General features: G+C 39.0%; 3 protein-coding genes across 7 annotated transcripts; 1 reads left to right on the top strand and 2 right to left on the bottom strand.

Annotated features, from left to right (window-relative positions):
* Positions 1 to 11388: 11388 nt before the first annotated feature.
* On the bottom strand, positions 11389 to 18285 carry Tprkb (TP53RK binding protein). Of its 3 annotated transcripts, none has more exons than XM_026382157.2 (5): positions 18214 to 18285; positions 14812 to 14984; positions 13767 to 13889; positions 12428 to 12604; positions 11389 to 11783 (listed from the first exon to the last, which is right to left on the bottom strand). In XM_026382157.2, exons 2-5 carry the CDS (start codon positions 14950 to 14952, stop codon positions 11697 to 11699), a joined length of 528 nt encoding a protein of 175 aa, XP_026237942.1. In that variant the 5' UTR covers positions 14953 to 14984; positions 18214 to 18285; the 3' UTR covers positions 11389 to 11696. The 3 variants fall into 3 exon arrangements, with proteins under 3 accessions (XP_026237942.1, XP_026237943.1, XP_026237944.1); XM_026382158.2 differs by lacking the exon at positions 18214 to 18285 and adding an exon at positions 17754 to 18176; XM_026382159.2 differs by lacking the exon at positions 18214 to 18285 and adding an exon at positions 16557 to 16765.
* Positions 18286 to 18467: 182 nt separating this feature from the next.
* Dusp11 (dual specificity phosphatase 11) lies at positions 18468 to 43085 on the bottom strand. Of its 3 annotated transcripts, XR_003300140.2 has the most exons (10): positions 42847 to 43035; positions 41103 to 41178; positions 38580 to 38711; positions 35610 to 35733; positions 34522 to 34582; positions 32991 to 33037; positions 32513 to 32588; positions 32105 to 32290; positions 28241 to 29878; positions 18468 to 18531 (listed from the first exon to the last, which is right to left on the bottom strand). XR_003300140.2 is itself a non-coding variant. In XM_026382156.2 (9 exons), exons 1-9 carry the CDS (start codon positions 42945 to 42947, stop codon positions 29683 to 29685), a joined length of 999 nt encoding a protein of 332 aa, XP_026237941.1. In that variant the 5' UTR covers positions 42948 to 43085; the 3' UTR covers positions 24314 to 29682. The 3 variants fall into 3 exon arrangements, 2 of the variants coding, with proteins under 2 accessions (XP_026237941.1, XP_026237940.1); XM_026382156.2 differs by lacking the exon at positions 18468 to 18531 and having other exon boundaries at positions 24314 to 29878; positions 42847 to 43085; XM_026382155.2 differs by lacking the exon at positions 18468 to 18531 and having other exon boundaries at positions 24314 to 29878; positions 32105 to 32266.
* A 6075-nt stretch (positions 43086 to 49160) lies between these two features.
* Positions 49161 to 56156, top strand: LOC113177596 (uncharacterized protein C2orf78-like). Its single transcript, XM_077791918.1, is given in 4 exon segments — positions 49161 to 49248; positions 51401 to 51409; positions 52735 to 53496; positions 54277 to 56156. Coding segments are annotated over 4 exon segments (2739 nt in total).
* Positions 56157 to 72089: the final 15933 nt, after the last annotated feature.

Genomic DNA, 72089 nt, shown 5'->3' on the forward strand with positions numbered 1-72089 from the left:
AGTGAAGCCTCCTTTCCTAATGCTAAGGATTAGGCTGCTAAGAAGATAAAGGACCAAGTGAGGTCTTCAGACCCTTAAAAAGTTGTGAGACTCCATTTCCACACTGAGACCCCCAGCCTGACACCCACCTGCTTCCCCAGAGCCGAGAGTGTTCAGGGCAGCCTCAGACCTCAGCCTCCAACGGACATCCAGTAGAGATTGCCTGAGGCCTGTCCACCTGAGGGTAGCACATATGGGTGGCCACTTATTTGCAGAGTCATGAAAGTTGCACAATCAGAAATTCCAGGGGCAAAGTACTGAGGTGTAACAAGCAGAGGGACCAAGTCCATTCACCTTCCTGAAGACTGAGAAACAAACCTGTGGGGGTCAGCAGGATCTCGACCAGTACAGGCTCCTCACCTTAGGAGGCCTGCCACCCCTCTCCTGTTCCCTTCAGGCTACAGCATCTCCCACCCAGCACATCTGGACCTCTCTGAGGTCCACCCAGGTCCTATTCCACACATGCTAGGAGTCTGGGACTGTGCCATTCAGCCTGGGCTCTCTCATCACAGGCAATAGCTCAGGTCTCTGGCTCAGCAACAAGTTACTTACAGCTGGGCTTCTCCCTCCTCAGCTTTACTGGGCCAGGTAAACTCCATCCTCCTTGGCCCCTCCTCCCTTCCCTTCATTCACTCAGCAAAGCTTTTGCTGCAGGTTCTGCTCTGTAGCTGTGCCTTTCCAGTAGTCAACAGAGCTTCACATCCAGGTGACAGGCTCCCAACTAGGGGGGATGCTGTGTGCTCTGGTGGTTGCTCGGGGTTGGAGCCAGCAGACTTCCTGCATATTCCAGCTGTGATGTGCCAAACTAAGACAGATAGGTGCAAGTCAGAAAAAACAAAATCCTTCTCCATGGACCATTATGAACTCTTTGGAAGAGATTTTCCTTCTAAAAGATGTGGAGCTCCACTGCCCAGGAGCTCAATCTCTGTCATGTGACTTAACCTTGCAGAACAGTAAAGTCCCTGATTTTCTTCCTCTCTCATTGATTTCTCAGCAGTGATATGCTAGAAGTGAGCATTGGCTAGAAGTATTTGACTCATTTTATTCATACATATATATGAATCAAACCCAGTGCCTCACACATGCTAGGCCAGTATGCTACCACTGGGCCACAGGCCCGCCCTCCATTTCAATCATTTTTATTTTGGGTCCAGGACTAATGGATATTCAGGACGAGCAGGGATGTGGCTGAGGAGGGGTCTTAGATTCCAGGAGTTCCCCAGGAGCATTAGGTGTCTGGGAGATGGCTAGATGCCCTCACAGGGGTGACTGGCTAGAAGGAGGAAGCAGACTCATGGACTGCTGGGAGAGAGGATTTCATCCCAGGCACACACTTGGTCAGAGACCCAAAGAGATGTTGGCCTCCCCAGGGAGAAAAAGGAGCATCTCAAGCTGAATTAACAGAGGCTTGTCAACACTAACACAAAACAAAAGCACAGCTTTAAGGTAAAGAAGACATGATTGCCCAGGAAGGGAGTGGCTGAGGGCAGCATGGGTTTAGCCATACAGGGTCCACAACCTTGTTATGTAGCATGAACTGTACTATAGGAGGAAGGGAGACCAGAGACAGGATTGTAGCTTTGGAATGAGATTATCCATGTGAGTGTGTGTGTGAGAGAGTTGGAGGAGGGAAGGAGGGAGGGAGAGAGGGGGGGGGAGGGAGAGAAATGATAGCGGAAACTCCCAGATCAAATGCAGACTCTGGGCTAAAGAAGGTCTCCCAGATAGAGGTTTGCAGGTTGCTAACAAGAGCACCTGGCCAAGGAGGGCTCAAGAGAACTAAACCTAGCCTACAGGCATTGCCAAGTCCAGAGCCCTGGCTCAGAACTGGGTCTGGCCAAAGAGAGGCATTCATTCATTTCTCACTTGCTCAAAGGCATTGTTTGCCCTTCTTCTCATTATCTGCATGGCTTGAAGAGGGAACCTTGACTAGTGTATATTAAGAAGCCTTTGGGGCCCACAGAGGCACAGGAAATGTACTGGTGGCTTGAATTCCATGAGGTGAACAAGACAGTGAGACCTGGACCCTGGAGGGCAGATATGGAGGAAAATAGATTGACTCAAATAGGAATGAACAGGGAAAAGGGGTGAAATATGATGGGCAGGATTTTGTTGAAAAGCTCTAGGAGGATGCTAGGGAGAGGCCAGATATGGAAAGATCAGAAAATCCCTGTAGGTGCTGCCTGCAGTGTCCTCATGGAGATGCAGGTTGTGGGGGACCAGCAGCAGTAGTTCAGGGCCCCTACTGGAGGCTGCTGAGATTCCAGATGTCTGACACAAGGTCAGAACCCAAGATGAACATTCACCTTTGATTCTGAGAAGTGTATGGCTGTTGACCACACGCTTCTCAGTACAGTTACAGACAATAACCTGATCCATCAACACTTGAATGTCAGCAAAATGTGAACTGGGATTCTGAAGGGGTAAGAGAGGGGAATGGTCCTATTGAGAGACAGTAAATATCAACCAAGTCAAGGTGAGAAGGCTTAGGCACTGTCCCTGTCCTCTGTCTCCCCATATGCATGGTGTTTTCTGTGTCTTCAATAAAACTATGTGGCCTCAGTGTCTCAGGTAACCTGAAGACGCATTGACTTCTTGATTTTTCTGCTACTGTGTGTGAAGCATCAGCTCCCTCCTAAGCTTGACCTCATCCATGGCAGATCTCCCCCAGCTAAGTTGGAAGCTGTAGGTATCCTTGCTCACCACCAGAGGAAAGAGGATGGCTTAGGGCCCAGCTCTGCCAATGCGTTTTCAGCTTCCATCACTGAAACAGAACACCTGAGACATTAATTTACATAGAGAAAAGGCATATTTGGGCTCAGTTCTAGAGGTTCCATTCCATGCTTGGTTGGACTCATTACTTTTAGGTCTCTGCCAGAGGAGCTGGAGGGCAATGGCAGGGAGGTGATGGTGGAGAATACTGCTCCCTGGTTGGAGAGAAAGAAGGAGATTAAGAAGAAAGAGGCTGACGTTCCACATCAACCACTGTGGGTACCATCCCAGACCCTGAGGGTCTCTACTAGGCCTTACCTCTTAAGGGTCCCTCCTCCATAGAGTAGCACCACCACAAACTTCAATGATATGGGTCCCTGATAGAATGGGAGGACCCCATGAGCCTCAGGAACCAGCACATCAATGCAGATGCAGGGACACTGTGAGCCCAAGCCTGAGGGGTCACTTCACTGTGACCACTACCTAGAAACACAGGCACCAAACTGGGTGCTCTGCAAGAAGCAGGAGTTGAAGGTCCACCTGGAACACTGTGCATATGCAACCTGTGAAGAAGAGAAGTCCCAATATTCTGATCTGAGCCCACTCTGCACTATCTCTGTTCGTGCTGGGTATGGGATAGGCAGGAGGGAGAGGTGGAGAGTGGTGATGAGGGCTGATGGGGAAGGAATGAGGAAGAACTCAAAGAGCAGATCATAAGTTGGAGACCTGTGAACTCTCCATGAATTGCTCATTGATTTCTGAAAAAAGTGACATGATTTGTGTCATGTAGTTTCATTGGTTTTCAGAAGCAAATATATATTCTGGGACTTCATGGAGGCCACAGCTCAGTGACAGACCTGGACCTGGTGGCCTCTGTCACCTTCTCCCCCCTGCTGTGCCACACATTCGGTCCATAAGCACGGACTTCACTTTCTCAGGTCCTTTCTCTTTCTTCACAGACACCCATCCTTTTCAGGCTTAAACTATTGCAACAGCATCCACAGTAAGATGTAGGGGTCATTACCTGGGAGAGTGGTTTGGTTGTGGGGATAGTATCTGGAGAACATGAAATTCACCCTTGTGACTCTCTTTAATTACAAGGTCAGTGACATAAAGGACCTTTACAGTGCTGTACCTTGAGAACAGATTTTAGGATCTGTCCTTTTGTCTCTTAGGTCCAGCCCTGAGCCTCAGTGCCCCAGAGTGGGAGGCTGCAGTCACAATCCTAGGGCAACCCCAGGTCTCAGTCCTACAGTACAAATCCTCCCAGGACCCAAGACCTGCCACAAAGTCATGGCTGGGAAGATGCTGGCTAACCAGGCTGCCCTGCCTCTGGGGAGGAGACAAGTCCTTTCTGGCCTGGGTTGCTGGTGACATGGAGAAGAAGACAGGTGCTGGGGGGCAGGGGCAGGGCGATGATTGCAAGGGAGAGGATTCCTATGCAGAGCAGAGGAGGGGCAGAAGGCCTTCACTTGAGCCTGAGGGCAGCCTCACTGACCTGCCCTCTTGAAGGCTGAAATTCAGGGTTGATGTATTTAGGAAGCTGTGTCCAGCCTCCTTCTGACAAGGTTTTTCTTTCCTGTTGAATGTGCTGTTTTTGCTGAGCCAAACTTGGGGGTGTATTTTCAAGTCCTCAATTGTTACCAAAAGGTTGAGACCTTTGAAGCTGGGTCATTTCTGAAATGTCTTCATTTGAAGAGTCAGTGCTTCTAGTTCATTGTTGATTACTAAATGATGGGAGGGGTCTCAGAGTCCCATGGGGATCTGTTCTGGAATTGGGCATTTGCTGCAGATAATGCCAGAGGAAATAAATAAGGGGCATGCATGTGGCCTCGATGCAAAAGCTTTTGGATCCAGATCTTGTTTATGATGGTGAGTGGTGGGCAATGAAGCCTATGAAAGGAAATAGGGTAATGTATAGCCCAGCACCTTGAGCTATATTAGCTAAAGTGCATGACACTTCCTCAGAGCTAAGATTCTGTAGAATGAAACATGTAGTTTAAAATGCTAAGCAACTCATTTTTCCGCCAGTAGTTAAGTAATATTCCCTCTACAGTCTGTGTTGGCATGGGGGGATCTCCTCGTGACCTCACCAACTTTTGGAGCACTGGTCTCAGAAGTAGGGTAAAGAAAGATATCTACTAAGTGGCTAACTTCTCCTTGTTAGACAAAATGTAAGAGCTGTCCTTTCCCTATTTTCATAGAGCATTTAGAAAATGGCCTTGTAAAGCTCCCACTGTCCCTCTGAGACATGTGCAAACCTTAACAGCTAATAAGCCTTTGGCCAACTTTACACCCACGTCATCCTCTCAGGTTCCTTGGCACCCTCTTCAAAGTGGAACCTTCAGAGGATACAGGACCCTGCCTCCCAGACTCTGGAGGAGGGAGGAGCCTAACTTGGCTCTCAGTGGCAAATCATGAAGATTGGGATCCTTTTCTCTTTGCCTGAAGTCACTTGGCAGAGAGGGAGGTGCCCTAGATGAACATAGATGATTGCTGAGGGACCAATGGTGCTGGCGAGTCCTCTGCTGGAGGACTGGTTAGTGTTTATGGGCACAGCTGGGAGTGGGGGTATCTGCTGGCTGTGTTACAGGACAACTCATTCTCTCCCATGATTAGCATCACAGGGGTCTAAGGCTTCTCCATGAGGAAAATGTTTTCTTTCTCTGCTGCCCCTGCAGAGAGGCTCTGTGTGCTGGGAGATTTGATTTTCAATTCTATTTCTTCACAGCCAGAGGACTTGCTCTAGGGACTCCCTCAGCAGGGAACAGTGTTAGATGTCCTTCTGGCATCTAGTTCAGCCATGGCAGAAGCTCCCAGAGGCTTCCTGGGATTAAACAATATTTGGGAAGAGGGATTTGGAGCACTCTCATTTTGGACACTTCTGGGCTAGCGTGGCCCTTTTGTCAGGGTCACCTGTACCCATGTGCACTGCTGGTGTCCTCAGGTAGCCTTCAGTCTAACCTGGAGCACTTCTCAAGAAGGGATCATGGGGGTTTGATGTGCCAAGTGAGGAGGCCTGAGCACTGCTTTGCAGGCAGGTGATGTTGCTCTGCAGACAAACTGTGGGGCAGATAAAACCCCATGGTCCTGCTGGAGCCAGGACACAGTCAGGGTAAATATGAATCGGGATGAAGAAGATTGAACCCTCCCCTGGAAACCCAATCTGCATGGGGAAGGAATGGGCTGGGCTGGGGGCTCAGGAAGCCATGAGCTCCTGCCTTGGGTCTGTGACCTCCCTGGGGACTCTGGGCCGACCTATGATGTCACATTTCTGACTCTTCATTCTTGGAGGCAGTTCACCTGGGAGCTCAGTTCAAGCAAGACTAGGGCACAGCCTGAGCAAGGGCCAATGTTAGGGTTCTGGAGGTACCACAGCACCCCCGTGGAGCAGGGGTGCAGAAGGGACCATCCTGTTGGTCCTGAACTTCTGTTCTCTGGTGCTTCATCAGGATTCCCTGAATTGATCATTCCTTCCTGTTACGGTTTGGACGTAAAGTGTTCCACAAAACTCTCATGTGAGACAATGCAAGAGGCTTCAGAGAAGAAATGATTCGGTTACAAAAGCCTTAACTCAATCAGTGAATTAATAACCCGATGGGATTAACTGAGTGGCAACTGAAGGCAGGTGGTGTGTGGCTGGAAAAGGCGGGGCACTGGGGGAATGGCTTAGGGGTATATATTTGTATCTGGCAAGTGGTCTCCCTCTTCCCCTCCCCTCCCCCTCCCCAGAGCAATCACTAATCTGCTGCCTGTCTTTATGTATTTGCCTATTCTGGGAACTTAATATAAATGGAATCATAAAATATGTGACCTTTTATGTACACCTTCTTTTACTTAATGTTTTCAATGTCATTCATATCATGTAATTTTCATTCCTTTTCATGGCCAAATAATATTTCTCTTATGTAAACATAACATCTGTTTACTCATTTATTAACTGTTTTATGCATTGAGTTGTTTCTACCTTTTGGATAATATAAATGGCGCTGCTATGAACACTGGTGCAGAAGTAGTTGTGTGAATACCTGTATTCAATTCTTGTGTCTTACACCTAGAGGTGAAATTCTAAGTCATATGGTAATTCTATATTTAATATTTTGAGGAAATGCTAAACTGTTTTTCAAGTGACTGCACTGTTTTACTTTCCTGCCAGCAATGAGGTTTATATTACTTTATTATCAGCCTCAACTGTGAGAAAAACATGTTCCTCTTCTGGGAAAATGAGGCTCAGAAAGCCAAATTATCCTACTTAGTGCTGATGTGGGAAGTGGGAACTCAAGCCTGCTCTGTTTTGCTTCCTCAATACAGCAGGCTCTGGGCCAGGGATGTAGCTCAGTGGTATAGCACTTGCCTACCACATGTGAGGCTTTGGATTTGATTCCTAAATGCAAAACGCAATGACAACAGACAAACAACCAACCAAACCCTCCAATACAGAAGACTGGCCCCATCGGCAGGTATTTGACAACCGTCTGTTGCATTATGAATTAGCCTGAAGTCCCATATGCGAGAACCAGCTCTGTCTGGTGGGATGGATGCAACATTCACTTCCAAGCCCCATCATGCCCGCCCCCCCCCAACCTGTTGCCATGGTTGTCCAAATTCTAAAATGCTGCTAAGGCCACATTCAAGACCCAGCTGAATGCTGCCTGATCTAACAAGACTCAGGATCACTCCCAATCAGATGAATCTGGTACACACTCCCTAGTCTGGGGACTTTTCAAGCACTTGTGTCATTGCCCTTTGTTACTTATTTACCATGTCATTTAACTTGTTAGTTATAAATATCCTGATAAGCTATTTTACTGATTTTCCTAATAAGCTATTCATTTTGGAATAAGCAATAAAAATAATGACCTTGTAAAATGTTAATTTTATATTTCAGAAGTACACTGTTACTTTGTGGCATTTGAGAGAAGCCTGTCAATGACATCTCCCACTCATATCTATAAAGAACACTCTTCTACTGGACCAACCCAGCCCAAAAATGAGTTTGTGAGATGAAAAGTAGTCAATAAAGTGCCATTACACTTTGGAAGTCTGGAGAAGAAGAAAAAAATCAATTCAGGCTCATTTACCTTTGGTCCCCAAAAGACTATCAGCCCCTTTGGTTTCTTATCAGAGATTTTAATAACCCAACCTCTGATGAGTGTCCTGACTTCTACCAAGAACTCATAATTTGAAGGACACAAGTGAAACAAAATAACAGTAAATCAAGTCAGCCTTGGTAAGATGTTCAGAATTCAATGACAATGGTTCCAGTGCTAGAAAGAAGAGATGATCTCTAACTTAACATTTGACAAATTCTTAAGGAAGAGGTATCAGTTCCCAACGCTCAAATTAGGATAATTTGAGCAGATTTTGCAGATGTAGACAACCACAGGAGGAATTACGACTGTAGGTGGGGAGAGGGGAACCACCATGGTACAGGAACTACCCATAGGTCTGAGCAGGAAGGAGGAGGTACTAGGAATCTGGCGGAGTTGAATAGAGCAGCCATCCAAGAGGAGGTCCAGGGACAAAGTTACCAAACGCATTCTTCCTCCCTCCCACCCTAGTCCCAACAAGCCAAACCCATGTGGAAGTCAGAGGGCCCTGGGCCTGTTGCTTTGTTAGTACACATAGATAGGCCAGTCTCCCAGACAGGAGTGGGGGAAAGGAAGTGATCTGGAAGAGGAAAGGAAGGTGCATGAGGTTATGAAAAGGTCAAGATTAGGCCCTTAATAAACACAAACTTTGCTCATTCTGAGGGCGGACAGCCTAGGTTAGGTGTCACTCCACATTGTGACCATGATTGTGGAGTAACACTACAAGCAGCAAAATAAAGTCAAGGGCAGAGGAGCAGCTGCAAGGCCAACATGTGGCCCAGCTGAGGAGGGATGGAATTAAGTCAGAAACAGGTTAGCAGCAGGAGGCCTTACAGCCTGTGAGCCAGTGGGCTCTTCATTTGTTTTGTTTTGTTTTATAGTTGTAGATGGATAGCATGCTTTTGTTTATTTTTTAATGAACCCAGTGCCTCACATGTGCTAGGCAAGTGCTCTGCCACTGAGCTACAGCCCCAGCCCTGGGCTCTTCTTCAAAAGATGACTCTGGGCTTGTAACAGTTCCTACAGTTTCGAATGGGAAGGGCACTAAAGACATTTCTACAGGAGTTATATCTTGACTGTTCCCAAGCCTGGGGAGACAGGGAAAAACAATGATCCCCTGCATCACAGAGCCACCTGTCCACCTTTTCCCAGAGTACATGGGAGGATTCCCGCTTTGCTTTAATGTATAACCCTTGGTTAAGGAGCTACAAACATGTAACCTACAAAACTACATTTTTTTTTTCTTTCAGCCTCTAATAACAGGCTGTTTTTTTTGCTGAGGGAACATTTAGACTTTGGACCTACCAGGTTAATATAAAGAATGTGGTTCTTAACTTGGCTCAATATTGAAAAGACTGTTTAGAACAGAGCATAGATTACATCCCCCAGCCTCAGAAGATGGGAAACTGCCTCGGATTACACATCCCCTACCTCAGATGACATCTCCATGCTCCATTAAGTCTCAATCCAACTGGGTTAGCTTTGGCAAGGGGATGGGACCAGATCAGGAGCCACTGCTGCCCTATCAAGAACAAGTTCCAGATCCATCCTATCATTCAACACCTAGCCAGACTTAGCAACTCAGCTGACTAAAGAGGAACAAATTAGCATAGCTCATAGAATAGGCCTTACACAACATCTGCCTAAATTGATTGAATACTATTCTAAGAAATTTGGGGGAGGTTAACTTCTTTCCCAGGAAACATTACTCTTTTTGTTTTTCCTTGATCCAAAGATTCAGAAGGAGTTGAAAACATTATCTATAGTTACAGATATAAAACCTTTACAAACCATCTTCATAATATGCAAATTAATAAACACATGAGTTCAACTTTACCAGTAGTACAACACTCCAAATGAAAAACATGTTTAGAAGTTAAAAGACATCCCTTGCAAGACTGCTGAGACAGGCATGTTTGGACACTGCTATTTGAGGTGCAAAATGACACTGTTCTGGTATTAAATTAATAGTCATTAAGAGGTTTATACCCTCTTCCCCAATACTTCCACTTCGGGAAACATGGACAAAGATTTGTTTGCAAAAGTAAGTAAAAATTTAAATGATATAAATTTGTACTGGGAGAATGACTGCACATGCAGAATGTTACTCATCAAATTAAAAGAATGGGAGTATCGGCCTGGGAAGAGGCAGTGAGATAGATTCAGAACTCAGGATGTGAGGTCACCTAGATTCAAGTTTTAATCCTGACCCTTATAGTACTTTGAGATTTGGGGCAGCTTCAGCTCTCTAAGCTTCAGGGGAAAAGATGCCCTAAAAATGGAGAGATCACCTTAACCAAGTGATCAAACTTAGCCTCACTCAAAGAGGGACCAACTGACTTTATGTGCCTCTGATGAGATGCAAATGGAAGGACACAATCATCATTTATATACTATTAATTCCTAAAATATTTCAACTGACTCTAATCATGAATAAATCAATTGCATGGAATCCTGAAAGACATCTAGTACATGTGTCACTTCTTTTTTTTTTCGGGTACCAGGATTGAACTCAGGGGCAGTCAACCATAGAGCCACATCCCCAGCCCTATTTTGTATTTTATTTAGAGACAGGGTCTCACTGAGATGCTTAGTACCTCGTTGTTGCTGAGGCTGGCTTTGAACTTGCAACCCTCCTGCCTCAGCCTCCCGAGATGCTGGGATTACAGGCGTGCGCCACCACACCTGGCAAGACATCTAGTATAGTTTTCAAATGCCTACTTTGTTTAAAAAAAAAGATTGTTCCAGATTAAAGAAAACTTAAGAGACATGACAATTAGACAGTATAGAGTGAAGTTCCATGATGTCAGCAACTTACTTTCAAATAGCTTAGCAAAACAAAGTGTGAGTGTGTGTGTACGTAGGAAGATAGACAGGAGCAAGAACAAGCAAATCTAGCAAATATTAATGGTGAATCCATGTGAATGGTACACAGATGTTCACTGTCCTATTTTCAATTATTCTATAGGTTGGAAAAATTTTGTTGTTTTTTTTTTAATTACATACCAGGCTTTATTTATTTAATCTAATTTTTTTAGTTGTAGATGGACACCATGCCTTTATTTATTTATTTTTATATGATGGTGAGGATTGAACCCAGTGCTTCACACATGTGAGGCAAGAGCTCTACCCCTGAGCTACAATCCCAGCCCCAGAAAATTTGTTTTGAAATAAACAACTGAGAGACATAAGTCTATTTCCTTCCTTATAAAAATCTTAATGCTGTGGATTAGACTGAACGAAATAGTGCACAGAAAATGCAGAATCTGGAGTACAGTAGGCATGAAGGAAATGCTACCTATGCACATAATTTGATTTCTACCTTGCTGGCTGTAGTGGCGCACACCTGTAATCCCAGCAACTTGGGAGGCTGAGGCAGGAAGATCACAAATTCAAAGCCAGCCTCAGCAACATAGCAAGACGCTGTCTCAAAATAAAAAGGGCTAGGTACCAAAAAAAAAAAAAAAAAAAAAACCAAAAGAACCCAGAAATAAAATACTAAGGTAAGAACCTAGTACACAGTAGACATTCAATAAGTGTTGGCAATTTTTATTTCCATTATATAAAAAATAAAATGTTTGAATACAAATAGAAGACTAGAAGACAACAAGAATAATAACAGTATTAGTAAAAATGATAGGATTATGAGGGTTTTTTAAAATCTCATTCTGTAATTTAAAAAAAAAAATTATAGGGCTAGAAGGAAGCTCAGTGGTGGAGCACTTACCTAGCATGCACAAGGTCCTAGGTTCAAAAAAATTTTTTTCTATTATGAACATATTTTAATTTTATAATCAGGAAAAAAAATCAATGTTTTATTTAAAGGTGAAAATTTCTGTTAATATTTCTAACATTTTATAAAACATCTTTTGTGGACATTCTACTAATGATACCACCCAATAATGTCCCAATCTTTTCTTCTTGCGAAGACACTTTATATATCTGTAAAAATCAAAGACAAATTATGACTCACTGATCTATTTATGCATGGATTGTTATGCAAATATTTATAAGTGAAATTATCAATTATTGGGTTAATGGTCTGAATTGCAAAACAAATATAATTAAAATATTCAAAGTAGATCATAATTCATATCAAATAGTCCCTTTAAAGTGCAATTATGAACATTAAAAACCAAATTCTCTGCACATAAACTAAATTTATCATTTTTAAAAGCACACATCGAGATATTAACTTTATTATGTTTATTTTATTCTAAATGTACTATATAAACTTGATACTTAAAGATATCTACTTACTTATTTGAAGTTGTAAATGATTTCATTAACTACATTTCTATTTTACATACACCTATACCTCCCAGTCCTTTTTATCTTTAATTATTTTTCAAGCAACTTTAAAAAACACTCATTACCATTTCCTCTCCTTTTCTTTTTGTGGCGCTGGGGGTTGAACTAAGGGCTACACATGCACTAGGCAAGTGCTACACCTCGGGCCTAAATCCCAAGTGCAGCATTTCTCTAATTAAAAAAAAAACAAAACCAAAACTGGTGCACTAGTGATTAATAAACCACATCAGCATTATTCCTCACTTACCACACTCTAAAAATATGGATTTACAAACCTTCTTGACTTCAGAAATATTCGTTATTTCAGGAAGATTTTTCAGAGAAATCTGGTCACCTTCTACTTGAGATATTAGGTATTTTTGATTTACTTGTTTTTCTCCCTCTTCGACGTAAACAATTAAAATTGAAGTATTATCTGCTGAGATACCAAATTTTTTCAAAGCCTCTGAAATCTAAGGAACAAAAAAAAAAAACAAAACAGGAATGGAATCAGTCTTTCCTATACCTGAAACATCTGACCTGCCTTTTTCTCAGTGAGCTTCTACCTGTTTTTCATATCCTAGTTTTCCCTTCAATAATCCTTTTCTAGCATCTACAGCTACTACCTGTCAGCTTTCTGCTGAAAGTTGCACCTTGTTCTCATGGAATCAGCCCAGACTGTGTTATGCAAACACCATTCCTCCAGCCTTAAGTGACCCTGCAGCCACACATTCCTGTCTTCTGGCCACCCTGGAGCTGTTTGTGTTTCACACTGTTTTGCTGATGCACATGCTTTGTCCCTTGTCCAATCACCTTTCTCTCTATGGCTTGTCTGATCAACACATGCTTCAGGGTCCAGCTACAAGGCCACCCCCCACCTATGACATCTTAACTTCTGTCTCGCCTGCCTCTCCTCAGGAACATATTTGCTTCTTTTGCCCCTAGAACTATAACTGGAACAGGAATGGTATCTTGAACTGTTTCAAATACTCTCTAAGAAACAATGATTACCTGGCAAAAATATTTCCAGGTACTAGAATGAGATAACTGCCTTTTATAAAGTTTGAAATTGTCTATTTAAAGCCATGTCATAGCCTTCCTAATTATTCTCTTGATGATACTAGTACCTAATTGTGTTAACAATAGTAGTAATATTAAAATTTCATCAGCAAAATTCCAGTCATTTTTTTCATGGGCTATGTACATGTATTAAGGGCTGTTCTAGGTACCAGCAATGCCCTGGTGCTATATATAAAAAAGATATGCATTTATCCTCAAGGAGTTTACAAAGTGAAAGATGTACATGAACACACAAAATATTTATGCCTAATGTTTTATCATGTGTATTTCTGTCAGTTTCTTAAGCAAACTACTTAAGGGATTTTCCTGACCCTACATGGTTAAGATGGAAAGATAAAACTAGCCTCACTTAATTTAGCTAATTTTTTTTTTTTTTTTTTTTTCTCATAAAGAAACTGACTTCAGAGCTTATTTGTCTAGTAAGAGGCAGTGCTAAATCTCAACTCTCCAGAACTCTCTTCATGATTACTTTTGTTTATTGGTAGCAAACTGGTTTGTAGGAATTTAGTCTCTGACCCAACACGTGTCAACAGGAAGTCAGTAAATTCCACGTACATTGTTGTTTGGGGAAAGGTTGAAAATAATTTCAGTAGACAGAGTTCTCGTCTTCATTTTTCCCAGTTTGTAGAGGTGAACTGCTTTATTTGCTGCCACAAGTATCTGAAAAGGATCAACAATCTACCAAAAGAATATCAAGAATTACATGGGAGAATCTAGAACATTATGAAAACAGGTGCTTTTTCTTATTTTTACTTCATAAGATAAATTCTTAAGACAATTCCTATGGATTATATGGATTATATTTTCAAAATTATTATCTCAAGGTCAAGGCAGTCAAAAAATCTTATAATTTTAAAGTTGTAAGAAATTTAGACAAAGAGTAAACATTTTTAAAGTAACGTATTACAGGCTACTATGAGAAAGGCTGTATTCTAAACATTTTAGCTCTATTATTTTCTTTAATCCTCAAAATACTCAATGAAATCATTATATAATAGATGAGGTAATGAGGGCAAAAAATACCTGGGTTGAATCCCAGCTCTGTCACTTACCATTTGGGGAACTTAGTTAGGCAAGTTCTTTAGTGTTTTATCTGTCAGAAGCAGAAAATAACAACACTCACTTCATAAGGTTGTTGAAGATTAAGTGAGTCAGAAAGCATTTAGAATTATGCTAGGAAAAGAGTAAGCACTATGTAAGGTTTGGCTATGACTTGCTCAAAGTCATAGTAAGTGGCAGAGCTCAGATTAAGTCTTGGTAATGTGATCCCAGTGCATACTCTTAACTACTGTGCTATTCCTCCTCCACAGATACTGCCTTCTTCAGAACCCTCATCTCATAGATGAGAAGCTGGGGACCAATATTTGCCAGACCACGAATGTGATCAGAGCTGGACCACAACCTTTCCTATTTCCTAGGGCAGGGCCCAGTGTTTCTGTCTTCATTCACTGTTCAATTCAAGGTGGTCAAGTCTTACTTGGACAAGAACTTTGTACATAAAGATGAAAGAATTTTAGCTTTAACCTATAACATTGTCAAAAAATTAACATATTCTTAAATGTTGGGTATGCCTTCACTCATTCTCACACTTTGTACTTACCACTGAAGGATTTATCAATGCACCATCAATGGTGCCTTCCATGGCCTTTTTTCTCAAGTCTCCAGCATTTTTTACATCTTTAAATAAGAGAAGAGTCACTCTGCATTCAGGAAATAAGTCCAGCTGATATGTTAACTGCATTTCATAGATAAACAGGATTGTATGCACAAAACCTAAAGGACCAATAGATTTCTTTTATTTAAAAGTTAACATTAAAACTCATTTCTTAACAAATATCCTTGCTAACAAATGAAATTAATTTTAAAAGATGATAGAACTGAGTGCAGTGGTGCCTGTAATCCCAGTGACTCTGGAAGCTGAGGCAGGAGGATCACAAGTTCAAGGCTAGCCTCAGTGACTTAGCAAGCTCCTGTCTCAAAATAAAAAATAAAAAGGACTAAGGATGTTGCTTAGTGGTAAAGTACCCGTGGGTTCAATACCAATACCAAAAATAAAAAAATGTTAAAACTGTTAAATCTGTCTCCAAAGCACATTTGGCATCCTTGTGAGATGGCTTCCTAACCCTGCTGAGCTGTTTCTAGTCTTTTTTCCACTCCTGGGAAAAGGCCAAGGGAGCTAGTTGGTTCTCTGCCTGTCTAGATGAAAGGCTTGCACATGTGATTAAGAGGCTGTTTCCCAGCAGACTAGGGGCAGAATACCAGGAACTTCTGAACCTCAGGATACTAATGGTACTACTTCCACTTTTTTAACTTTCTGATCTATTTTATTTGTATTTTAGCAGGACCTGGATACAAATATTAATAACTTTAAGGAATAAAGTATCACATTTGACCCTAGCTATGAATATCCATACATGGAAATTAACAGAGAGGGTATGATTAATAATCAATAATATCCGTCCCTTTTTTAGACATAAGGTTAACAGGAAAGGACAGGGTATATATAAAGACATAAAAGTATAGGAGCTAGGGATGTGCTCAGGGGTAGAACACTTGTCTAACATGCACAGGCCCAGGGTTTGAGCTCCAGTACCATGAAATAAATAAATGAATAAGAAGCATAAAAGACAACTTGAGTAACTAGAAAAATCTTTTTAATTATATCCTTGAAGGGAAAATTTTAATGACAGTCTGGTGAAGCAATTTACTAGGCTTATTTCATCCTTTTGCTCAGGAGACTCCATTTCTAGGGCTCTTTCTCAATAAATTAATTGGACAATTGAGGATTATATAGTAAGATATCCCTCTTAACAGTGAAAAGTTGAAAACAATCTATTTAGCAAACAGCAGGATTGACTGTAAGTAAATGACAATTAAAAACTACAATCTTGGACTGGGGAGATAGCTCAGTTGGTAGAGTGCTTGTCTTGCATGTACAATGCCTTGGGTTTGATCCCCAGCACCACAAAACAAACAACAAAAAAACCCACTATAATCTTGATGATGTATGCAAACAACAATAATATTAAATAAAAACACCTTAATGGAAAAACAAAACACCTTTAAAAATCTACACATAAAGAAAGCACACCAAAAAGTTAGTTTTCTCTGAGTTGCTGAATTACATCTGATTTTTGTTCTTGTTACAAAGAAAAAAAAGAATATTTGTAAATAATGTCCTGGCATACAGAATTTCAATTTAGTCATGCTAATGTCTACTGAAAAAAAATGGATAACAGAAAAATAATTGGTATGATCCCAATTATATAAGAAGATGCACAGTAACCCCCCCCCCCCACACACACACATACACACCAAATAAGAAAAGACATGAAGGAGACATACCAAAGACAGTCTTTTTTTACCCCTGCAGTCCTGGGGATTGAACCTTGAACCTAGGGACTTGAGACAGGGTCTGGCTAAGTTGCTGAGGCTGCTCTCAAATTTGTGATCCTCCCACCTCAGTCTCCAGCAAAGCTGGGATCCCAGGCATGCACCAATGAGTCAGGAAAATACAACCATCTTAGGTACTGAGATTATTAGGTGATTTTTCTGTTCTCTGGAAAACAAAATTGGTTGTGTACATTCTGAATTTTCTACAGTAAGCACACAAGTACTTATAATCAAGGAGAAAATACATACATTTTTAAATATTTTTAATACTAGGGGTAAAAGAACCCATGGAAACCCTCAAAATAATGGGGTGGTGGCACCTGCCTATTTCCGAGGCTGAGGCAGGAGGATCACAAATTCAAGTTCAGCATCAGCAACTTAGTGACACTGTCTCAAAACAAAACAAACAAAAAAGGACTGGGGGATGTAGCTCTGTGGAAAGAGCCCTTAGGATCAATCCTTAGTACTGGGGGAAAAAGAAAACCCCAAAATAGTTTGTTCTTGTTTACTTAGTTAATCCAGAAACTTAATTATACTTGGAAACTAGAATGGTTTGTTACCTCTGAAACTCATGTTGAAATTTAATTTCCATTATTAAAGGGGCGGGACCAGGTGGGACCTTGAGTAGATGATTAGAACTTTATCCTCATAAATGGATTATCCCACTCAGGTGTCTTATCTCAAAGCCAGTTAGGTTAAGTCTCCTCAAGTGCTCTCTCCCTTGCCAGGTGACACTTTTATCAGCAAGACCATCATCAAATGCAGACCCTGGACCTTGGACCAGAATCGTTAACCAAAATAAACCACTTCTCTTTATAACTTACTCCATCTGATGCACTGTGTTACTAGCAACAGAATACAGACTGGGGTAAATACCTCTCACTCAAATTCCGCACCCAATCCTTAAAATCCTTAAATTTTACCTCCTAAACGTAATTTTGACCCGTCTATTTCTCTTGCATTCCCATTGCCACCACCTCTTATCTACACCAGTAGCCCCTAAGGGTGGTCTCATCAAAATCCCTGCACTTCCATAATCCAAACTTCACCCCCACTCCCAGTCATAGTGATCCTTTCAAAATATCCCGTCGTTATGGTGCCCAGGTGATATGTTAATGCCCAAACTTTATGTCACGGTTTCCTTCCCACCTTCTGCTACCGCCACAATGGCCTCTTCTCAGCTTCCGGCAAGTCACCAAGCATTTAAACAGTTTCCCTCTCTTCCTTCACCATATTTTCCCCCTCAATCCTTTTCCTTTCCTCCGTCCATCTGCTTGGGGGCCAAGAGCTCCGGGTCTAGGTCTCTACCATACGCGCTCCTTCTTATTACCAAGTGCAAGTGCGCCCGGCAGTGGCAGCGTCTTTGAGACGGTGTCCTGCCTCGGCCTCCGAACTAGCTGGTTGCCTAACAGTTTACGACTCCCCTATCAGTTTATTTCTTAAGGGAAGGGCTCTCATTTTCCTGCTGCATTCCCAGGGGCTGACTTTGGTAGTTTCGCACTAAATATCGGCTGAGGGAACCACAAGTATCGTCCCAAGACAACTGTGAACAGATACCCCGGGATCGAGCCCCAACAACTCGGCGCCCTCGCTACCGAGCAAAACTCACCAACTGGTCCTCGTCCGACTGGAAAGATCTCCCCCTCGGAAACAAAGCCCTCAACTTCCGGAAGTGCTCCCAATCCCGGCCCTCGCCGAGCCCGTTTCCTGGTAGGTCAGTCTGGGGTCGTCACGTCTTTCCGGATCCCCACGGTCATCGCCTTGTTAGTTCCGCCGCTGACTCCTCCTCCCAAGTCTGAATCCTTTTAGCCGACACCAGCGAGGACGGGTGGTACTCCGTCTTTTTGGGCGGAGGCAGAAGCTTAGGTCTGGTGTTGAGTATCGGTTTTGTCTTAAACGTGTGTGCTGTTTTCGTTTTAAATTCATTCTGACAAGATTGGCATCCAAATTATGTAAAAAACAATAAGAAAAATAACTTAATAGACAAAATGCCAAAAAACATGAAAAGCTTCCCAGCATCATTTGTCCTTGGAGAAATACAAATTAAAAACTACTGCCATGTGTAACTAATTAGAACAAATTAAAAGAAAAAAAATAGGAAGGAGACCAGTAGAATACAAGAGGAGATCAGGAGCAGGAGGCGAGGGAAAGGATAGGTAGTGGGGGAATTAAATTGATCAAGCTATACTATTGTATTGTGCGCGTGTATGAATATATTGTAACAAATCCCACTGTTATGTATAATTATAATGCACCAATAAAAAGGAAAACAAAAAGATACTACCACACACACGGTGTTGTCATAGATGTAGAACTAGAATATGTTGCTGTTCTGAATGTAAAATGATGTAACTGTTTTGAGAAAATTTCAATTTCTTTAAAAAAGTTAAATATAACTTAGCATAACCAACATTTCTATTCTGTGGTGTTTACCTACGAGAAATGAAAATACATCCATGCAAAGGCTGGTTTTGAAAGCAGTTTCACTGTGATACAGTCTATTGGCGATGGATCCAGAATGGGTTCTTGTTCCCCTGTGTCGAAGAATAAATACCCAAGAAATACCAAGGCAAACATAGCAAGCAATTTTTATTTAAGACAGTGATAGAAGATAGATTCCCTGCCAAGAGGGGGTGACCTTGCCTGTGGGAGGGGATACAACTTTCTTTCTTTTTTCTTTTTACAATTTGCTTTCTTATAGACCCCAGGAACCCCCACCCGCCCCTTTAATCATTGTCTTCCTTTCCCTTGTGACTGGGAGCAGGAGTGCAGAGGCAGAAGTTGATTGCTCTTTGATAACCAGTTGTCATTCTTTGGACCCTCATCATTCATTACCTACACTGACTGCCTGGCCTTTGTTCAGTTTGCTAAGGAATGTGACAATATCCTGTCCACTTAGGCCAGGCAGGGCTGCAGGTGAATTGCTTTTTGGCAAAGAGAGCCCATGGGGGGTCAGTGTAGTGGATGCATTTTATAGAATTATTTTATAAAATTATTCATGTTCTCACAATGCTCATCTATCTGTCCCCTATCAAGTCTACATTGGTTACCAAAAAGTCCAGTAGGACAGAACGCCCCCATACAAAATAACTAGGCAGGCAGCACAGAAGCCTGGGATTCATCCTGAGCTGGTCTCCTAAGACTCAGAAAGCTGCTAGGGCAAATAGAATCTTGTCTGCACATGCCTTACTTCCACCATAGCTGAGAGACTCCCTCAAAGCAGCCTGCCCTGGGTCTTGTACCCCGACTCCTGGCACCAGGGAAGGGGCAACATGACACACTGGTCTAAAGCATTGAAGGACATTTTGTAATCAGGGGGACTGGAACAAATCCTGGGCAGTTCTGGCTAATCATTCTAATCTGGCTAGTCACCGGATGCTGCATTCCCAGCATACTCTAGTCTGTCTCTCTTATTTCCAGAACTGGGGATTGACTCCAGGGGTCCTTTACTACTAAGCTACATCCCCAGTTCTTGTAATTTTATATTTTGAGACAGTCTCACTAAGTTGCTGTGTCTGACCTCAAATTTGCAATCTTCCTGCCTCAGCTTCCAGAGTCACTGGGATTCTAGTTATTGAGAAACAGAAATGAGAAAGGGTAGAAAACTACCTTGGTTCCAGACCATCTAGAGGACTGTCCTGTTAGTTGTACATGAATGTTCATATCAACATTGCTGTAATAGCCACAAACTGGAAACAATAAATGCCCCACAACACATTGGTGGACAAATTGTGAAAAATCTATACAATAAAATACCGGTAATAAAAAGGAATAAACTACAGATACTTCCAATATGGATGAATGTTAATGGTGAGAAACTAAAATTAGTATAGAATCCCATTTCTATAAAACTCTAGGAATTACAAATTTATCCTAGAGTTACTGAAAGCAAGTTAATGGTTTTTGGGATGAGGGAATGGGAGATTCTCCCTTTAGAGGAATCTTTAGGCTGAAGCCAATGTGCTGTGTCTTGATGTGGTGTTATAAGGGTATATGAGTTTTATAAAAATTCATCAAATTATGCAAAGAGTACATTTAAGGGGCTGAGGTTGTGGCTCAGTGGTAGAGCACTTGCCTAGCATGTGTGAGGCACTGGGTTCAATTCTCAGCACCACATATACATAAATGAATAAAATAAAGGTCCATCTAAAAATATATTTTTAAAAAGAGTACATTTTATAGGCTAGAAATTGTAAAATAAAATTGATTTAAAATGTATTTTAAAAGTCTCAGTTTAGGAATAAGAAAGACAGTAGAATGAATCAGACATAACTTTCCTGTGTTCATATATGAATACACAACCAGTGTAACTCCACATCATATAAACCACAAGAATGATTTTATACGTACATATACTCCATGTATGTATAATATGTCAAAATATATTCTGTCATGTATATCTAAAAAGAATTTAAAAAATAAAAAAAATTAAATGCTGGAATTTCATAGTTCATAGCATCTAAGTTTATAGCCATCAATGGCTGGAAATAATTCACATGTTCATTAAGTGAATGGATAAACAAGTTGTCATATATCCATACAATGGAATACAAGTTAGCAATAAAAGGAATCAACTATTTTGTACAGCATATTGTATTAATTTTATCTCTAAAGCTGTTTTTTTAAAGGAGCCTATACTACATCTTTTTATTGGAATAGCACTAAGGACTGATGAGGATGTGAGAAATTTTAACTCTTAAACCTTGTTGATGGGGATACAAAATAATGCAGCCACTTAGGAAAAGTTTGGTAGTTTCTTATAAATATTCCCTTATTCCACAACAGCTGTCTCACTCCAAGAGAAATAAAGATATTCATATAAAAACATGCAAAAAATGTTAATGGAACCTTTGTTCAAAATTCAAAAACTGTAAAACAATCCAAATATCCTTCAACTGGCAAATGGATAAAAAAAATTGTGGCATATTGGGCTGGGGTTGTGACTCAGTAGTAGAGTGCTAGCCTGGCACGCATGAGGCACTGGGTTCGATCCCCAGCACCACACCAAAATAAATAAATAAAGGCATTGTGTCCATCTACAACTAATTTTTTTTTTTTTTTATAAATTGTGGCACATCTGTACAATGGAATACTAACTTGTCCACCAAAGGGAGTGAACATACAATGTCCATACAATGACATGGATGAATCTCAAAAGCAGTAATGCTAAGTAAAAGAAGCCCCATTCTAAAGGCTACTTACTCTATATTCCATCTAGATGACATTCTAGAAAAGGTAAAACTATCGGAACAGAAAACAGATCAGCAATTGCCAACTGCTGCAAAGTGGTGTGAAGGAATTTTGAGGGAGTAGTGGAATTGTTCTAATTTTGATTGTAGTGGTGGTATGTAGTTTTCAAAACTGGTATGTAGTTTTCAAAATTCATAGAACTATATGGGGCTGAGGTCGTGGCTCAGTGGTAGAGCGCTCACCTAGCACGTGTGAGGTGCTGGGTTTGATCCTAAGCACCACATAAAAATAAACATAAAAATAAAAACAAATAAAAATAAAGGAATTGTGTCCAACTACAACTAAAAAACATTTTTTTTAAAATTCATAGAACTATATACTAAAAAGGGATGAATCTTACTGTGTTTTTGTTTTGTTGTTGTTTTTTAGTCATTTCATGATCCCTTTGCCTAAAGCTACAGGAAAGAGATATCATTATGCATCATTTGCAAGTTGGTTCAAAAGATCTAATTTATTAGATGAGAACTTCCAGAAGAATATCAGCCTTGTTCTCTAATATTTACATAAGTACTTGCATAAATATTTGTAACTTTTACCATGTGTTAAAATGAATCCAAGCTGGTGTCTGTGGGCCACCACTCCTGCTCAGCACCCAGGCCCAGCAAGCTCTGGATCCTGAATGATATGCCACATGGATCCAGGCATCAAGGAAGGCACTGAGACCTAACAGGTTGGGGGTTGCATCCACAGTGGCCACTGCTGTCTAGCACTGTGCTGGGCCCCTCCACTTGCCTTAGCTCAAGTGATTCTCTACAAAGCACCCAGCTGTCCCCATTTTCTAGAAGAGGAAATTGATACCCCAGAGAGGACTAACTTGCTAAGGGGCCAAACTAAAATCAGAACCTGGCTCTTCCTTTTCTGGCTCCTCATCTGGACTACTTCCCACCTCTGGTTTTACCTATTGAACCTGGTTTGTGGGTGAGAGCTGCCCTTTTTATGACTTGCTTTCTCTGACCCGGGAAGAAAACTTGCCAAAAGATCCCAGTTTCCCCAGAGTGTCAGTGCTAGAATTTCTTTACAGGCCAGGAATGCCTCCTTCACTTCCAGATTTGGTAAGATTAAAGAACCCATCGTTTTCCTCACTTCTCTATCCGTGCCCCCAGTCCAACTTCAGGGGAAATCTTCCAGCTCCCCGCCTATAGCATGTGGCCTCACTGCAGACCATCTTACCCCCAGAACACAATTGAGATTCATTTGTCTATGCACTCTCTCCTGTGTGCACTCATATTTTTCTTATGTCGAACTCTTCATAAGCTTGAATACTTGCTATTGTCCTTTTTAATATGACACCATGCTAGTAGGAGTGGAGTGCTATTTTGAGATTGTTTCCCTAATGACTAATAATGCTCAGTATTTCTTTTTTTTTAGCTATATGTACATTTTCTTTAGAGAAGCATCTATTCTAATCCTTTATTCATTTTTATATTGTCTTTTAAATATTGGGTTGTAGAAATTCTTTATGTTCTAGATATAAGTCCCTTATCAGATATGATTTACAAAATGTTTTTCCCATGATGTGGTTTGTCTTTTTACTTTTTTTGGCACCAGGATTGAACCCAGGGGCACTTAAAAACACTGAGCCACATCCTCAGCCCTTTTTATTTTCTATTTTGAGACAGGATCTCACTGAGTTGCTTAGGCTGGCCTTGAACTTGTGACCTTCCTGCTTTAGCCTCTTGTATCACTAGAAATTACAGGTGTGTGCCACTGTGCCTAGCTTTTTACTTTCTTAGTCATGTCATTTGTGGCATCAAAATTTTAAATTTTGATGTAATCTGTATCTATTTTTAGTTACCTGCAGATTTACATCAATTTTCCCTATTTTTTTTAATTGTGGTAAAACACAAAATTTTCCATCTTAACTATTTTTTAAGTGTAGAGTTCAGTGGTATTAAATAAATTCATAATGTTGTACAAACATTACCATAATCTCTCTTCTTACTTTTTCTTGTATAACTGAAACTGTATCTATTAAACAATTAACTCCCCATTCTCTCCTCCAACCCCTGCAACCACAAAAAACTAAGCTGGGGCTGGGGTATGTACCTATAATTCTAGATACTTAAGACATTTAGGCAGAATTGAGAGTTTGAGGCCAATCTGGATAACTTACTGAGATCTTATCTCAAAAAGCAAGCAAGCAAACAAAAAGCATCTAAATCTTGCAGTGTTCTCTGAACAAATGGGTCACATGAAATACCCAAATTCCAAAAACTAATCCTGTATCATGTGACTAAAACCCCCAAATGAATTTAATTCCTGTTTACTGTTACTTAGATGTAACTGGCATCTCTCTATGTTCTTAGAAAAGGTGTAAGTATTTGTAGAATTCAATGTTAAATTAGTAGGAGCTATCAGGCACTTCCCACTTTTATATGTGTGTGGTTGATATTTAAACAACTATCTGAGATCCTCTAGAAAGCAGAGTCTGAGGCAAGGATTAAATCACTGGTATTTTATTTGCAGTATTTAAAAACAGAGTGGTAAGGGTGAAGAAAAGGGTAAGCGAAGCAAGAAGCAATGCTAAGCAATGTGATGCAACGTTGCTTTACAATGAGCCAGAAAGACGTGCAGGATGTCTGGCATGTGTATTCACTCAGTAAGCCGGACCTTCTCTGGAAGGCTCAGAAACATGGTTGAGAGTAGTGTTCAGCAGGGAAAAGAAGGGGCAGGCTCCCTCTGGTCCTCAACACTTCATTCATCAAGAACCCCTAGAGGGAGCAGATTCCTCCACACTTCTGGATCATTACCTCACCCTTCAGTGGCAGCCCAGAAAGCTATTGTATAGCATTTCCTCTAAAGTAGGGCCATATCTGTGAAGACAGTATACAAGGTGCAGGGCTGGAAGGACCTTGCAGGCCCAGAGCTAACTTGGATTCTAGTTAACTTGGGGATCTCAATAAGATTTGGTATCAAAGGTTTTTAAAAAAGGGGAATGTGGACCCAGAGGCAGACGGTGCTTTCAGAGAAGGAAGGGGTTGAGGAAGCCTGAGATGGTGCCCTAGAACCTGTATTTCATATAGCACAAGACATAAATAAAATGACAAGGTAAGTTGTTGAAAAAGGGATCTTTCCCTTAGTGGGCAGGGATGGGAGAAAAGACTTTATAGAGATGTAGCTTATACAATGAGAAGGACTGGCTCACAGCAACCACAGGGCAGAGACTACAGCCAAGGGAACAACCTGGAAGAATAAGCACATGGTGGCATACATGTGTATGACGCAATGTACCATGAAATGGCTGGCACACAGACATGGAGTGGAACATAGTAAAAGGCTTTGAGAAGTCAGCTTGCAGTCAGATAAAGAAAGCCTTGACAAGGAGCTAAAAATGGAATCTGAAGCCCATAAGCCATTCAAGATTTCCAAGAGGAGAATAACATGACTGAACTATTTTCAGGACATAATTCTGGGACAGTTATTGCAATTTCACTGGAAAGAAGGTTTAGATAGGATCCTAGATGGGGCCTCCTTCCATAGTAGGAATGTTTGTGGCTCCAAATCATAACTCAATGGCCTGCAAATCATAACTCAATGGCCTGCACTCCTGGGACACAATGCACTAAATTTTTTTTAAAAACTCAAGCTTACCAAACTGAGGATAAACCCTTACAGCAATTTATTTGGCGATTAAATTCTCATTATCCTGGGTCTCATAGCTATCTCTAGTCCCTACTCAAACCCCACCAAATAACAGTAAAGGTATATTTAAAGATAAAAATTCCCAAAAAAGTGGGATAGATGATGAATATAGACGACAGATGGCAATAAAATTTTCAAAGATGATACTATCAAAATGGAGAAAAATAAAACCTAAATGTGTGCAGCAGTGGGAAAGTAAACAGAAAACAAAGTGACCAATCACCTTATTACTATGAGAAAACAGAGCTTCCATCAGTTTCAATGCCCCAATCTTAAATACAGACAGGCCAATAAATAGGGTTACCAGGTATTTCAAGAACACCTCTAACATGAGAAACAGAGGCACAAACAAGGGAAAAAAGAAAGTTGATGGGGAGATCAAAAGGAACTTTAAAAACAGGTATCATTAAAGAGATAAAAGATAATACATTCATTAAAAAAAAAGAGCTAGTTCTTAGAAATAAGTATTAGAGGTGGTAGTAGAATAAGCCCAAAGTCTTGGCTACTAAGGAGGCTGAGGCAAAGGATTGCTTGAGCCTGGTAATTCAGGGCCAGCCTGGGCAACATAGTAAGACCCCATCTCTTTAAAATTATACACATATAAAAAAATACCCTAAAAATATATAATTACATACACACAAGTGTGTGTTTAGAAAACAGCAGATTTTTTTAAAAAAAGCAAAGGGCTTAAAAATAGAAAATAGGAGAAAAAATATACAATTAACTTAGAGGTACATTTCAGAAAATCCAACATTCAACTAGATGTTCCCCCAGAAGAGCGTAAAAATGAAAATTTCTCATAACTTGCCAGATTGAAAGGCTCACTAAATATAGTATTATGTATTTTAAAATACATTAAGACACCTGAAATAAAGACCTTAAAGCTTCAAGAAAAAAAAAAAAAGCTCCAGAATCAGAATAGTTACAGGATTCAACAGTAACAATGACATGCAGAACAATGTATACATGCATTTAAAAGTGCCCACCTGCAACTTTATAGCAAATTCAACTATTAATGAAGAAAAAAATAAATCAATTTGTCACTAAAGAATTTCAAAAAATTTACATCCTGGGGGCCAGGGTTGGGGCTCAGTGGTCGAGTGCTTTCCTAGCATGCGTGAGGCACTGGGTTATACTCCTGGCACTACATAAAAATAAACAAATAAAATAAAAGTATTGGGTCCATCTACAACTAAAAAAAAAATACTTAAAAAAATTACATCCCATTGACTACTGAAGGATATAATCCACCAAATAGGGAAGGAAACCATGAAAGCAGCAGCTACAGGATCCAGGAGACACAAGAGAGGCCTAAGAAATAAACAGGGTAAAGATGAAGTGGAATTCCGGGGAAGGAGCTATGCCTAGGTCTAGAGACAGAGTTGTTCCGGACAGAGTTGTGTTCCCCCCAAATTCCTATGTTGAAGTTCTAACTATCAACATCTGGAGATGTGACTGTAGTTGGGAAACAGAGCTTTTAACCAGGTAAGTAAATTCAAGGGAGGTGCTAGGATGGGCCCTCATCCAACATGACTGACATCCTTTTAAGAGGAAAGGGCTGATGATGTAGCTCAGAGGTACAGCACCTCCCTAGTAAGTGAGGACCTGGATTCAATCCCTAGCACCACCAAAAAACCAAACCAAACCAACAAAAAGCCACTGGAGAGAGAGAGATTAGGGCACTGACAAACACAAAAGAAAGGCCATGCAAAGACACAGGTAGAACCAGTCATCCACAAAGTGATAAGAAAAGCCTCAAAGAAATCAACCCTGCTGACATCTTTATCTTTTCTAGTTTCCAGAACTATTAGCAAACACATTTCTATAATTTAAGCTACCCAGTCTGTAGTATTTTGTTATGGTAGCTCTAGAAAACAAACACAGAACCTAACCTGAAACAGACCAAGAGGGCTCCAGGGAAGATTTCAAACGAAAAAGAATCTGATGAATTTACCCATGTTGAGATATTTTATAATGCTATTAGAGATTTGGGGTACGAACTAGTGATAGGTCCAGAGGAAAAGAGGCAAAAAATGAAGCAAAAATGACAGGGAAAAGGGGATTATAAGAAATGTAACTATGGTACCTTATGGCTCATGGAATAATATTTACCTAGTAACATGAATTTAGAACAGATTTAACCACAAGTTTTATGTGTGGAATGGGTAGAAGGTCTGCAAAAGCATTCTCCTCATCTACCATAGTATCACAAATTGAAAAATCAAGAAGTGGCTATAGTCATATTATTTAAATAATGGAACCAAATACCAGATGATAACATGAAAATACTTAAGGTGGTTGCTTCTGAGAAAAGAATATTGGGGCAGGGCAGAGGACTGTTCTTTTTCATAGTAATCTCAGTAGAGCTATCTGAGTTTTAAAATGTGCTTTTTAAATAAAAACATAAATTTTAAAAGCCTGAACAGAGTACGAAAGCCCTTTTTAAAAGGGGGCTGCTGGTCCTTTTAGCCAGAAGCCTTTCAATGGTATGAGCAGAAACAAGAACCAATGTGTTACAGAATAAATGAAACAGGAGATATCAAATCCTAATTAGTTTTTTTTTTTTTTAAAACAAGCCATGCTGATAGCTAAAATAAGGGAGAATACAAAAGGGATGATAAATAAAAATTTTTGAAGGAGGCAAAGCTTATATGATGGCCCTTTCTACTGGGAGTGTTTTCCTTTGAAGCTGCTTGCCAAGGCCTTTTTCACAACTATGAGACTAGCTGGATTCCCATACCTACCCCTGCTGATTCTGCTTTGCCTTACAGTTGTCTTGCTCCAATTTCGTCCAATGTGAGCCTTCAGGATGTATCCTGGGGAACAATTCTATAAGAGTAGGCTTGTAGCAAGAAGGACTTTTTGTATCTCTGTTAAATGTGGAGAGCAGAGAAAAACTTTATGAGCCATTACTTAGATCAAATAGAGTACCCTGATTGAGCCAATCAGATACAGGCAAGAACAGCTGAAGTAGAATACTTCCTTAAAGTCAGATTGTTCACACACAAGAGAGAACAGAGAAAATACCCCTCATATGCAGTATCAGAAATCCTAAAAACCAGAGGCTTTAAAAAAGGAAGCCAAGTTGCCCAAGTATTCATCAAATATTGATTGAGAGGATGATGAGACACTTGGCTTGGGTAAGCAAAGGTTTCTGGCTCCCTCTGCACTAAAAATAATTAACATTCTCCCAAATGATCTACCTTCATGTTCCTGAGGTAAAGCACCACTCCAGTGATAGGCAACTGGAGAAAACATCCCAGAGGGTTATGTTCAGCAGAGGAGCAATAACATCAACATGCCAGATATCCCAGGCAATTTATAGTCACACCCCATTTGTTCATCAGTCAACCTTTATAATCGATAAAGTTTCTAAGTTTTCTGGATAGTTTTACCCTATTCATGACATTTACCCTATCAGGTAAATAATGATTTGATTTAATTAACCAGCATTCTGGTTTATCAAATCAGTTTCTCTCACCCAACTGCTAACCAATCTCTCAAATTTTATCCATCTCTGGGTTAGATGGCATATCTGGCAATTCAGTGAAAGGAAGTTGGTCAAATACCACAAAAAAACTGCCAAAGAAAGAAATGTATAATCACAAAAACACCACAATTAATTACAGATAGTGACTAGCTTCTAAAGAAATTTTCTCCTAGGTAAATTTTAATTGAAATTTTGAAGAATTATGGAAAAAAGATACCCTTATGACTAGGTCAATAGAACATGACAAAAACACTAAAAATTTCTGTAAATACACAAACTTATGTTACAAGTCTAGTCAGAAGAAAATACATAGAAAAAAGATACTATTTTAAAAAATAACTTGCAAGAGAAATATACTTAAGTTCTAAAATATCATCTTCCTTTAGAAAATTTTAAGACTGGAATGACAGGTTTTGTTCTGTTTTTTTTTGTTGTTGTTGTTGTTTTGTTTTGGTATTGCTGTAATTACTGTAAATTTATCAGCAAAAAGGTAAATATTAATGTAATTCCTTTAAAAGCTTGAACACATATAAAGGAAACAATAAAATAGATATATATATAAAATAAAAAATAAAAAAAACAAGCAAAAACCTCATTTGACCTGAAAAACCTCATTTGACCTGATTTTATTAAGTCACTCCAGTTATCTTCAGCGCAGCTCTGATCTCCAGGGAGATATCCAGGACAGGTTTTGTATCACTCGGTCCATCCCCAGTAGGTCGGATAGGACAGTCTCTGATAACTGCCAGGATACCACCTCTTATCCTGGACTGCTTGACTGCCATTTGGCTTCACATTCCAAAAGTATCTCCTTTGTGAATAGTCCTCTCCAGCAGGGCCAGGAGGAGGGATATGGCTTCTCTGGTAAACATTCTGATTTTGTGAAAATTTTCTTAAACAAAAAGCAATAATCCATTATTAGTATTAATGAAACATATAATAAGCTTTATGAAATAATATATAGATACTCTGATTCTTCTGTTTGCTACCTATTTCACCTTGGCAGATAAATTACTTAAATCATTCTGTCTCCTAATTCTCTATAAAACAGAGCTAATAGTATCTTCCCAGGTTATTATGAAGGTAAAATAAGACAATATATTTAAATTTCCTACAATGCCCTGGAACACAGACAGGTTCCCAGGAGTCTTTCTACCGTTCCCTCCAAAAGCCTGGCAGGGTTAATATAAAACAATAAGCTATTTAGTATGGAAATGGAGGTGCTTTTGCTTTATAAGTAAGTATAAATTAATTAGAAAGTATAAAAAATTACTCTAGCCATGGTACATGCAAATTTGGTTAATTAGGATTTAATAATTTCAAAAGCAAGATCAGAGAATACATATAATTACAAAAATTTGGAAATTGGATAAAAGAAAAATGAAACCTACAAACCCCCCTTAATCCCACTTCATCTAATTCAACTGGTTCATATTTCCTTTTGGTCTTTTTCCATTTGCATCTTTTTTTTGACTCTTGAATTATAACCTATTGTTTTTACTTATAAGTGAGCTATCATTTTCAATGGTTTTACAAAATGTCATAGTATGAATATAACTATTCTGCTATATTCTCCACTATTAGAAATTCAGACCACCAGTCTTTACTATTATAGTATTTCTTGTATTAACATCCCCAATATTATACTACTGTAGCTTGAGCACCAAGCCCAGTGTCTGAGACATAGTAGGGAGTTTGGAAATGTGTTGTTGAATCACAGAATATAGCCTTTTCCATATTTTGAAGTATTTCCTTAGTCTCAACATGGAATCACCATGAGTATTGTTATAGACATTAAAATTGTGTTTCAAAAGGGTTGTCACTAGCAAGATCTTTTAAAAACATTTACATCTTTTAAAAAAAAATGCCAACATCTTTTTTCAAAGTGTTTACAATGTGCTACACTGTTTTAACTCAAGTAGTCATCACTGACAATGCCTATGGGGGCATGTATTATTCAAATCTCACTTGGCTGATAAATAAAGAGAACTCTAGAGAGGTTAAGTATCTCACCCAAGATCATACACTGGGTGAATGGCAGAGCCAGATGCAAATCCAAGACCAGCCTGACAACCATGGGGTTGCTCATCAAAAACTGTTGCTAAAATAGTGAAAGAATAATACTCTTTTGCTCTTTTTGGATGGTCAATTTCAGGTATCAACTTGATTAAGGAATACCTAGACAGCTGGTAAAGCATTATTTCTAGATATGTCTATGAAGGTGTTTTTGGAAAAGGCTGGTGTGTGAGTTGGAAGACTGAGTGAGGAGATCCTCCCTCAATGTAGGTAAACCCCAATCAAAGAGAAGAAAAGGTGAATTTGCCCTCATTCCTAGAACTGGGATACCCTTCTTCTCCTGTTCTTCATATCAGAACTCCAAGAGTCCCAGCCCTTGGACTCTAGGACTTGCATGAGTAGTTACCCCTTTCCCCTACCTTCCCATGTCCAAAACCCATGGATTCTCAGGCCTTTGGTGTCAAGACTAAGACTGAGAATTACCAGGTTCCCTGGTTCAGATGTTTTTTTCACTTGGCATCCTTAGGTCTCTAGCTTTCAGAAGCCTGTTGTAGGATCTCGAAGCCTCCATAATAATAAGAACCAATTTCCCTAATAAAGCCTCTCTTTAAGTATGTATGTATGTATGTATGTATCTCCTATTGGTTCTCTCTTTTTGGAGAGTCAATAGACTATTTTAATCAAACTGAAATTTTTCCCATTTCCAAAGTGAAATATTTTTGTGATTTATCTGTTTAAATCCTTTGCAAATGTTTCTATTGCTATTTTATTATTTTCACTTAATTTGTATTTACTCTTTTTCCTTATTCTGAAAACCACACCACAATTCATGTAGTCTAAGAATGCAAGATTCTTTCTGGTAGACATATCACACTGAAGTTTACAAATCAATGAAAATGTCTAAATTCCCTTCCAACTGCCTCTGAAGTTTCCTATTTCTCTACTTAGTATCTGATTTTCCAAAATACAGAACAAGATGACACCTTCTGGTTTACAATGATCAGTAAGAAAACATCAACTGCTCATCATTATCAAAACATATTTTCAATGATTTATAGTATAATTTCTATTTTAGGTTCAGAAAAAGGAAAAGCAGAGGTACCTGAATGGCTGCTGCAAGTGTGGGGACTGGGTGTGAAAACGCCGGGAAGGCATTGGATAACCATAGGTCCGATGTAAGTTATACCTAGATCCTTGGTTACCAGACTTGTTAGAGGTGTGGACTGATTCCATGAGATGTGCTGAGTCTTCAAAATCACTTGACCTGGATACACCAGAATTCCAATTCCTCAAAGAGAGCATTTCCATACAATATTACTGGTTTCCAAACTTGGTAGTAAATTAAGTGACTAAATATTTTGGCTTATAAAAATGAAAATTCCTTCCTCTGACCATCCCTATTTATAAGGCTCCCCCCAGCAAGTGAATAAGCTACCAGAAGATGGATATACACAGTTTGAATTATACAAAAGAGAGCTCCCTAACCACAAATCTCACATATAAGACTTACTTTCTGACAGGACCATTCTGAAGGTCTTCAATGTAGTTTTGTCTTTCTATGCAATGTCCCCGGCACCTATTGAATACTGAGGAGTGGATGAACTGTTAGAAATAATTGTAGAGACAACAAAACTTTCCAAGAGAAAGTAAACCAAGCTGAAATTCATTGACTAATTATTTAGGCTGTTGTATCTCACTACTTCCAAATATATTCCTTTATAAACTTTGGAAAAAGATTATCTTGTTTGGGTTTTGTTTTTCTTTCCTTTTTTCTTTTGGTGCTGGAGATCAAACCCAGGGCCTCAAGCATGCTAAGCAGGTACTCTACCACTGAGCCCCAAAAGTTAGTCTTCTTTTTCTTTTTTGAATTTGTTATATTGGAACAAATGAATTACGAACTATTTTTCCCAAAATTTGAGAAATTCATCTACATTTTTACCTTTAACTTTTATGGAAAAGGAAAAAATAGTGACAACCCTCATACTTACATTCAATTGCATCATCTGGCCTCATGCCTTCTACATCAATCAAATATCTAACAATAAACAACATAATTTGGGTCATTTATATATACGAAAAGAAAAAAAGTTTTTTTTAAAAAGGTCCAATTTCACTTACAAATGGAGACATAAAAATCTTAAAGAAAATATCAGCACATCTAATCCAACAATAATTATTAAAGAATGATATGCCATGACCACGAAAGACCTTATTCCAAGAATGCAAGATGACCCAACTTTAGAAGATCTATTAATAAAAATACTTACATTGATATAATAATAATTTAAGTAATAAAGGAAAGGAAATATGGGACCAAACTGACAGATGCTTTACAATGTATCTGAAAAATTAAATAGTTGTTTTTGATCAAAATTCTTTGTACACTAAAAACAGAAGACTTCCTTAGATTGACAAAGAATTTATCAGGAACCAACAAGCAAAAAACAAATAGGGAAAAATATTAACCTCATATCCAAAAAATATTTTGTAAGAAATGTCTGGGCCAGAATGGAGATGCCATCATCTCAGCAATTTCTTCCTTACTCTCATCTTCATCCCACCACCAAGTACTGACAATGATGTAACCTAAATATCTCTAGAATATGACCACACCTTTCCACCAAATGACTACCACACTTCAGTCCAAGCTACTACTATGCTTTAATTCCTATAAAAGCCTCCTAACATGACTCCTTTCTTCTGCAGTTTATTCTTTACTCAGTAGTAAAATGAAAAGTTGAAAATACAAATTTGAATATATTCTACACACTCACCCCCAACAAAAAAGTTTAATAGTTTTCTTGTGTTCTTAAAATAAAACAAAGCCTTAAACCCAGCTCTGCATGATCTAGCTCCTACCCATACTTCCAGATCCATTTTAATACTATACTTACCCCATGGTCTGATTCCTCCAACACAGTTAATGTCATCTTGTTACAGGGTCTTTGCTGCTTCTTATGTCCACTATTCTCTCCACAGTGTCCCTAACTGGTCAGTACCAATTCAACTTCTGATATTTGCTCAAAGTTCTCCATGGAAACCTATTCCCTATCAGTTATAATTGAGTGCCTATCAGTTATCTCTGGGACAATGACAAACATATTCAAAGATGCTCATACATGAATGTTTGCTATTTTAATGCTTTATAATATCAAAAACTTATGACTTTCATGTTCATCAGTACACAAACAGTGCAGCCTTTAAAAAGAATATGGTCACAAAGCACTTTCTACAACATATTAAACCATAAAACAGAACATCTATTATACCATGAACTAACTAAAATATATATATATATATATATATATATATATATATATATGCTTGTATCTGCATTTTTGAAGTTTAAAAAGATGTACACTAAATTATTAATAATGGTAATCTCTGGGTGAGGGACTATATTTCTTTCTACTTTACACATTTTTATACTGATTGCATTTCTTGCAACAAACTTACACTACCATTGTTATCAGACAAAAACAACTTAAACACAGTTTGCCTCTGGAGTTGGCAACTCACCTGCAGATGAGGTAACCAGTCCGGTTTAAGCCATGTGTACAGTGGACACCAATAAGTTTGTCTATAAAACAAGAAAAACAGTTAAGTAACTAAAATAGATACAAGTTATACAATTATTGAAGAGTAATATTTAAAGATACCACAATATTACCACTACCCTGAAAAGGAATTTTTTAAAAAATATATATAGTATAAAAAATTGTCTACTAGAAAATCAACATTCACTGTTTCGGGGAAATTTTAAATAACTCCACGATGTAAATCAATGATGTAAACTGTAGAAGATCTGATCCCAGGTATTAAAAGCTACACTTGTACTGAGACAAATTCATTGGTCCAAATAGAGCACATATCATTAACCGATTTAGTTATAGAAAAAGGAAGTGAAAAAAAAAAAATCCCAACAGACTAGAAGAATAAAATTTGTTTTTGAATAAAACAAATGGAATGCCTTCACCTTTTAAAAAATATTTTTGGGGCTGGGGATGTGGCTCAAGTGGTAACGCACTCTCCTGGCATGCAGGGGGTACTGGGTTCGATACTCAGCACCACATAAAAATAAAATAAAGATGTGTGTCCACCGAAAACTGAAAAATAAATATTAAAAAATTCTCTTTCTTCAAAAAAAATTTTTTTTTTTTTGCTGTGCTGGGGATGAAACTTGGGGCCTCACACATGATAGGCAAATGTTTCACCACTGAGCTACATATGAGTCCAGCCTCCACTTTTGATATTGGATAAAAGTACAACAATTCTCAAAGTGGAAAAACATCAGAAATAGCTTAAACATATAAAGCAAAGATACAATTTCATTTGCCTGCTCTGTTTTGTTTCACTGCTAACTTTGCCTTTTGTTGTCTTTTTTAGGTAACTCTCAGATATCTCTTAACCAATATAGAAGACAAAAGAACCATTATAGAAGACAAAAGGACTTAAAACCCTTAATCTATTATCTCCATCTGACATTTTCACCTTAACACCATAAAAGACAATGGGCCTATTATCAGAACTATTAAAAATATCAAAAACTTCCAAGTCCATTAAAAATGCATATCAGATAACTCCCCCCCCCACACACACAAACTCACCATTGTCTTTATTTTCTTTCAAAAATCCACTAACAGCACATTTGAATTTAAAAATAGTGTTGTTATCAGGCACTTGATGCCCAACTGTACAAATTTTTAAGTAAGGAATAGTTTCTGGCAAATCCTATAAGAAAAAAACAAGAAAAAAAATATACATATATTATTTTATTTGTAGGGAAACAATTAAAGATAAGAGGAGCTGGAATATAAACCAAGAGATTATAATAATCTCATTATACATCAAGAATTCTGATAGAAGAGCCAGTTTTTCTCCAAGCTGCTCCATTCACAAATTTTTACTTTGTAATTATATTACATTACAACATAGGAGGTGTATAACCAATTAGAACAACAACAACAAAAAACTACAGGAGAGATAGTCAATAGGATGCATACACACAGCAAATTCCATGTGAACAAATGCACATATAGGTAACTAAGTATTATATGAACAGTCCTACCCAATATTATACAGTATAACGGCCATGCCTTCATAAAGCAGCTGTGATTTAAGCAGGAGTATTTTTGGGGTGGGAAAAAGTAGACATAGCTAAAAGACAGAAGAGGGTAAGTGAAAAGCCTACAGCTCAGAATTGAAATGGAAAGTATCAGCATGAGCCCATGCTTTTACATTATAAACACACACACACACACACACACACACACACACACTTTGACCAAAGAAAGCCTATGAACAATGTTAGCCTGGTACCTCTAGCAGATTGTCCCCCCCCTTTTAAAAATATTTTTTTAGTTATACATGGATGCAATATCTTTATTTTGTTTATTTATTTTTATGTGGTGCTGAGGATTGAACCCAGGACCTCACATGAGTGAGGCAAGCGCTCTGCCACTGAGCCACAACCCCAGCCCAGATTGTAGTCTCTTAACTAAAAGAAATCTAAGTACCTTGTTAAAATGGCTCATTCAGGTTGGGGCACAAAATATACAAGACGCGCCTAGAATTAAGAGTGAATAAAAATTATTAAAGATGTTTCAAAATGTCTCAAGAGCCAAATGGAGAAGCTCCAACCATCTTGTGCCTCAGTAAGAAAAACAACAGTATGGAGTTCATAATGATAAAAAATAAATTAATTAAAATCCTACTAGTTCAACTCATTACTGTGAAAACTTAAATAAAATGAAAGAATCATGCCTGCACAACTGGGCAGTAAATAAGGAGAAACTTCTCTTTATATAAAAAAAATACAGCTAATAAATTTATAAAGAATTATTGATTTCTCTATTTTTTGAAGTCTCATTTCCTGATGGAAGAACAAATACATCATCACTTCTGAAACTGTCTTGCCAAAAAGAAAAATCCAGCCTGAATCAGATCAAGCTATATCCGACTACCAACCTGCAAAGAAAAGGACTAGAAAAAAACTTTAACAACTCATAGGGATGCAATTATCAAAATCTACATATTAAACACTACCTAATTACTTTAATATATAAATTTTAAGGCAGGGAGGGGGCAGTAAAACTTTACAACCAATTGCAACGTAACAATATTTTATGAAATTTAGGAGCTAATCCAAGTTTGAGCACTGATGGGATATCTTTAATAAGAATTGATATCAACAATTAAAAGTATTCATATTTTATTATACATACCAAAGAAGTAGAGATAAAATTATATGACACCAGAGATTTGCTTTGAAATAATACAGAATGGGGTGAAACAGGTAGGGATACAGACCAAACAAGATAGCCATTAGTTGATAAATATTAAAGCTGAATGCATTAATGGGTATACAACAGACACCTATAAGTATTACATCTTTCTGTTTCTGACATTTAGGATAACAGCTTAAAAACAAGAAAATGACAATGGAAAAGTTCAGCAGTTTCTCATAAGGTTAACACAGAACTACCATGTGACCTAGCAATTCTACTCCTAGTTACACATCTAAAAGAACTGAAAGCAAGGAAGGATTCAAACAAATATTTTACACTATCCCAGTACAGTGGCGCACGCCTATACTCCCAGCAACTCAGGAGGCTGAGGCAGGAGGATCACAAGTTTGACGCTACCCTTGGCAATCCAGCAAAGCCTTAAGCACTTTAGTGAAACCCTGTCTCAAAATAAAAATTTAAAAGGGCTGGAGAGGGGCTGGGATTGTGGCTCAGTGACAGAGCACGTGGCACAGTGGCAGAGTACATGCCTCACCTGTATGAGGCACTGGGTTTGATCCTCAGCACCACACAAAAATAAATAAATAAAATAAAGGTACTGTGTCCATCTACAACTAAAAAATATATAATAAAAAAAATGGGCTGGGGAGAAAGCTCAATGGTAAAGTCCCTCTAGATTCAATCCACAGTACCAAAAAACAAAACAAAAAAAAAGAAAAACCTCAAACCAAACATTTCTACACCAATGTTAATAGCAGCGATATTCACTATAGCCAAAGGAATAACCCACGTACCTATAGATAGATGAAGGATAAACATAACATAGCATATGAACACAATGAAATATTTAGCCATGAAAAGGAATAAGATTCTGATACATGCTATAAATCGATCAATCTGGAAAACATAATTAGTAAAATGAGCTAGACACAAGGACAAATATTATTATTCCAATTGTATGAGGTGCCAAGAATAGGTAAAGTTATATAGACAAAAAGTAGATCAGAGGTTACAAGGGGCTGAAAGAGTGGGAGAAAAGGGAATTACTCTTTAATGGTTATAGAGTTTTTGTTGAAGATGATGAAAAGGATTTGAATATAAACAGTAAATGGTGACCAAATAGTTTAATTCATGTCTTCAATCTCATTTTTGAGACAGCATTAAAAGCATGTACTTAAAGAAAGATTTGATTTCCTTTTAAAATTATTATTACTCATGAAAGAAGGTTACACTTCACACAAGCACAAGATAAAAACTATTATTACTGAATTACTATAAATTATTTTAATATCATAATGAAGAATGTTGCTTTCAGTTAAAGGTTCAATTTACCTCTGACTTATAATAGCGCTGGGTATATGTTAAATCAATAATCAGTCCAAGCTCTTCATTTTGTTCTCGGATTTTGTTAAAAAGATCCAGAGGAGAAAAGCGTTCTTCTGGAGCAAGTTTCGCTTCAAAACTCTTGTCAGAGAAAATGAAATAGAGAGTAAATTTGTGTCAAAATCCTCTATTATGCATTTATTCAAATCATATCATGGTAGCAAATTATGAGATACAATGAGAGTTTCCACTCTTCTGGAAGCTAAATTACAAACCTTTCTTCCAGTGACCCAAAGGAAGAAAAAAGATCACTCAATATATAATGTGTTTATGTTCCACATCCTAATGACTTGTAAATATCCTAGTCAATATTAACATTACTTTTTTTTAAAAAAAGACTGCTCCTATTTACCTAAGCTTTAGAACCTAACTCTGATTCACAAATAAAGTATTTTTTGCACAATTTTAATGTCCATTGAATTTCTCAGGACACCTTATCAACAAAGTGAAGACTGTATTTTGTGTTGTTTGGAAATCTACTGAGTTGTTCACTGCCATGGAAATATAACCCACCTCGGTCACAGTCTATATTTGTGGATCTTACATTCTTAGTGTAAGCACCTCTTTCTTTATATATTCTATTGTGATAATGCTCATTAATTTAGATATTGAAATATATATTGCCTAATTATAAATTCAGTATTATTTATAGTTATTGCATTATAATGATTTCTTTAAAAATATGTTTTGAAGTAAATTATATTCATCTGCAAATTTATTTATGGGTACCAAAGAAGCATTTGCTACAAAAAGGAAAGCAGAGTGTGATATGGTTGAAAACCAACATTTTAATAATTTTTTTTACATACAGCCTCTATTAAAAAATAACAGTCCAAATTAAAAAATTGGTATGAAACATTTTTTCATTAGATAGCCACAATACTATTGGCTGATAGTTAACTAGAACATATATACTTCTCAATAGATAGCAGTGAGAATTTATCACATAGAACCTCATGGAGAACCCTTAATTCTATAGATTCAGTTAGGGATTCCCTTGCTTAGTGCAGAGCAGGGAAAATTAAAACGAGATCACTCAACTCAGAAGAAGCAGGCTGGCTCCTGGAGGAGGGTAGCAAAGATGATCACCAAGACACTGTAGAAAACAGTGGAAGCTACTTCTTAATATTATTTTGGAAAATAAGTATTTGGCTGAATTACACAGACTCATTCAAAGGATAGAGATTGCTGAAGAACTTTCTCCATATTTCCAGTTTTGCTATAGCTGGCCATGTTTCTAAATACAATGTTGTATGAAGCACTGTAACACAGCCTCACAGGTGTAAACAGACAAGCCACCAAGCACCTCTGGCTCTAAGTAGGAGGTTGCAAAAATTGTGCATGCTGGCAGCATGTGGGAATTCTTCAAATTCAACATGAATCACTGTAATTTCATAAATTATAGCAATGTATAGAATAATCTTTCCATAGCATGGGTCTGAAGGTAAGAAGAAAATTTACTTTGAAAATTTTCAAGCATGCAAATCCAAGATATCACTGAAGAGTTGACACAGGTTCCTTTTAGTACAGTAATAGCACTGTGGCCTCAATAAATGTATTCTGAGTAAAGGTCACTAGGATCAAGACAAACACAGAAAGCTCACCAATCCCAACAAACAACAAGATATAGAGCAAGATTAATTATTAAATTTATGAATAAATGAAATTAGTTTTCCAATTTAAAAAAATAAAAAAGAATGTTTGGCATCACAATTTGATTGTGGTGTGCCAGGAATCTGGCAAAGATTAAGACACCAATGTCAGGCTTTTTTTTTTTTTCTTTTAAATTTTCCTAATTAAGGAAGGTGGTCTAATATAGTGACTAGATACAGGAACAATGAAGTCAGGGCTGCCTGAATACGAACGCTCTACTCCGAAACCCCGAGCCCTGGTTGGGTGACATTGTGGACCATATGGATGCATGAGTTGTTACTCATAAGTCCCAGAGATAGTCACAAATAAGGGTTTCATTATTTTCTAATGTGTAAAACTCATAAAAATATGGGTGGAGATGGCAGAGCCAAATGTAGCATGGTTGTAAGTAGCTACATTCCTAAAAGACCATCTCTCAGCAAGGAAGCTCCTCACCACAGAATGTTACAGTTTGGTGACATCATCCCTCTGCAGAGTACATGATGCTCCTTTGCTAGCCATAAACACCTGATTTCCTGCAGGCGATGTGGCCTAGGAAGACATCAGAGAGAAAAAGAGCACACCTTGCCTGCAGAAGAGAGGATACTAGGGCTTTTAACCCCCTACCCCAAAGAGGAACCTAAGTTTATGATGTGTACATGACTAGGAAAGTATTTTTAATAACTTTGTGATGAACAATTTTTATTGAATAAATTTTCATCTAGTCTTTACATATATATTTATATAGCTATGTATATTAATTTGAAAAAAGAAAAAAAACCAGGATTCCATGTGGTGAATTTAGATTTCTAAAAGAATACTGAATTAACTTTTGCTTACCTTTTGCAAAGGAACTTTGAAAGCAATGAATCGAGTCCCAGGCATCCTCTGTCCAACTGGGAGATAGTCTTTCCACCTAGTAGATATGTTTTTTGTTAGCCAAACTGTATGTTAGCCTTGTCTCCTTGTACAGAATTAAGGCTTCTAGAAAACCACTCACAGTGCACAGAGCATGTCCCTTCTCTCTGCTTTGCATCCTGCCAATTATTCATCCCTGCCTGGTAACAATCCATACATTCCTTCTGCTCATTTCCCCATCTTGAAAACAGATCCAAGGCAACAGAACAAAGACCTCCACAAATAAGGATTATCTAAAATTAGATGACAGAGTTTCTGTATCCCTGACAAACCTAATCCCAGTACCAAATGTTAAGGTGTTATCAATATAAACACAGGGTAATGATTTAAATTCAATTCTTCACTAAACATGATTTTTTAGTTTTCATACAACTGATAGCATCAAATTCAATTGGTAAAGAATTTAAGGTCTATGTTTGAGGAGAAAACTCATCACATAGAAAGGGACTGTGAACTTCACTTAAAAATACTAGTAGTCAACCCTCAAAAGTAATATTTGAGCTCACCTCTGTAGGACAAGTTAGAATTAACTATGGTTAATTCAATATAGCTGAAGCATAGAAAGTCAAGAGTGGCAAAAAATGGGGCTGGAGAAGCAGAGAGGATCCCAGACTATACAGGGCCTTATAGAGCATGTAAGAAGATTGTTTTTATTCTTAAAATAATGCTTTACACTGATGTCTCTGAGCTACCTTCCCATTCCATTTCAATTTCAAGATGGTTTGGGTGCTTAGACTAAACCCAGGAGTACTTGACCACTAAGCTATACACCCACATTTTTTTTAAGAGACAAGGTCTCACTAAATTGCTGAGCCTGTCTTGGAACTTAAGACTTTGCCTTCCTGCCTTAGTCTCCCAAGAAGCTGGGATTATAGCCATGCACCACTGTGCCTGGCTCAATTTCAAGTTTTCAATGACCTATTTAAAAGATCTGTGGGAAGAATAGGCTGGAAGAAATTAAAGAATAGATATACGGACACTACTGGACTCAATAGCAAAAGGTCAGGTAAAACCTGCATTAGGATGCTGAAGGAGAAAAATTGAGATTCAAAGGATATTGAGGAGATAAAATGAAAGGGACTCAATGAAGTTTGGAACGAAGGAGAGGAAGATTTCAAGGACTAAACAGTTTCACTGCATAGACGAACAAAGTCCCCAAAACTAACCATTTAGATGTATACAGGAAGATCTCTGAAGTGACACCTGTTAGAAAGCACCAGTTTGCCTTCGGTGATTCCTGGAAATAATGCAAACCACCTTTTCATGAAAGGTCTCATGCAGGTACAGAGGAATTCATTCATATTTAAATCTTATTAGTCATTTTTTTTTCTGTGCCAACAAATAACACAACTTGAGGAACTGAGGGAGGCGTTCCATTTGGATGATTAAGGAGTGTCCCCAACACCAAGTCCCGCCTCAAAGCACTAGTTGACCCGAGGAGCAAAGGACAGAGCCTCCCTTTTAAAAGGGTGGGCGAATTCACTGACCACTACAGCTTCTTTCAGCTTCTGCGGGTGGCGCAGCCAGGGTCAAAGTCTCTAAACCCAGCTTGGCACACGGGCCAAGCTCGCAAAAGCGACAGTGAGAGGCTCAGACCACAAGACACGGATCCCACGCCCAGAAGCTAAGAGCCGGAAGGGCCATTCCCAGCACCGGGGCATATTACCTTTCCGGGATGCGGTTTCCGCCCTTCCTCTTTGCTGAGGGACGACCAGAAAAGTCGCGTCCCCGACCCCAGCCACTGCGGGCATGATGCCATTGGTTCATTTGGGGGCCGAGATGCCGTCCACCCAATGCCAAGCGGGTCAAAGCCGTCAGTGTGGCGTCCTCGGTGCCGGAACAAAAAGCTGGGTCGGAGGCGCGCCCGGGAGCTACCCACAGAATGCCCGGTGCGTCGCCACTGCGCCTGCGCCACCGCCTGTCGTGATGGCGTCACACGCCGGTTTGCTGAGTCGCTAGATTGACAAACAGGACTTTGGCAGCGACTGCGCCCTCCGTGGCCGGAGGCCTGTAGCACAGGTCTGTGACTTTCTGTGAGCACTTCAGAGTTCAAATTGTACAGGACCTGCAATAAAAAGTTAGGTCTCTCTGCACCCAGTTCCTGATGTTCTTCGAGATGTGTCCCAGTGTTTACATGTACATTTTGTGTACCTTATAGAAATATTTACTTTCACATATCTGTGTATCCTCTACTTACATAAAAGCAGCATAGGATACGTTCTCTATGATGTGTCTAGAATACTGATTTTTCTCCATTTGTACATATATCCATCCAATTTTTTTGATGACTGTAGAGAATTTCATGGATTATAAGTAACATAAATGAAAGTACCATCATTTATTTAGCCAGTACCATATCGATGGACCTCTGGTTGTTTTCAGGTATTTGGTTTTGGTTTTGGTGTTCTGCTGCACACAATAATGTGTGTGTGTGTGTGTGTGTGTGTGTGTGTATACACATTCATATATACATACACATACATACATACATACATACACACATACACACACAACTATATCTAAATTTCTAGAAATGTAAACTCTGGAATGGAGGATACACAAACTTAAAAGTTATGAAAGAAACTGCCTAACTGTCCTCCAAAAATCACATCAACATACACTCCCATTCATAGATAGACTTTTACTGGGTTCCTATCACACGACATATATCATGCTAAAAGTAGATAACATTTGTTTATATTTTACCAAATACCACAAACAAAACAAAACAAAATTGAGAGACATAAGAGTGGAGCTCAAGTGCAATATCTGCACATCCTTATCAGGCATGGGGACTGTATCTATTAGGAAAACTGTGAATTCAGCTACAAGTAGAAGAGCAAAGAGCAGTGTGTCTGAAGACAGAACAAAGTACTGAATTCCAGATTAAAATGTAGATAATTATGTTAGCAATAGTTTTTTTGCCAGGGTGGAGATACCACAGATTGAACTCAGGGGCACTTGACTACTGAGCTAAATCTCCAGCCCTATTTTGTATTTTATTTAGAGACAGGGTCTCACCGAGTTGCTTAGCGTCTCACAGTTGCTGAGGCTGGCTTTGAACTGGAGATCCTCCTGCCTTAGCCTCCCCAGCAACTAGGATTAAAGGCGTGTGCCACTGTGCTCTGCAATGCTAGCAATAGTTTTTAAAAATAATTTTTACTTTTTTGTTTCTAACTTTTTAAATCACCTTATATGCACTATTATTAATCTTCACAACTATTTTAGAGTTGGGTAAACTGGTGGTCAGACAAGTCAGTTATTAAAGGAATGAATGAATGAATGGGTGAAAAGACCAGATTAGCTTTAACATTTTGGGGACTGTCATATTTCAACCAATTTTCAACTCATAAGCATTTACAATTCTGAAATTTCCCCCAAATTAAAACTAGGTCAATATCAATAAGTAGCTAATTGGAAAAAGAAAAGACAACATTGCATGATTTGCAAAAGTACAATTAGGCACATTAGAACTTGACATGAAATTATAAAATACTTTTTTGGAACATAGGAAAACAAATCTCATGAGTATACAATGGCTAGAATGCATGAATGGTACAATAGTTTATAAACATTACAAGATATAAAACATGACATAAATTTCTCAGAAACTAGAATAGCTATGTTGGTCTTGCACTTGAAGTTTTCAAAAAGACATAAGTAGGGGGAGAACAAATTCAGTTATAGTTGACATGAGAAAATTCAGACCTGGGCAGGAGGTATAGGATGTACAGTAACTGGCAAAGAATAGGTCTTTGGAGAAGAGTGGTTCCAACAAGGGGTAAAAGAATGTTTTCATAAATACCTAGTACACAGAAGTGGAAAATAGAGTCAGGAGTAAGGGATATTTGGAGCAATAGTTAAGTAGTTGACACTAACAAAATGTGAGAGTATCTGGTAGGGCCTTAGGTACCATATAGAAGCTTGAGGGTTTCTAGTCTTTAATAAAATTAAAGAAAGAACATAGAAGGACCTCAGGGGTAGATGGTATACAAACGTTGCACCAAGAGGAGCCCTAGTTATTCCAATTGTTACAAAATACAGAGATTGGGTTGTCCCAATGCCCTCAATATAAAAACCGAGGTTTTAGGTCAGGGGAGGACTTAATACTAAGTTCCAGAGTGTTGGACCAAATCTCTTTAAGTTGTTCCTTCTGTACTTAAAATTTGCTTTAGAGGCTAAAACGATGCTGAGACTACAAGCTAGAATTAAATGGATGGTATTATGAAGAGAAAATAGTTATCAAGCCTAGGAACAGGAGAGGCAAACAGCATTTGCCTAATTATAACTGAATATTGGAACTGAATATTTTAGTATGTAAAAATTATATTGTTATCAAAAATGATATTACCACACACTATGAATTTGATCTGGAATGTCCCTACAGGCCCACGTGTTCAAGGCTTAGTCTCTAGCTTGATACTAGTGGGAAATGGTGGAACCTTTAAGAGGTGGGGCCTAAACCAGGCACAATGTTGTATGTCTATAATCCCAGCTACCTAGGAGGCTGAAGCAGAATGATCTCAAGTTCCAGGCCCCCTGAGCACATGAGTGACAACCTGTCTCAAAATAAGACTTTAAAAGAGGGGCTGGTGATAGCTCAGAGTGCTCCTGTGTGCAATCCCCAGTCTGGAAAAGGTGGGGGTGCCAAATAGGAGATCTTCTGGACATTGAGGACATGGGCTTGAAGAGGATTATAGGACCCAGTACCTCCTCTTCTCCTCCCTTCTCTCTGCCTTTCATCTAGGTCATGACGTAAGCAACTTTTTCCATCATGTACTCCCTTTCATTATTTGTTGCCTTGCCACAAGCCCCAAAGTAACAGGGACAACTGACTATGGACTGAAACATCTAAAACTGTGAACCAAATAAACCTTTTCTCTTTTTAAGTTAAGTTGATTATCTCAGGTTTTTGTTACAGTAAGAGAAAGCTAACTAATACATCACATTCCTCCTGGCCTTACACATACCACCTTCATCTTTAAGCAGCTATGGAATCTCTTGATATCTATGAGAACATAGGGAATGATCTGGCTTACAATTACTTAGTATATAATCTTAGTCTCCTATTACATACCAATATTATAGAAGTAAGTTATGTGAGGAATGAAACTGATCTAAAAAGAAAAAAAATTTGAAAACATTTACATAGTCCAAACCATATCTTTACTGCCAAACCTTCTATAATTCTTTCTGAGCTAAGCATTATTCCACACAAAACCACCAAAAATCATATTTCATAATAAGCACTGGAGGAGATGGGGAAACTATGTCTATAAATGCAATATTAATGTTTATATATGATATTTTTTCTTCATAAGAGCTTTTCTTCCTACAGGCTTTTGACATCCTGAATCACATAGTCTCTACTCACTGTCTCTAGGGAAGTCCCCAAATAGATCAATCCAGACATCCTTATAGGCTTACCACTGGGCTGGGATTGTAGCTCAGTGATAGAGCCCTTGCTTAGCATGTGTGAGGCACTGAGTTCAATTCTCAGTACTGCATATAAATAAATAAGTTAAATAAAGGTCCATTGACAACTAAAAAATATTTTTTTTAAAAAACCTAATGACTGTGGAAAATTATTAAATCCATTGATTTATTCCCCCAATCCAGCTCAGTCCTCATATACATATCATTACTACTCAGTCCTGAGTTACTTTATCACAGTTAAAACATAAGTTAGTGAAACATGCACTCTCCAGGGGATCAAAAGCAAAAGCAATCTAGATCAAGTTTGGCTGAACACAGACACACCTCGTTCTTGGGTACACAGTATAACTTACCACAGTGCTTTTTCCACATGCCTTTCTTTCTCTACAAATCCATCAAGTCAAGTTAATTCATGATGCTTCACCACAAACAATCATCAGTATAAAAACATGGAATATGTCTTACAGTGTTGGATTCCTTTAAAATATGACAAAGATTAAGTGAGTTGAAAATCCAGAGCTTTTAAGAGCCCTCTATAGTCTCCAAATATACTAATGAATGACAAAAATAAGATGATATGACATAAAACAAAATAAGAAAACTATATTTAAGATTTTTATCTTCATTGTATAGAATTCATGGTAGTTTCTGCACTTTCTGGCTAGCTCCATTAATATACATAAATAACAGGCTTGGTGGCATAACACCTGTAATCTCAGCAACTCAGGAGGCTGAGGCAGAAGGATCTGAAGTTCAAGAGTAGCTTGTACAACTTAGCAAGGCCCTAAGCAATTTAGTGAGACATTGTCTTAAAATAAAAAATAAAAAGGGCTAGACACAATGGCAAAGTGTCCCTGGTTTGAATTCCCAGGACCACCCCCACCCCCGTCCAAATTGTCTATTTTATTAACACAAAATAAGATCAAAGTGTGTTGACTTCTTTTTGACACACAAAAAATCCATATTAATCCTCTTTTTCTTTACCCTCGCTTTCCCTATATTCTACTAATGTTCTCTTCTAACCATTCTCCTCTCCATTTTTCCTGGCCTTACATGCGAGTATGGCAGACAAATAATGTGAGAGGCCCAAGATTCTATAATGGCTGTTTGCAAGGGGGGAGAAAGTTATAGTAACTGCCACATTGGATTCACTTACATAAGAAGAGAGAAATAATCCTCAGTGCCTCTCACATATGAAAGAGGTCGATGGAAGGATGTCTATGTGACACAAGGAGCTATTTGCAGAAAATTGTGGGTGAAAGAATTGTGATCAAAGTCCAGAAGAGGGAAATTTTACAGTCAGCTGGGGCTTCCACTTCTCTAGTATTTAATTCTATTGTTCAGAGTCCATTTTTCAAAGAATCAGTTCACAGAAAAGAAGACCCCTGCTTCTGAAGTCAAAAGAAAGTAATATCAATGAGTTTAAGAATGCAGAATCGGGCTGGGGAGGTGGCTCAAGCGGTAGCGCGCTCGCCTGGCATGTGTGCGACCCGGATTCGATCCTCAGCACCACATACCAACAGGGATGTTGTGTCTGCCGAGAACTAAAAAATAAATAAAAAAAGTTCTCTCTCTCTCTCTCCTCTCTCACTCTCTCTTTAAAAAAAAAAAATGCAGAATCAAGGCTTGTCCATGAAACAATGTCTACAATGAAGACGGATGGGGGAAGGAGAGCAGGAGAGTTACCAGTCCAACCTGACCCAGCTTAGTCCAAAGAAAATAGTATTTAAGAAGAAACTAAAGAGAAACTTGGACCACATTATTCCTTAGAGGGTGCCCTCAAGGAATTTCACCCTACCCTTAAGTTATGAAAGAACTCTTTAGGGTTGGGGTTGTGGCTCAGTTGTACAGCATTCACCTAGCATGTGTGAGGCACAGGGTTTGATCTTCAGCACCACATAAATGAATACAATAAAGGTACTGCATCCATCTATATCTCAAAAAAAGAAAAAAGAGTGTTTTAACCCCCTTCTTTCGTCCTTCAAAGCTGCAGTAAGTTCACTCACTAATCAGATCAACTTCTATGGTTCCAGAACAAGTATACTTGCTCAACCTACATGTCTCTTCCTTCCATCTCCAGGGATATTAACTGCATCTGTAAATATAATTATGTACTACATATTACCTATTATAATGTGTAACATAATAAATAACATATTCATAATATTTTAATGAAGATTAAGAAAGAACACTGCGATGATAACCCTAACACAAGCACCTGGGGAAGGTGCGCATATCATGTCCCTCTTGCAGCCTCCCCAGAGCTGGGCCATTTAGTTCTATTATAACTCTCTTGTTACTTTCTCTACCCAACCAACTCTTGTCATTTTCTCTACCCAATCCCACCTTCTCGTTGGGAATCTGACCTCCCTATTGGCTACCTCGTACCTTTAAACTATCAGTTTTGTGACATCATCCTCCCACCAAACCTATTGCCACCTAGTAGAATCTTAGGGTTTCCATGCAGTTGTAAACAAATTTGGATCATTTCAAGAGACCAGTGACCAGTAAGCAACATTAGTGTGGCAGGAGGATCTGGGAAACATGCATTCTCTAGCCTCAGCCACCCACACATCCTCTGGGATGGTCTCCTCATCCTTTGTATCTGCGATTGATGTGACCTCTTAACTATGTCAGGTAAGGTTTTAAAGTTTTTCATTGACTTTTACCTGCTTAAATTTACTAATGGAATCACAAGAGCTTGGAATAATAGGGGAGAGGATGGAACTAGAAATCTGGACATCGAATTTCATTTTGACTTTGACAGGTACTAGGTAGGGACTGGACCATCTTTTACTCTCTCACAAAATCTGTTTCCTCATCTGCTACAGGAGGATAAACACACTGCCCATGCTCTGGTCCTTTTCTTTTCTAATATTGAATCTTAAGGGGCGTGTGTATGGAGAATGACATAAGATTTTGGGGGTATGTTTGTTTGAACAGAAAGAGAAATCCTAGGTGGGGTAGAAAACTAGCATCAAGTACCAAGAGTTTTCCTCTATAACAGTCTCCCTCCACTAAGATTTCCACTTCAGTATTTCAAATTTAGTGCTGTTCATAAAAGGGGCATTCACATATTTCAGAGTTTCCTGTTTAAACTAGATGAAAAGAGAAATAGGGAGAGGGGAGCAGGAGGACAGGGCTGTAAGAAGGCAGATGTTCTCGGGGAAGCAAGTTTGTGGCTGTTGAAGCACAGGGCAACAGGTACTTGGTGTGTGTGTGGCAGGGGGCGGGGCGGGGAATATAACAATATGGAAAAGAAATGTGAGTATAAAAGAGATGAAGAGCATAGAGATGGTCTCAAGAAAAAAGAGGTTGGTTGGAATGGAAGGAGGAGGAGAACCAAAGATTTTAAATCAATGCAGAGAGCATAGAGTGAAATCTTCCCAGTGCTGGAAAAAAATAGGCTGGTTTGGAAAATGTTTAAATTAATGGACTAGCAAGGAAACTAAGGCTAGAATTAGGGTATAACTGGGGAAAGCAGTTTATCAGAAAATTCTTTTGTTTGTTTGGGCTTTTTTTTTTTTTTAAAGGCCTAATTGAACACAGATGACCTTGACAGTTTGAATAAGAACATTTTAGAAGTAAGTTTTAGAAATGATTCTTCCTATAAACATGCTAATTAAAGTCCTTATTGACAGGGCTGGGGAAACAGCAACTTTCATGTCCTATTTTATTCTGATTTTTTAAACTACATGGATTTTGAAAAAATGATGTGCCCTAATCTGCATCAGAAGGACACATTCCTTTGTATGATAGGTCTTTAAGCAGAAGACTGTTTTTTTGTCTTTATAATAGTTTCATTCTAAAACAGAGTTTATACAAATAGTCATTAATGGTTTTTAAACCTAAGAACCAAAAGAAAGACTTATGTAAGAATAGAAAGTCTTCCATGTTCATCAAAGATAATTTTTTGAAGGCTTTGGGGTTTTTCTACATTTCAAAGAATTATTTGGGGCTGGGAGTGTAGCTCAATGGCAGAGTGCATGCTTCACATGTGGGAAGCCTTGGGTTCAATCCCCAGCAACAATAAACATGAAAAAAATTGTTTTAATTGTATTATTGTACTCCAGTGGTAATAGTTTTATCAGACTTTGACAACATTTTCCTATTAAAGATGATTACAAACTAGGTTTGCAGAATAAATAAATATAACTTTTATGATTTTTAAAATGTTTTTTTTCTGTTTTTTTTGATAACTGACATTTTTATCAAAAGATGTTTTTATATAAATTGAAATATGTACCTAATGGGATTAATATCTTTTACTTGATCTGGTTAAGAAGCACAGTGATGAAATTATTTTACATTTCTTCTTTTGTTCTCTAATTTGTAAGAATTTCCTTCCTTCCTTCCTTCCTTTTTTTTTCTTTCCAGTGCTAGGATTGGATTGAAAGCAGGGTCTCATACATGCTAGGCAAACATGCTACCATAAGTTATATCCCCAGCACATTATTTTGTTTGTTTCTGAGATAGGATCTTGCTACATTGTCCACAGTGGCTTTAAATTCCTGGGCTCCAGCAAACCCACTGCCTCAATCTCCTCAGGGATGGGACCAGAGGCCCACCCCATGATACCTAACTTCATAGTGGATTTTTTGCTTTTGAACATGGCAGGGTTGATTCTGGCTTTGTTTTTTGAAGTACCAGGGATTGAACATAGAGACACTTTACCAGTGAGCTACATATCCTAGTCCTTTTAACATTTTATTTTGATAGTCTCCTAAATTGCCACAGCTATCCTCAAATTTAAGATCCTACTGCCTCAGCCTCCTGAGTAGTAGAGATTTCAGGTGTGTGCCACTGCATCTGCCTTTATAACCCTTTTTTAATATTTATTTTTTAGTTCTAGGTGGACCCAATATCTTTATTTTCATATGGTGCTGATGATCAAACTCACTGCCTCATGAATGTTAGGCAAGTGCTCTATCACTGAGCCACAAAACCAGCCCTTTATATTCTTTTTATTGAAATATTTATCTACATAAATTGTGGCTACCTATATGTTCACTTTTATTGAATTTTGCTGCTTATTACACACTTTTTGATGAGATAGTTTATTTGTGAATATGTACTGGTTAGAAATTCATTTAAAATCACCTTTAATTGTGGGCAGTGTTTTGGTTAACAGTATTCACTAAAATAAAGTAGACTCATTTTCATACTATTGCAATGCATGATAACAGAATTTCATTTGTTAGTAAATTTGCTATGCTTTGATGTTTGCTATATATCCAAATGTTCATTAGAATCTAGTTATTCTTTTTAGTTCTATGTTGATTTTCATTTCTATCTCTCCAGAACTTACTATATCTTCCTCTGTGTGAATCTTATGTAGTGTCACTCTTATTCACAGAAGAATTATCACTGTTAATATTTTTGTAGTCATCTTACAGATGAGTAACCTGAAGCTCAGAAAGCACAAATAACTTTTTTTTTTGTTGTTGTTGTTGAGAAACTTAAACTCAGAAGCCAGGCTTGAAAAGGATAAAGAATGACACTTTAAATTTACCATTTGGATGTTAACAGTGAACTCTAGGAAATTTAATGTGACCTGCACAAGCAAAATGAGACTCTGAAGATAACAGTGGTGAGACAAGTATTGTTTTCTATAAACAGGAAAAATAAAATTCTATTTCACATGACTTCTGGTTTTTTGTTTGGAGCACAGAGTCCTGGCAAAGGAGTAAGTTTCTGAAACATGGTGTTGATTTTGAGCAAGTCAATCTTCTCTGACCCTTGGTTTAATCACTAGCAAACTGATAATGTTAGATGTTCTATAAATTCTAAAATACTTCAGTTCTAAGGAAAAATACAAGAGTCTATACTAGTGCAGGCTCAAAGGAAAGAAAGGATAGGGAGAAGGATGCTTTTAGGGACCAATGTGTGAGGCAGACCACTTGGGATTTCTGAGCCCAATATGAGAGAAAAGGTAATTGATCACAAGAGTACCAAACTGCTCCAACACTTGCAGCCATCCAAAATGGTTTGATTTGGGGTACATATATGATTATTAGTATTAGAGGCTTCTTGACTGATACAACATTCAGATAATACTGTTCCTTAAATATTGTAAGAATCTGCCTGTCTCATCAATTTTTAAATTATCCTCTTGCAGAAAATTTCCAAAATTCTTCTTTACATGGAAATGCTGATTCTCTGCAGCTCTCTCTTCCTGTGATGACCAATGCAGCTTCCCTGACAGGAAGTGTCTGCAACTTCTCCAGAGCCTCTGCTCCAGCTGCCACTTCAGCATGGTTACTGCCCTCAACCTGTGGCACCTCCTTCCAGCCACTCATGGGCAGTGCCTACCTTTATCAACATGCTAGCACAGCCATGGTGTCTGGGGTTACTGGCCAGAACCAGATTCCCATGGCATCTGCCTCCTATCCAAGTATTTTTGAGTGGGATATCACAGGAAATGCTGAAAAGAGCTCATCTTCACTTGGGGACTTTACTCTGACTGTCATTGACCAAAACACTGCAGGTTCTTCCAGGTCAATGACAGCCCAATATGACAAAACTTCTGATGCCAATGTCATGGTCCCTGTGTATCCAACACTGTCAGCCAGGCTTGTCCAGGCAGCACCATCTCAGAATCCAAATAGGGGTCATAGCCTGTCACTTCCCTACCAAGAAGGAAGCCAGGTCTACTACTATGATCAAAACACTCTGGGGACTCTGCTCTCTGGAGATCATGGCCCCTGCCTGCAATCCTATGGCTCTGTGCCATATGCAGGAAGTAGTGCTGCTGCCCCTCAACCAGAAATGGTGACAGTGCTGAAGGAGGTTCAGCCCACAAATGTCCTACCATCAGTCTCTACCCATGGGATCTACTACTCTGTGTCTACTCAACCTATCACAGAAACAAATTTTCAAGGTGAGTACAAACAGCAAAAAGTGGGAGGCATAAGAACAGCATTCAAAAGGAGGGTCAAATCTATAGCTGGTAGCTGTGGGTTCACAGATCCTTAGAATTTAAGTCCTGAGATTTTAACTACTATCCTTGTTCAGCACTCCCAATCTCAGTGTCCATAAGATGAAAATGCCTGCATTTAGGAGACCTCCAGGAGCATACTTATGGAGGCTACTTTTCACTGCATTGGCAGATTGGTCCCCCTACACCACAACATTATAAATTTATTTCCCTCATTTTACTTTGGTCTCCTAGGAAGATACTTCAAAACTTACCATGGTACTGAGAGATTAACTGTTCCTTAATTTACTCCAGGACCTAAACTTTGTATTCTGAGAAGCTGCCCAAGAAGGAGGTCTAAAACCCTATCTTTTCACATATATTTCATGAGCAACAGCTCCACCCTCTCCTAGTTCATGGTGTTAAGTGTTCTTACACTCCGCAGAGTGTGGAGAGAATTGAGAGGCTCCTATATGAGCAAGAGAGACTTCATAAAACAGTTTTTGTGCATCTCCCACAGAGTAGTCAAGTGCTCTACCAGTGAGCCATGTTGCCATGAAGATGTGCCAGCCCAAAACTATGACATCAAGTGATTACCTGTAACTAACAGGTACCTCCTGTTCATGGTCCTTAAAAAGTGATAATAGAAATGCCTTATCCACAGTTGGCAGATTCCCTCATTAGTGTGTTGCTGGGCTGGGGGAGCATCCAACTTACCATCTTCCTTGATTCCTTCCTTTGCAGTGATGGAAACTTCCCTAGGGATGGAGGCTTCCTTGGGATTGCAACCTCCAAGTCAGACATTTTGTCTTCCACGACCTCCAGAATTCCCCAACTCCTGCAGTAGCAGAAATATCCAAATACTTGAGAGGAACCCACCAACTGCACTTGGGGACATTTCCATAATAACTCCAGTCCAGAGTTCTTCTGATTTCTTGGCATTGCCTCCAAATCAAATCCAGGAACAAACAGAGATTAAGAATATGTGCGAGATTAAAACCATGCTCTCAGAGCCGCTGGATGCCTACCAGATTGCCATGGAGAACCAGGATCCTCCACTACTCCCTTTAGACATCCCTGAAATCCACCAGCTTCTGGCCTCCATTGGTCCTCTGGACCAAGAGGAGAAGCCACATTCTGAAAATATCCATCTGGGAAACAACAGCCTGAGTCTTGAGGACCAAGGCACACTTGAAAATGGGATTGAATTTAGTAGTGGTTTTGCAGACCTCACTGCACTGGTGGAGGATATTCACCTTCCTGAGCTTTTCAGTTCCTTAAAAGACTTTGACCAACCTGAAAGTCCCACAACATCAAAATCCAATGACACCAGAGCCATCATGGTGAATCAGGGGCAGGAAATCACAAGTGCCATTAAGAGTCCTAGTGATCCAGTGAATAACAACAAAAATAAAGCCTCAGAGTCTCCTGATGGAACTCCTCAGGCCAAAATGCAGCCAAGGGACCTGGAATGTGCATTAGGAGGAGAAGGTGCTCACAGGGATGCAGACAGTATTGGGGCCCCTGAGCACTCTAACAGCAAACCTCAGAAAGCTGCATCCAGCAGAAACAGCAAGGCTAAGGGCCATGGGCAGGAAAAGACCAAGAGGACCAGAGAAAACAACTCCAGGAAAGCCAAGGAGAGGAAGCAGCAAGGCAATAAAGTCAAGACGGAAGAGAAGCCAACTGTGCCCAAGATGAAACGGAAGAGGAACCAACCTGAGCTTTGCCAAGAGACCTTTAAAAAGCCTCGGAGCTGTCTTGGCATGCACATGCTGGAGTCAGTGCAGGTTTTCCATGCACTGGGGAAGAAGAATGATAAGAAAACTGGGCTCTCTTCCTCCCGGGCCCCAGGAAACTCAGGCAGTACCCAAGACCCCCGTCCATGCCCAGCTATGAAACCATGGCTTGCAGTCAAGGGTCCTGAGAAATCACAAGTCAAAGCCCAGAACCCAGATATCAGTGCTGAAAGGGAGGGTCCTGCTCCATCCATTTATGAGCCTCCACCACCTGGGAAGGTTAAATTGGTACCTTTGCCTTTTCTGACCCAGGAGAAACCTCCACCTCGACCAGTAATCAATCGGAGACCCACTGGGGCTTACCCTGCCCAGCCTGGCCCTGCTAGCTCAGCTCAACCCATGGCAGTCAACCAATCCCAACCAGCTATTGCCAACCCATCTTGGATGTGTCCTGCCAAGCCAGCTCAGCCAATTTTAACCAGTGCAACCCAGTCTGGTTTGACCACTTCTACCCAGCCTAGTGCCCCTCGGTCTGCTGCTTCTAGGCCTGCACCCTACAAAACATCATCTTGCACCTCTCTCCAGTGGCACCCTATTTCCACTATTTTGACCAAGCCCCAGTCACAACCGCCCAAGCCTCAAAACCAATATCTTCTCCAAGACTTTGCCTTACAACCAATTCCATGGAGGAAACCCAATGTTCCTGGGCAAGTAATATCAACTCCCATCACGGAAGAGCAGAGGCCAGAGCGGGAAGCCATGAAGAAGAAGGCTCAACAAGAGCGTGAGAATGCTGCCAAGTACACTGCTTTGGGGAGAGTGCAGTTTTTCATCGAGAGGGAAAGAGATATGGAAATTGCTCGTTACTATGGTTACACAATGTAAAAGCTGCTAAGATTGATGGTGCCACTTAGGGACCAAAGAGCAGATAGATAGATACAAATTTATTTATGCTCATATGCTTTCAAATTTTAATGGAATTAAACAAATGTAATAAATTGACTAATATGTAAGTAATAAAGAAGACTTATGGTACCACTGAGAATTGATGGATAATAAAGAGGCCTTGTGGTACCCACTTGTGTACCAAATAGTGTTTCACATATAGACATATATAGATAGAAACCAATATTTCATTCTGGTATAGTTTCAAAATATAATAAAATTGAATAAAAATTTGTATAATTGATTGATACATAATATAGAGTCTTTCTGCTGGTACCATTTGAATGTCAAATAATTTTCCATATATGTATACACATAGATACAAATTTATTCATTGATATATTTTTAAAACAACAAAATTGAATAATGATATATAATGGAACTGATTAATAGATAAATAATAAAGAGGACTTTTGAGCTTTGAATTGCTGTTAAATGGAGTGTTCTTTGGTAGAGGTGGGGATCAAAGCCTGCATGAGAAGAAAGGAACTCAAAGTTGGACAGGATATAACAGGCATGAAACACAGGAAGTGAAGAAAGAGGAAAGAGTATGATCCAGTACTAGGAAGGGCCAAAAGAACAAATTTATAAGAAGAATCAGGAATGGGTCAAATGGCAGAAGATACAAAGTTTGAGTTTAGGGTTAGAAGCATAAAATCTGAAATAAGTTGAAAATGGCAGAAGATAGGTTCAGGTTGACCAGAAGAAATGCAAAAATCAAAAAACTCTCGTGGAGAATGGCCTAGGTCTTATGACCTACCTGAAAGGAATCTTACAAAATAAAATTCAGGGCATATCTCCAGCAAGTCTGTGTCACTTAAGATCCTAGCTGGGAAAGGTGAATACAAAACATGAAGGAATCTATCGGGTGTCACAAGGGTTCACAATTTCCTTGAGGGCAGCCAATAACCTGGGACTTGGTCAAGTGAACTGCAGCAGCATGAGGCCCACCCAGAACATGGCCTGGAATAAATCACCATTGACTCAATACCCATGCACCAGGGCAGCAGAGATGCACTACTTCAATTAGCATTCACACACAAGGCCAGCATCACTCTGCCACTTTACTAATGATCTATTGCTCAGGGATCAAACTGTATGCAGAGAAGCAAGGCCTCAATCTGGGGCCTGTGGCCTCAAGTCCTCAATGTTTGCAAGTGCCCACAGGCAGCCAACCTGGCTTTCAGAGCACAGCATCCTGTAGATGAGACAGATCACACTTTAAAAGGGAGATAAATACTAAACTGAAGGGCTTGTGGGCTTCTCCATTGATTCAGGCTCGTGCCGCCTCAGGGGCCACTGCCACCAACTGAAATTCATGAGAAAAATCAGTTTTTGGCGTCCATCCCATCCAACGCGAGCCGAGAGTGCGCGTCCACAGGGGACGGCCCTCTAACAGCCTCAGAACTCAGCAGCCCAACAGTGCAGCAAAGTGCGCAGTCTCTGTGAGGTGACAGTTCTAGGGCACAGCTGCCCCCGGAGAGCGTCAGGACAGTGGGGGAGGATAGGAAGGGAATGGAGCGAGGTAAGATGATTGAGGCAGCGGATCAACGCCATGGAGATTTGTTCTTTACATTTTAAGATTATTTCTTGAGATAGAAATATATCATTTAAAAGTGTGCAATTCTGCAGCAATTAGTACTTTCATGAGGTGTTGAAATCTCACCACTTTCTAATTCGTAACATTTGTATAATTCCCCCCCACCCAAAACCTCTGTTAGAAGTCATTCCCATTGCCTCTGCCCCTTAGCCCCAGGCAACCATTGATCTCTCTGTTTTTGCCTTTTCTGGACATTTCATATGAAAGGAATCATACAATAAGTAACTTTTTATATTTGGCTTCTTTTACTTGGAAGACTGTTTTCAAGACTGTTCTCAATGTTGTAAGTGTGAGTCCTCCATCCCTTTTTAAGATTGCCTATTATTACATTGTGTGGATATACCACATTTGTTTATCCATATATTGCTGGTGGACATTGGCTTATTTTCAGTAGTAATTTACATTTATTGTAAGTTTTTGCCTCAAAATTATTCCTCCCTTCACACTTAAAGAGATAATATCACTCAAGATCAAGAGCTAGCAATTAATTGGGAATCTGGGATTTGAATTCTGGCATTTGGAAGTATTATATTCACATGATAGAACAATTAAAAAGATACAAAAGAGTACTTAATGGAAATTCACCCATTCTCTCAAATTTTCCACCATCATTTCCCACTCTTCCTACACTGACATCTGCTTTTCCCACTTTTTCGATCCTTCCAGAGAAATTATTTGCTTAACCCCAAAATGTATGTATCAAATTTATTGGATGATCTGCCTACTAATTTGAAATGTCACTTTTGTGGCATACTAAATTCCTATATGTATTTGCATCATTATTTTTAGAATTTGCCTAGCTTTTTGCCTTTTATATTTACAATTTCTCTGGAATAATTTTTATCATCTTATTGATTTTTAAAAACTTCTTTCTTTATAGGCATTATTATCTATTATGTTCGTTCACTCTGTGTTCCCTTTTAGTCTCCATTTGATTTCTACCATCTCATCTAATTTTCATTTATGTTGTTCTTTTTTATTCTGGAACAACATATATAATATGAATGGTTGAAACTCACAATTTAAACCATTTTTAAGTGGATAACTCCATGGCATTAAATAGATTCACAACATTGTTCAAGCATTATCCACTATCCACCTCCAAAACTTTTCACCATCCCAAACAAAAGTCTGTATCCATGATATAATTCCCCATTCTCCTCTCATGTTCCGTCACATTTTGCATTGTTTTTCCTAATGTCTTTCAGCTAGTTTTGAAAAAGTGGGTTACCATCTGATCTGCTTGCTGGGTTCTTTTCTGATCTGTTTCATTGTCTGACAGGATGCTATTCTCCTTTTTCTTAGAATACCTTTATGTGGGATTTGGTTTCCATCTTTTCTTGCCATGCATTTTTATGTGAATTTCATTTTCTTTGTAAAAATATAATTGAAGATAAAGTTTCTAGTGTAATGGAACAATAACGTCTTCCTCTTCTCCCTCTGCCTTTTTCTTTCCTTCTCCCACCCCCTCCATTATTCTTCTGGTTTCCTTCTTCTTGTTCTTCCTCCTCTTCTTATAGTATTCCAAAACATGGTGGCTTGCTTTCTAAGATTTTCTGGCTGTTTCCCACCTGTAGGTTTATCCTTTGTGTCTATTGTTCCTCCCAGAAATTTCTCCTCAGTGTGGGGCCATGGGCTGAAAAGGAGCTCTGGATTTTCATTTTTCAAGAGAGTAGAGGGGCTGGACATCTTCAGCCCTTCAGATTCAAACACAAGACTCTTGTACTTAGAGCAGACTGGCTAGTGAAGCAGGCTACTCTCTCTCACCACCACACTCAATCATCACAAGTCTTATATTCTATCCTCATAAAACTCCTTCTTCAGCTGGGCATGGTAGCACAGATCTGTAATTCCAGCAGCTTGAGAGGCTGAAGTAGTAGGATCAAGAGTTCAAAGCCAGCCTCAACAAAAGCAAGGTGCTAACCAATTCAGTGAGACTCTGTCTCTAAATAAAATACAGAATAGGGTTGGTGATATGGCTCAGTGGTTGAGAGCCTATGAATACAATCCCCAGAACCCCCCCAAAACAAAAACAAACTCCAGCTTCTCCCTGATGAAATTAAAGCCCTGTTATCTTACCTACACAGTTTATTCCACCCTGATATTCACTCCCTCCAATTATTCATAAAGAATCTATTAAACCTGTCCTCTTCAGATTTACAGTATCTCTAGTAAATTTCTCAATTCTGCACCACTTGTCTCAAGGCTAACCCCAACTCCAATGTGAGACCACCCCCATTTCCCACACATTAAGCTAGGGGAGTCCTTCCTACCATGGACTGGAAACTTGACTTCATCCACATGCTTCCTGTAAGAAAAATCAAATATCTCCAAGTCTTAGTAGACACCTTTCCAGCTAATGATAAGAGGGCTTCTACCATTCCAAAAGTAATTTCCTGAGAAATAATTCCACACTTTGGGTTACCTGCTTCGTTCCAGTCCAATAATGGCCCTGAATTTGCTTCCTCTATTACCTAAGACTTGGCTAAATTTTAAATAGAAAAAGGAAACCTTAACCAAATTATCTATAGATAATTTCACTTAGAATAGATTAACCTCCTCTCTATGGTCCTTCTCTGGATCCAAACACTGCCCCCAAACCCTCATATGATCAGCCCCTTTGAATTTATTTATGGAAGACCCCTCTTCCCCTACCCATTCAACCCCAATCACCTATCATTCCCCCTGATGTCCTAAAATCCCTCCTAGCTCACATCAGGGGTGTCCTCTGGAAATATGACCACACTCATCTTCCTCAGGCACAATCTACAGGGGCCCCTCCTATTTCCATAGGGGATTTAGGTTACCTCTCCCCTTCCCAACCTATAGACCCCATGCAAAAAAATGGAAGGGCCATTTTTAAGGTGATTCTGATCACTCTTATCACAGCCAAACTACAAAGCCACCCATCCTGGATCCATTTAAGCAATTTCAAACTTGTTCCTGCTAATGCCTCTTATTGTTCTGTTGTGAGAAGAGGCCTGTAAAGGCCTCTCCCAACTACACATGACCCCCCCCCCCACATAGCCATTCCTGAGGAAACTGCTGACCCTCATACCCAGAATTCTTAATGTCACTTTCTGTGACATCCTTCTACCTTTTAAAAACACCATTCATTCCCTGTTGCTGAAATCTCAGTTCTTGTCCCCAGTGCCAATTCAATAGCAAGGACATGGTTTTGAGAAAAAGGTGGTTTATTGCTTTCCTAGCAAAGGAGAAACACAGGAACTCCTGTTCCAAAGGCTGTGATTGTGCCCGTCAGTAGGAACAAGGGGATTTTAAAGAGGTGATTCAAAGGCTACATTCCACATGTTCTCTGTTGAAGTCATAATTCACTTGTTAATTTTCAAGAGAGTCATTTCTGAGATCTTCTGGTGTCATCCATAAAGTCTGGGTTATTTCAATGCTGTGATGGACGAATGCTCAAGGACAGATAAGTCTGTCTAGGTTGGGGAAGAAAGGTAATCCTGTTTCTCCTGAGAGTAGACAGGGGGAGAGATTAGGGAGGAGCAGGGAGAGAGGAAGAGAAAGAAACATGTCCATTTAAAAAATAAGTTGCAGTAGCAGAGAATCAAGGGCTATACTCAAAACATAAAGCGGATCACTGTTACAGTTCTCTACTGTCAATATCTACATTCCATTTCTATGGAAAAATGGACAATGACATCTGTAAACCGCTTCCCGCCGAACGGGGCAAAGTTGGGGGAAGTCACCCAAAGTCCTTGTTCTCTATCAGGTGGGGCATGGACAGTTAAGGGTAGTCAGCATTATAGCAATCCAGAAGTCCATGTGGCATCTGGCAGGTGACTGGAAAAGGCAGGGATCATGCTAAGACAATAATAAACAATACAGCAAAACATTATTTTTTTTGTAAACAATCAGCACAAAAGCATTTGTATTTCAGCTAGTCTCAGAAAACCATGAGGACAGTAACTCATAATCTGATCAAGTTTATCAATATGGAATGTTGGAGGATTAGTAGGTCTAAGATCAGACTCAAACTAATTCAGGACAAAGTTGGAACTCTAGAGTCTTTTGCATTTATTATTAGTAGGCACTTCAACACAAGGACCCTTCTTTATGGCCTCCAGATTTATTTACTTTTGTTAGTGCTGACACAACTGTACATCTTAAAGTACATTAAAATGAATTGTTTTTCCTTTTAAATGTCCATGTAGGACTCTGCTCAGGATATACCTCTTGCTAGGTGTTGAAGACCAAGTTGGTCAAAACTAACCTTTTTCCTATCTATTCTTAAGAGTCAGCTGAGATTCCTCAGAGATCACTCTTGGGGACATGTACAAAGCCTCTGGCTCCTTTAGCTTTCCTAAAGGAAAATACAAAATGAAATTAACCAGTGGTGCCACCTAACCTCATGTGGCTTCTTTTGGAAGCATCAGAGACATTTTTCTCTCCAATGACCCTCCTCTTTGTAGAATGTGCACTGGTTGGCTTCCAGTTCTCTAGGGTCCTTTTAATCTCCCTGATATGCAGAATGAGTGACTGACCAGGATTGCAGGACCAGAGAGGGGTTCCATAGTTCTCTGAGTCCTGGGTGACCTGAGAGAGCAAGGGCAAAAATGTTGGCTGTTTCTTCCTTGGCCCTTTTAATTTCTTGATTTTGGTTTCCAAGTTTTTGGTTTTAAACACCCAACAAGCTAGTTTCACCAGTCTTAAAGAGGAAGTAACAGGTTATAACTTCAATATCTATAATTTTACAGTTACCCCTTTCATTTAATTGGGAAATATGTCCACACTCATCTTCCTCTGGAAATAATAATACTGCAAAATTAGTATTATATAATAATACTAAATAATTATATAATTATTATATTAGTATTATAGAATAATATTATATATTATTATATAATAGTATATGATATATAATATTATATAATATTAGATTATATAGTATTATCTATTATTATATAATATTAGTATTATATAATATTATATAATACTAATAATATATTATATTATAATATTAGTATTATATAATACTAAATAAAATATAATACTGGAAATTAGTATTATATACTATGTATTGTGTAGATGATGACTTATTATCTCAAATTAACCTAGGTTGGTTTTTCAAAGAAGCAGTACCTCTGCAAAACACGAACAGGCAACAGTTATAAAGCTTACAAGGAAAATACAAAATGAAATTAACAGTGTTAATGGTTTGGACGTGAGGCATCCCCCAAAAGCTTGTGTATGAGACAATGCAAGAAGGTTCAAAGGAGAAATTATTGGGTTTAAGAATCTTAACCCAATCTGTGGTTTAATCCCCTGATAGGGATTAACTGAGTGGTAACTGAAATGGTAGGGTGTGTGTGGATGGAGGAGGTGGGAACTGGGGTGTGGCTTTGAGTATATATTTGTATCTAGCAAGTGGAGTCTCTCTCTCTGCTTTCTGATCACCATTATATAAGCTTCTTCCTTCTGCCACCCTCACCTGCTATGATGTTTAGCTTTACCTTGAGCCCTGAGGAATGGAGCTGGCCTTCCGTAGACTAAGACCTCCGAAACCATGAGCCTTCAAATAAACTGTTCTTCTTCTACAATTGTTCTGGTCATATCTTTTAGTCACTGCAGTGAAATAGCTGACTAAAACACAGAGCAAAAATATAGTCAGTTTGTAATAATTATGGACAAATAAAAATTATTTTTATAATCTTGAGTTTTTATTTAGTTATATATTATATTCCCTGTCTGAGATCATAGTAATCTTTACAACAAAATAATCTTTTGAACACAACTTTAATGAGCTGATGTCTAGCCTGCTTTGGAGACATTCTAAGATGGAGTAAGGTTCGAGGCAGGGCCTAATCTCAGGCAAGACAGGGCTCTTCATAATAACACAATGCAACATTACATCTGAAACATGAATCAAAGAAAGGCTAAGAGACCTTTTAACTTTCCCTTTGTGGAAAAAGTGACAAGATGTTTCCATGTTTTACACTGTCACCTTTAAACAGATCGGGATCTCTTTATTATCTTCCAAAAGTGCATTTAAATTACAATTCAACTGTGAAGAGTAACACAAAATTTTGTATATAACTTAACAACAGGTTACTTTACCAAGCTATAAAACATTAAATAACATGAATAAATATCAACCAAACTTGTATTTCTATACAAATCCAAGACTTTTTCTACAGATAATTTTAATTTGGAGAACATCAACTTAGCAAAGTGCTCCCCTAAGCTTTACATTTAACTAAGCTTAACTTTTCAAGTACAATTTAAGATCCATAGTGTACAGTAACAATAATCACAGGTCTGCATGGGTTAACAAAATCAAAAGGATAGCCTTAAATCTCTTAGGAGACAGTGTTAATGATCAGAAATTGATTTATCAGAGCAAACAGATATTAGAGGTCTTCAAATTACAATGTGGGCCTTCCATGTCAGGTATAATATATAAAAGAGAGCACTTATTGCCAGTAAGCTCACATAAACTTTCATTTTATAAACATTTACATAACACTTAGACAAGGCTTAGAGAGATGTAGTTCTCAGATGCATATGTATGTATACCTAATTGCATATATTTAGGGTGTCAACTATATTGTTATAGCCTAAATAACAGTTGTTTATTTACCTTTTTACAAAGTAATAATTTAAGATTTTAAAACTTAGTTTCCTCAAGTAATAAAACATAAAAAATACAAGAAAATTATCTTGATAGGAGCAGATCAATGTTTTAGACTTGGCTTCATCTGTCCATTACAGTTCAAATAACTTTGACTATACTAATCATAGCCAATTTAATCACAAACACAAACTTTTTGAGATTTACTTTCCACAAACCTTCTGCAACTTAAACATTCAAAACTTCTTTACACCTAAGTTTTGTCCTCTTTCATCTTAAACTTTAGCATAAGAATATTCATTTACCAGTCAAAATACTTTCTCATCCAGAAATATTTCTTTTCCTTCTAATTTTCCATACAAACATACTTCCATACCTATAACTTTCTTTAATCTTTTCTAGTTTTGGACCCTTTCTTAAATTCATATTCTGAAACAGACTTTATGTAAATATTATCTGTGCATTTAATTTACAAAACAGATTTCATCCCAGGAGATGGTTAAACAATCCAGCATATAAACAAACAAACAAACAAACAAACAAAAAACCTATACCTTAATCTTTTTTTATTCCAGACTGCATTCAAGGAGTTGAGTATAGGATATTTTTAAGCCTGACCTGTCTTCATAATCATTATCACAGTGTCATCATCTTTAAGTGAGTTTTTCACTGTCAATTGTACCCAGAGTCTCCTTTGTGCCGTTTCTTATACTAGGCATATTGATATGCAATGGAGGAGGCCCTTTGCATCCTTTTCTTTAGGCTTCCTTGAAGATCCTTTTGCAGAGGCTGCCTATAAACTATGGGTTGGCCTTAGTTTCTTTTTTTTCCTGGGTACATTTGTTTATTCTGTGAGTCTCCCCCAGGCATTTAATTTGATGGGATACTATTACAGAAAGAATTGCTTTGCCCCAGTGATGAATATCTCCTAGCCAAATGGGGTCTCCTGTCAGATCTTAAAAGGGGAGAATATTCCTGTCCCCAGGTTATAAACCAACAGTGCTGGAACCTATTGCCACATCCCATGTGGCCAGCAGCCTCCAAACCCACAAGGACAAAAGGGTCTGGAAGGCAGGGCAGATGCTAGGTTCTCTTTGGCCATTTTTCTACAGCCCAGGCAACTTTTGGGGGATTCCACCCTCCCCACAATTTAGGGCTAGTGAAATGATTGGTGGCTGATTGGGGCCAGGCTGAGAAACAGTGCTGGTGCTACACGGATACCGAGACCCTCAAATAACTCTCAGGCCACACATTGCCATTCTAATTAAGCCTTTATTGCTGGCCAGCGGCGGACACTGTACTCTCTAAAAGCAAGATGGTCAGAGTGATGCACCTCCTCCAGTTTGTGCCTTTTCTTATACTATATTTAAGTATACATATTTAAGCCAAAAAACCACAAAGGGATGCTGGGGGTTTAGCCAATGCAAGCAAGCAAGTTACAGAAGCGGGAGATTGCAGCCAGGTGGCAGGAGGCTTAGCCAATCAAAATAAGCCCAGTTACCTCAGTTACAGAAACAGAGCCCACTTACCCCTAGTTACAGAAACAGGAGATTGTGGTTAGATAGCTCTGTGTTCTTGAGGGTTTCCACAACAAAAGGGAAAACAATTTGCCTCAGTCCTGACCTTTCTAGTTGGCAAGGTTGTTTTAGAAAATAGAGTTATTAAACAAATGGAGTCACTATAGTCAAGACTTCTCTCTCATCACACTGGGAGTACCGGCACTGAGTTTAAAAGATTTACATCTTTTAAATTCTTTCATCTGGTATCCTGCTATCCTTGCACACCAGAGGCAGTGTCTTTTGGCACCTTCAAATTGGTTCCTGACTGTTCAGATCCCTTATCATGCAACTGCAAAAATGTCTGTACATACAGAATCTCTTTTATATACTTTACACCTGACAGACCCACTTCAACTTCAAGATTGTATAACAATCCAGAAAAACCATTCAAAGGCCAGGTTGTGTTACAGTAAACCCTCTTTATCTTAGACAGGCTTACACTTATAGGTGGCCTTTTCAGCCAAGATCTCTCTGCTCATGAGACTACCAGTTAAGATGGACACAGCATGTCCCATGTCTTAAAGGGCCAGTAACAGACAAAGAACAAAACAAAAACAAAAACAAAAACAAAAAAACAGATGAGAGAGTATCACCAAAACCAGAGCTCCAAAAGAGACAGACCTGCATATACAAATTTCTTCCACTTTTCCTTTTTTTTAAAAAGATATCCACAAGAAAGTTTATTTGTCAAAACAGATAGAAACCCCCTCTATAAAGGGGATAGAGAGGCCTCTACTTTACTTTTGACAGACCAACCCCAATATTGTACAATAATCTACAAAGATATTTAAAAGCCAGATCATTATAGTCAAACATTATCTTAGCAGACATATAGGTTGTCTTTTCTTCAACACACTTTATCTCTGACAGGTAAACTCCAAACTGTAGGATTGTATCAAAAAGAAGCAGAGAGAGGGGCTAGGGTTGTAGCTCAATGGTAGAACACTTGCTCAGCACATGTGAGACATGGAATTTGATCCTCAGCACCACGTTAAAAAATAATATAGTGTCCATCTACAACTTAATTTTTTTAAAAGGTTGTCAAGAAACAGAGAGACAACCAGAGAGGACCCAAAACCATGACCAGTATATAGGAACCTTTAAATTGCCCAGCCAAGATCTTTTCCAAGAGACTACCTGTTGTTAAACCACGACATAAAGAAAAGACCACTGACTCCAATTTTAAATCAAATTAAATCAAGCTTTAATTTTTGACTAGCCAGGACTGTCTCTCCCAAAATCCACGGGTTAGAAGACAGTACTCCAGCTGTATAGGAGTGCAGTTTTATAGCACAAAAAGTTGCAAAAGATGGGTGTCTTGAGAACTTACAGAAAATAGGGTTTTTGAGCTGGGGATGTGGCTCAAGCAGTAGAGGGCTGGCCTGGCATGTGCTGGGCACTGGGTACGATCCTCAGCACCACATAAAAATAAAATAAAGATGTCGTGTCCACCAAAAACTAATATATATATATATATATATATATATATATATATATATATATATATATATATATATATATATAAATTCTCTCTGTCTCTCAAAAGTAAAAAAAGAAAGAAAACAGGGTTTTGACAAGCATAATATAAAGGCAGGTAGTAGGTTAATGGTCTAAATTGTTCAGCTCTTAGGGACTTAATTTAGATCCCAACATCAGAATTTATGAGTTGCCATTAGGGTTTCAGAGAGAGTTGTTATCTGGCCAGGGAAAACCAGGCATGGGTGAGTTCAAGGCATGGGCAGGCATTCCAAGAAAATTTAAAACATCAAAATACAGCCAGGCCAAATAGAAATCCTAATATTTTACAGAAAACAGAAATGAATCTTTTATAACTTTTTACAAGATGGTTCCTGATCTTAAGAGGGAATTAGGCTGGGTTCATCATTCCTCCCTTGTCTTATGTATCTCTTTCATATCTTTGATAGGGAGCAATCAGTAATGTCAATCATATATGTTAATACTGTCAATGGTACATAATAGAATCAGGTTGTAACCCAATAAATCTGAGCACATAGTTAATAATGCATGGGACAATAACTAATAGGAGAAGGATACAAATTATAGGACCTGAAAGAGAACTTAACCATGGAAACCAGTTTCTCAAGCCAGGCCAAGAGTCATCCATTTGAATTTTGTTGATCTCCTTTCTTATTTCATCTATCTGTTGTTGGATAACATTAGAATAATCTGTAATATTAAAACAGCTCATGCCTGAGAATTGTTGACAGCCCAAATGATGTCTCAGTAAAAGAAAGTCAATAGCTGCTCTATTTTGTAATATACTGAGGTTTGGAGTTCTTTCATCTCTTGATTAATTTCTGCTAAGACTTGTCGAAAGGTTAGCTGTTTTGCTAAAACTACAGGCTAATTTAGTGATTTCTCTTTGTATTCCTACCACTAGACCCAGGACTGGCAAAAAGAAAGCTGCTGCAATTGTGATGTCCAGTGGGTCCAGGAGGATTAAATTGTCATTGCAATTGGAGGGCAGACTTTGGGTAGCTTGGTGGGAAAATGCCAGAGATGGCAGTAAGGGAAAGATCCATCCAATAGGGCAGATCCCAGAGAAATTGGTAGGCAAAGCCATCTTATTACAGACAAAAACCCATCCTGTAGGAAGTCATTTGCCAAGGGGTAGGGAGATATTTTGTTCAATAGAACAATTTGGTGGGGGTAGGGGAAGGGTGAAATCTATACATAAACAATGATTTTGGATAATCAGTGAAGCTGGCAAGGCTGACTCTGCATGGGACACAGGCCAGTCTTGCTGTGTAGCCCTATCACCAGTGACTTTAACATAGTCATCATATTTTACAGACAGGCCTATAAGATTACTAGCTAACAATTGATGGACAGAGCTTCCTTCTTGTATGCAGAAGGAACTTTTGTTCATAGTGTCAACAGCCAATTATAACCCAAAGTTTTGATTATTTATAGAATTTAAGGGGCTCATAGAAATATCCACATTTAAAGTAGCACTTGAATAGACAGTATCCACCAGGGCCCCCTTTTTAAGCTTAATATAAGAATATTTTCCTGAATTTTGAGGGTGAGCTGATTATTTATATATTCAAAAATTTATATTATCCCCTCGAGACTGGTCTGTAAGATTTTTCCATGGTCCCTCCATGAATAACTGACTGAAAATTTCTTGGTTTTCCTTATATCATCTGATAGGGCCAATTATTGGATCTTGACAGGAGTAAGTACAATTTAATATTAGTGGGAATCTGCAATGACAGGTCCTACCTGGGCTACAGAAGGGGTGCAAGGTTTGTTGGGGCTAGCATAGCTAAAACCCAAGGATACATATATATTCCAACAGGTAAAAATCATTAGCATAATGTTTATAGTAATAAAGAAAAACAATAAGAAATTAGTAACAAAATATTAAACCTTGGAAATTTTAATTTTAAAGGGTCCATGCTCAGTCACTTTCCACCTCTGGCTGCTAGATTCTCCTCCAGTGGGTTCTGTAGGTGTCCTCTTAAGATGTGAATGATGAATCTATGCAGGAATACCAGCAACTTTGATGGAAATGGGAGTGCAGAGAATCATGATTTAAGGACCCTTCCACCTGGGTTTGAGGCTGTTAGTTTTCAAATGTTATATCAGCACAACATCGTTGCATTGAAATGAATGATCAGGCAATCAGTGTCCAATGGGTTGAGCAGCCTGGACCTGAGGAAAGATCTTATCCGTGATTAGTTGTAACCCTTTGAGTGCCTCTGAGATTGGAATGTCTCCCAGCAGATCTTGGTATATTCTGGGAACCATAGGTGGTGGCCGCCCATAAGGGGTGAATTTCTCCTGATAGGGAGTGTGAATGGGCCCTTAATAGGGCAAAAGGCAGAAGATCAACCCAGTTACCACCAGTCTCAAAGATTAATTTAGTCAGTGTTTCCTTCAGTGTTCTATTCATCCTTTCTACCTTCCCTGAGCTTTGAGGGTGGTACTTACAGCATAATTTCCAGTTTATTTTAAGGGCCTTTGAAATCAATTGAGATAATTTGGCCATGAAAGTTGGGCCATTGTCATACCCCAAAGTTAGAGGGAGGCCAAATCTAGGAACAATCTTAGTTACTAGTTTTTAAACTATTATTTGTGCCATTTCCATCTGGGTTGTAAAGCTTCTTACCCAGCCTGAGACAGTTTCAACAAAGACTAACAAGTATTTATATCCATATAGTCCAGGTTTAATTTCAGTAAAGTCTAATTCCAAAAATTCACCAGATACAGTACCTTGACTCCTGTTTTCTTGTGGAAGTTGGTTCCTTTTAGCATTTACCAGAGCACATTTCATGCAACAATTTGAGATATCTTGAAGCATTTCTTGATGTCTCAAAAGCCAAACATAGGATGAGATTAATTCTGACATCTTCTTGGGGGATAAATGCATTGCTTGATGAAGATCAGTTAACCATTTTCTCCCTAATAGCTTAGGTATGCAGATTTTTCTATCTGGGAGGGTCCACCAGCCATGACAGTTTTGTTGGGCCCCCATCGAGAATTATATCTCTTCTGTAGTGTATGAAGGAGTCTCCTCCTCAATTTTAACTGGAAGTTTTGGATAATTGGAGAGTTCTAGGATAGCTTGATATCTTGGCTCCCTAAGGACTATTCCCCTGGCTGTTTGATTGGCCAAGTTGTTACCCTGGGTCTGAGGACTATCATCTTTGCAGTGTTTAGGCCAGTGGATAATAGCCAATTTATCTGGCAACAGATAGTCTACAGTAATTGAAGAATTTCTTGTTTGTTTTTGATGGTCTTACCATCTGAAGTTTATATATCTGTCCATGCACATGTGCTGTAGCAAAGGCATAGTGGCTATTGGCATGAATGAATGTTCACCCGTTTTCCTTCTGCCCATCTCAATGTCTGCATTACGGCAATGATTTCTGTTTTTTGAGCTGATGAGCCCCTGGGCAAAGCCTGTGCCCAAATAACTTCTTTTTGGCCTAAAACTACTGCTGCTCCCACATACCTTATTCCATCCTGGACATAACTGCTGCCATCAGTGTAAAGGTCTGTGTCTCTGAGAGGAATGTCAGTCAGGTCTAGTCGAGTATCTTGGATGACACCCATAATTATATGATAAGGATCTATAGCAGAGCCCCCTAAACTTTGCTGAATGGATGATACAATAGGAAAAAATGTAGTGGTACAGTACACCCATCTCACTTCAACTTGTCACACATTTGCCATTATCTTGTCCCATATCCTAGGATCAAAAACAGCAGCAGCACTTATCCATGGGCTGGTATCAATTACCATGTCCCAGAACCTCTGGGCTTCTCTTATTTAGGGCTAAACCTGTAGTATTTAAGAGAGTGTGTAGCACTTGCAGCTGTGAGTCTTTGGAACTCAGTAGGTTCCCCATTTCCCTTTCCTCACCACTTTGTGAGGGGCCACACCTTGTCTCATAGGATTACTTCACGTCCCTATTCGGGCACCAGCAGTGTGGGCTCTCTCTCTCATCCTGCAAAGAGGTCCACAGAACAGGATAGAGGAGTGTTGCTGCAGAGTCACTAATCAAGATCTCTGGAGACCAAGCAGGAAGCAGGTCAAATTTTATTGTTTAGTTACCATGTATATATACTCAGGCAGTAGTTAAGTAGATTACAGGCAGCCACCAATGCAATGTTTGCTGTCTTTGTAGTGACCAATCGAGAAGTGGGCTGTGGAGCAAGCACATGGACTACTACACATGGCCTCACGCCCAGGGCTGTGCCTACTGGGTAAGAGGCCTGCTGCTCACATGCCTAGCACGAGGGAAGTGGCCTGCCACTCAGACGCCCTTAACGTATGCCATGTATGCAGTACTCCATGAACTTGTCCCCACAGTTAAAAAGCTCTTTTTAATTTTTTTAAGACATCGATGGATGCAATACCTTTATTGTATTAATTTATTTGTATATGGTGCTGAAGATCAAACCCAGTGCCTCACACATGCTAGGTGAATGCTGTACACTGAGCCACAACCCCAGCCCTAAAGAGCTCTTTCATAACTTAAGAGTAGGATGAACTTCCTTGAGTTCATCCTCTAGGGAATAATATGGTTCAAGGTTCTCTTTAGTTTCATTGTAGACATGGTTTCGTGGACAAGCCTTGATTCTGCATTC

The sequence above is a fragment of the Urocitellus parryii genome, chromosome 12 (genome assembly GCF_045843805.1).
Source record: "Urocitellus parryii isolate mUroPar1 chromosome 12, mUroPar1.hap1, whole genome shotgun sequence".
Taxonomy (NCBI): Eukaryota; Metazoa; Chordata; class Mammalia; order Rodentia; family Sciuridae; genus Urocitellus; species Urocitellus parryii.

What these genes read in the sequence shown, in the direction of transcription:
- Tprkb (XM_026382157.2), bottom strand. Translation starts at nt 14,952, where the DNA reads ATGCAGTTAACATATCAGCTGGACTTATTTCCTGAATGCAGAGTGACT. An exon ending in CATTGATAAATCCTTCAGTG is followed by an intron (nt 13,890 to 14,811) that starts GTAAGTACAAAG and finishes TTCTTTTGGTAG; the next exon opens with ATTGTTGATCCTTTTCAGAT. An exon ending in ATATTTCTGAAGTCAAGAAG is followed by an intron (nt 11,784 to 12,427) that starts GTTTGTAAATCC and finishes TGATTTTTACAG; the next exon opens with ATATATAAAGTGTCTTCGCA.
- Dusp11 (XM_026382156.2), bottom strand. Translation starts at nt 42,947, where the DNA reads ATGAACCAATGGCATCATGCCCGCAGTGGCTGGGGTCGGGGACGCGAC. An exon ending in GAAAGAAAATAAAGACAATG is followed by an intron (nt 34,583 to 35,609) that starts GTGAGTTTGTGT and finishes CTTGTTTTATAG; the next exon opens with ACAAACTTATTGGTGTCCAC. An exon ending in CAGAATGGTCCTGTCAGAAA is followed by an intron (nt 32,291 to 32,512) that starts GTAAGTCTTATA and finishes GCTCTCTTTGAG; the next exon opens with GAATTGGAATTCTGGTGTAT.